Source organism: Loxodonta africana, chromosome 5, assembly GCF_030014295.1.
Source record: "Loxodonta africana isolate mLoxAfr1 chromosome 5, mLoxAfr1.hap2, whole genome shotgun sequence".
Lineage (NCBI taxonomy): Eukaryota > Metazoa > Chordata > Mammalia > Proboscidea > Elephantidae > Loxodonta > Loxodonta africana.
In genome coordinates, this window is record NC_087346.1 from 66553379 (window position 1) to 66625467 (window position 72089).

Consider the following 72089-nt stretch of genomic DNA (forward strand, 5'->3'; position numbering starts at 1 on the left):
GGCTAACAGGTCTGGGGACTATGACCACCAAGGTCCTTCTAGTCTCAGTCGGATCATTAAATCTGGTCTTTTTACGAGAATCTGGGGTCTGCATCCCACTGCTCTCCTGCTCCCTCAGGGGTTCTCTGTTGTGTTCCCTGTCAGGGCAGTCATCGGTTGTACCCGGGCACCATCTAGTTCTTCTGGTCTCAGGCCGATGTAGTCTCTGGTTTATGTGGCCCTTTCTATCTCTTGTTCTCATAATTACCTGGTGTCTTTGGTGTTCTTCATTCTCCTTTGATCCAGGTGGGATGAGATACATTGATGCATCTTAGATGGACACTTGCTAGCCTTTAAGACCCCAGAAGCCACTCTCCAAAGTGGGATGTAGAATGTTTTCTTAATAGATTTTATTATGCCAATTGACTTAGCTGTTCCCTAAAACCATGGCCCCAGACCTCCACCCCTGCTATGCTGGCCTTCAAAGCATGCAGTTTATTCAGGAAACTTATTTGTTTTTGGTTTAGTCCAGTTGTGCTGACCTCTCCTGTATTGTGTGTTGTCTTTCCCTTCCCCTAAAGTAGTTCTTATCTACTATCTAATTAGTGAATACCCCTCTCCCACCCTCACTTCCTCCCTCCCTCCTCTCGTAACCATTAAAGAATATATTCTTCTCTGTTTAAACTATTTCTCGAGTTCTTATAACAGTGGTCTTATACGATATTTGTCCTTTTGCAACTAATTTCACTCAGCATAATGCCTTCCAGATTCCTCCATGTTGTGAAATGTTTCACAGATTCATCATTGTTCTTTATCTATGCATAGTATTCCACTGTGTGAATATACCACAATTTATTTATCCATTTGTCCATTGATGGGCCCTTTGTTTGCTTCTATCTTTTTGCTATTGTAAACAGTGCTGCAATGAACATGGGTGTGCATATATCTGTTTGTGTAAAGGCTCTTATTTCTCTAGGATATATTCCAAGGAGTGGGATTGCTGGATTGTATGGTAGTTCTATTTCTAGCTTTTTAAGGAAGCATCAAATCGATTTCCAAAGTGGTTGTACCATTTTACATTCCTGCGGGCAGTGTATAAGTGTTCCAGTCTCTCCACAACCTCTCCAACATTTATCATTTTGTGTTTTTTGGATTAATGCCAGCCTTGTTAGAGTGAGATGGAATCTCATTATAGTTTTGATTTGCATTTCTGTAATAGCTAATGATCAGGAGCATTTCCTCATGTGTCTGTTAGCTACCTGAATGTCTTCTTTAGTAAAGTGTCTGTTCATATCTTTCACCCATTTTTTAATTGGGCTATTTGTCTTTTTGTAGTAGAGTTTTTGCAGTATCATGTAGATTTTAGAGATCAGGTGCTGATTGGAAATGTCATAGCTAAAAACTTTTTCCTGATCTTTGGTAATCTTTTTACTCTTTTGTTGAAGTCTTTGGATGAGCATAGGTGTTTGATTTTTAGGAGCTCCAAGTTATCTAGTTTCTCTTCTGCATTGTTAGTAATATTTTGTATACTGTTTATGCCACTTATTAGGGCTCCTAACTTTGTCCCTATTTTTTCTTCCATGATCTTTATTGTTTTAGATTTTATATTTAGGCCTTTGATCCATTTTGAGTTTGTTTTTGTGCATGGTGTGAGGCATGGGACTTGTTTCATTTTTTTGCAGATGGATATCCAGCTATGCCAGTACCATTTGTTTAAAAAGACTGTCTTTTCTCCACTTAACTGTTTTGGGGCCTTTTTCAAATATCAACTGCTCATATGTGGATGGATTTATGTCTGGATTCTCAATTCTGTTCCATTGGTCGATGTATCTGCTGTACTAGTACCAGGCTGTTTTGACTACTGTGTTGGTATAATAGGTTCTAAAGTCAGGAAGAGTGAGGCCTCCCACTTTGTTCTTCTTTTTCAGTAATACATTACTTATCCGGGGCCTCTTTCCCTTTCATATGAAGTTGGTGATTTGTTTCTCCATCTCATTAAAAAATGGTGTTGGAATTTGGTTAGGAATTGTATTGTATCTATAGATTGCTTTGGGTAGAATAGACATTTTTACAATGTTAAGTCTTCCTACCCATGAGCAAGGTATGTTCTTCCACTTACGTAGGTCTCTTTTGGTTTCTTGCAGAAGTGTTTTGTAGTTTTCTTTGTATAAGTCTTTTACATCTCTGGTAAGATTTATTCCTAAGTATTTTATCTTCTTGCTGGGTACTATAAATGGTATTGATTTGGTGATTTCCTCTTCAATGTTCTTCTTGTTGGTGTAGAGGAATCCAACTGATTTTTGTATGTTTATCTTGTATCCTGGTACTCTGCTGAGCTCTTCTATTAGTTTCAGTTTTCTTGAGGATTCTTTAGGGTTTTCTGTGTATAAGATCATGTCATCTGCAAATAGAGATACTTTTACTTCTTCTTTACCAATCTGGATGCCCTTTATTTCTTTATCTAGCCGAATTGCTCTGGCTAGGACCTCTAGCACAATGTTGAATAAGAGCAGTGATAAAGGGGATCCTTGTCTGGTTCCCAATCTCAAGGGGAATGCCTGCAGACTCTCTCCATTTAGGATGATGTTGGCTATTGGCTTTGTATAAATGCCCTTTATTTTGTTGAGTAATTTTCCTTCTATTCCTATTTTGCTGAGAGTTTTTATCATGAATGGGTGTTGAACTTTGTTAAATGCCTTTTCTGCATCAATTGATAAAATCATGTGATTCTTGCCTTTTGTTTTATTTCTATGATGGATTACATTAATTGTTTTTCTAATGTTGAACCATCCCTGCATACCTGGTGTGAATCCCACTTGATTATGGTGAATTATTTTTTTGACATGTTGAATTCTATTGGTTAGAATTTTGTTGAGGATTTTTGCATCTAAGTTCGTGAGGGATATAGGTCTGCAATTTTCTTTTTTTTTTTTTTTGTGGTATCTTTACTGGTTTTGGTATCAGGGATATGCTGGCTTCATAGAATGAGTTTGGGACTTTCCCATCCATCTTTTCTATGCTCTGAAATACCTTTAGTAGTAGTGGTGTTAGCTCTTCTCTGAAAGTTTGGTAGAACTCTGCAGTGAAGCTATCCAGGCCAGGGCTGTTTTGGTCTGTTTTTCTTTCCTGTCTTTTTAATGACCTCTTGCTTTCTTCATGTATGATCTCCTTGATGTCATTCCACAACTCTTCTGGTCTTTGATCACCAAGGTATCAAGTATGTTCTTGAGATGGTCTCTAAAATCAGGTGGGATATTCTCAAGGTTGTACTTTGGCTTTCGTGGACTCATTCTAATTTTCTTCAGTTTCAACTTGAACTTGCATATGAGCAATTGGTGGTCTGTTCTTTTTCTTTTCCACAGTTGTCCCCCGGCCTTGTTCTGACTGACTATATTGAGCTTTTCCACTGTCTCTTTCCGCAGATGTAGTTGACTTGATTTCTGTGTTGTCTGGTGAAGTCAGTGTGTATAGTCATTGTTTAGGTTGGTAAAAAACGTATTTGCAATGAAGAAATCTTTGGTCTTGTAAAATTCTATCATGTGTTCTCTGACATTGTTTCTATCACCAAGGCCGTATTTTCTAGCTACGGATCCTTGTTTGTTTCCAAATTTCACATTCCAATCACCAGTATTTAACAATGAATGCTTACTGCATATTCGATCAGTTTCAGACTGAAGAAGTTGGTAAAATTCTTCAATTTCTTCATCTTTGGCCTTAGTAGTTGCTGCATAAATTTGAATAATAGTCATATTAACTGATCTTCCTTGTAGGTGTATGAATATTATCCTATCACTGGCTTCAGAATTGATCTTGAAATGTTTTTTTTGATGATGGATGCAATACCATTCGTCTTCAAGTTGTCATTCCCAGCATAGTAGACCATATGATTATCAGATTCAAAATGGCCAGTACCAATGCATTTCAGCTCACTAATTCCTAGGATATCGACGTTTATGCATTCCATTTCATTTTTGATGATTTCCAATTTTCTTAGATTCGTATTTCATACATTTCACTTTCCATTTTGTTAATGGATGTTTGCAGCTGTTTCTTCTCATTTTGAGCCATGCCACAGCAGCAAATGAAGGTTTTGAAAGCTTGACTGCATCCACAGCATTAAGGTTGACTCTACTTTGAGGAGGCAGCTCTCGCCCATTCTGCAGATCAGGTTGGAGGCTGCTGCTGGCTCACAGGGCTGCAGGGGCTGGCAAGTCCAAAATCTGCAGATCAGGCAGCAGGCTTAAGACTTCTGCTGGTTTACATCTCAAGAACCAGAGGTCAGGCAATTGGAAGAGTGCAGGGTCTAGAGAGAGAACAAGCTTTGCCAAAATATCCACTTATATACTGGAGGCAGGACATACCCCCAAGAAATCTCCGCTTTCAACAGATTGGCAGCTAACTTCAGATAGCAAAATGGAAGGCAATTACATAGTGTCTGCCAAATCACTGAGAATCATAGCCTAGCCAAGTTGACACATAACATTAACCATCACCATTAACCATCATACCTGGTGTGAATCCCACTTGATTATGGTGAATTATTTTTTTGACATGTTGAATTCTATTGGTTAGAATTTTGTTGAGGATTTTTGCATCTAAGTTCATGAGGGATATAGGTCTGCAATTTTCTTTTTCTTTTTTTTTGTGGTATCTTTACTGGTTTTGGTATCAGGGATATGCTGGCTTCATAGAATGAGTTTGGGAGTATCCCACCCATCCTTTTCTATGCTCTCAATGAGTACTTGTTGACTAGATGAATATGCTTGCATTTGTTTGTGAAATTGTATACATGCATTTATGATATCACTGAATTTCATTTCTATTAATGATGTCTCCAATCAACGTGTACAGCTGTTTTGAAAAGACTGCTACCAATATCCTTTCTACATTGCACATAGGAAGAAGGTTTTCGGTTTAGGGATTGCAGCTATTTAAAGAGACTGCAACTTCATCTCTTCGATTCACAGTTGGCCTAAAGCCTTTGCTCAAAATACCCAGTCACATTCCTTATAGTTGAACACCAGGTGTTCCATTAGCTGCTGCTGTTTCACAGCAGTTCACACCATGTCACATTTTTAAAAAGCTGTGTTACACCACATTCTTGAAGGTCTTCTGCTGCTCCCATTTGGGGTTTTGTCTGCTTCAGCTCACAATGTTGTAGTTGTCCTGACTGCCAGTTTTTCATGTGCCCAGCTACACAACAATAAGGCCAGGACAATGAATCAAAGCTCCTGTTCTGAGTGTGTACAAAGATCTTCTAATTAGGGACACTACTTTAATAATCTAACTTCAGTAGTGTTTTTTTCTTAATCTCTTTGAATGTAGGAACTTCAGTCAGATATGCAAATCCTGGCTCATCTAGTTATTAGCTGTGTGATCCCAGACAGATGACTTAACCCCTCTCTATAATGAAATAGTAATCCTATCTACCTGATGGTATAGTAGTGCTAACTGCAGTCATTAGCACAGGTCCAGGCGTGTACTGGATGATCAGTAAATGTTAGTGAGATGAATAAGAAACGCTGTGAGATTAGACCTAATGTCTGCAAATTTAGGCTGGTACAGAGTATGCTTTCAATAGATAGTAGTTAAAGTAATGAAACTGATGTTCATGATGATATTGGTGGTATGATGAAAATGATAGCAACTCTGACTTTATTACTGGGAAGTAATATTTGTTAAATGACTCAAAAAGCCAGAAAGGACTTTAGCAGTAGATCTAGCTGTCACTGATTTAAATTACATGTAAATATTTTGTTTACATTTTATTGCCTTTAAGATCTTTGGCCAAATATTTTCCATTTCTCCCAGTACTTTCCTACTTGCTTCAGCTATGGAAGGGTTCTCTCTTTAAACACGTTATGCTTTTCCTTACTTTTAAGTCTATTCTCCTTAAATCACCAACTGTCCCAATTTTATTCATTGCTCAAGAATCATCTTAGGGCTCCCTTTTCCATTTAGTTGTAGAACCATAATTATTATGCAATCTTGTCCCTGAACTTTATAGATGAAGAAATTGATATCTAGAGAGCTGCCACCTGCCCAAAGCCTAATGGGTATTTAGTCATAATCAGAACTACAACTTGAATACCCATTTTTATTACATCATGCTGCTTTCCAAAACAAATTCAGTATTTGAGGCCCATGTTTTCAGCATGTATGTCCATGTTGAGGTCTTCCTTCTCCGAACTAGAGACTGCATTGTTTATATCCTAAATTTAAAACCCATACCCCAGTGCCCTTGAGATGACTCCAACTAAAAAAAAAAAAAAAAATCCTAAATTTAGGAATTTATTTATTGATCTTTTTCTTCAAGTGGGCCAGTCTTGACGCTGCAATAACATCATGAGCTCCTTTTTGACAAGGACAGTGTCTCAGACTTCTTTTCTAAATCTCTAGCACAGTGTTTTGGTGGTTGAATTGATTTTAACTAAATCATAAAAATGTCACACAGCTCCAATAACTTTCCTATTTTGTTTTTAGTTTTCTTGATTTGGCTATCTCTTGTAGAAGAATAAATCTCTGAATATCTGCTGACCAAGCAGCTGAATTTTCCCTGGGAAATTCCCAGGGAGAATTGCTGATGTTCTGAAAAAAAAAAAAAAATGAATAGCTTCTCAAGTGTAGACTGGCAGGTAGTCTTAGTCGCCTTCAAGTTTATTATTAGTACCATAGTGCTGCCTCAACACTGCCAAGTAGCATTTGATAAACTTCATCTTCTCTTCTGTATACATTTTCAAAACATTATCGAACTACAGAATGAATTCTCCTAGGCCACTGGACAATGTTCATAGCTTGCAGGAATAGTGGGCACAAATATGTATACTTCTTAGGTATAACGAAACACCTCGTGGAATTGGTTTACTGAGTTTGACAGCTTAAGACCATAGTATTTTGGGACAACTCAGTCAGTTGGCATAATATAGTTCATAAAGTTTATGTTCTACATCCTAGTTTGGTGAGTAGCATCTGGTGACTTCAAAGTTTGCGAGTGACCATCTAAGATACAACTCTTGGTCTCTATGCCTCTGGAGTAAGAGAGAAAGAAGGAAACCACAGGCTGAGAGATGAAATTCGTCTGCCTTACTAATAACCCATACGAATCACAGCTTCATCTACCCTGAGACCAGAGGAACTAGATGGTGCCTGGCTACTACTACTCACTGTTCTGATCAGGGACACAGTCGATGAACCCTGATAGAATGGGAGAAAAACGTAAAACAAAACTCAAATTCTTAAACACTCTAGACTTACGGGACTGGCTGAGACTAGAGGAACCCCCAAGACTATCACCCTTATATATGCTTTAAACTTTGAACTGAAACTACCCATGGAGGTCACCTTTCAACTAAATAATAGATTGGCTCATAAAAAGAACAATATTACCCGTGAGTACGTGCTCCTTTAAAAAAATCATCTATATGAAACCAAATGGTCAACATTTACTCTAAAGCAAAGATAAGGAGGTAATGAAGGGCAGGAAGAGTAGATTAATGGAAATGGAACAATGAGAAATAACGAGAATTTTGACACATTGTAAAAAATGGAACCAATGTCACTGAATAATTTGTATAGAAACTGTAAAATAGGTACCTAATTTGCTTTGTAAACATTCACCAAAAACACAATAAAATATTATAAAAAACAAACACAAAAAAGTTATAACAGGAAGTTTAAACTTAGATGTGGGTTATATCTCTCTAATGAAAAGAGATTCAGTTGAATGTTCAGTATTTATTGAGTGACTACTGTGTACAACTAGAAGTCCCTGGGTGATGCAAATGGTTAAGTGCTCAGCTACTAACTGAAAGGTTGATGGTTCAAATACACCCAGAGGCACTGTGGAAGAAAGGCCTGGCAATCTGCTTCCAAAAGGTCACAGGCATGAAAACCCTATGGAACGTTCTACTCTGAAACACATGCAGTCACTGTCTTAGGCTGGGTTCTCCAGAGAAACAAAACCAGCAAAGCCTGTGTGTGTGTATGCATGTATATATACATACAAACAAATATAAACATAAATAAATAAATTTTATACATACATATAAAATGAAGCCCTGGTGGCACAGTGGTTAAGAGCTTGGCTTCTAACCAAAGGTTGGCAGTTTGAATCCACCAGCCATGATGAGAGTCATCATGAATCGAATTAACTGGACAGAAACTTGTTGGTCTATATACAACTAGGATTTTCTTCAGAAGCTACGATGGCTAGAATGCAGCTCGCTTACGATGGACACATCATTTGAAAAAACTATCACTAGAAAGGGGCATCATATTTGGTAGAAACAAACAAACAAACAAAAAACCCAAACCTGTTGCCATTGAGTCGATTCTGACTCATAGTGACCGTATAGGACAGAGCAGAACTGTACCATAGGGTTTCCAAGTAGCTGCCAGTGAATTCTAACTGCTGATCTTTCGGTTAGCAGCTGAGTTCTTAACCACTGCACCACCCAAAAAAAAACCTCATTGCCATGGAGTTGATTCCGACTCATAGCGACACTATAGGACAGAGGAGAACTGCCCCATAGAGTTTTTAAGAAGCGCCTGGCAGATTCAAACTGCTGATCTTTTTGGTTAGCAGCCATAGTTTTTAACCACTGCTCCACCAGGGTTTCCACTGCTCCACCAGGGCTCTGTATTCGGTAAAGAGTCAGCGAAAACAAGGGAAATCATCAATGAGATGGACCGACACAACAGCCACAACAGTGGACTCAAACATATCAATGATCATGAAGATGGCACAGGACACGGTAACGTTTCATTTCGTTATCCGTACGGTCACCATTGGTCAGAGCTGACTCAACAGCAACTAATAGTAATAACTATAAGCCACGACGAGATGTCCCAGGCACTGTCACATACGCTGTCTCCTCTGATTCTCACAAAAGGTCTGTGAAGTGAAGGTTATTCTCCCCATTATGTCAGTGTCTAAATTGGGAAAGGGACTGGCCATGTGAGCTGCCCAAGTCACCCAGCCAGGAAACTGCAAAGCTAAGATTTGCACCCATCTTTTGATGAGTGCAGCATCATTTTTACTATCCACACATTTTCCTAATAAACTATAAAATGTATTTCCATATATTATTTTAAGCCTTTTTAATATCTTGTACATCCGTAAGACTTAAAATGAGTTTTATTATAATTATTGTTATATCTTGATGAATTTTAGATAATTTTCAAAATAGATCTCTATTTTTCTATATCTCTCTTAAACATAACATCCCAATAAAGGTTAAACGACATATTTAGAATATTCTAAGAGTTTTTTTTGTTAGTAACTTGAAAATCAAGCAGACATAAGCTGTGAAAACAAGTTTACGTTGGTGAGTGTTTTGTTTAAAAATGTAAGACCAAACACACCAAATCCTATGTTACACGCTGATTATTACTCTTTTGATGGTTGGGTACTATCACTGTGTATTACATCACTTATGCTATTGTTCCAGACCCAGAATTCACTGTTTAAAAAAAGTTAAATTTTAATTTAGCAATTTGGTGTTTTTATTTTGCTCCTTGGCCTGCCTCAGTTATTGTTTGACTTTTGAGGGCTAGAATGACAAATCAGAGTTGGAAGTGAGAATGACCCTTTTAATGGAGATGTGAGTTGCTGCAGATTGGTAAGAAGCTGAATTTCCCCACCATCCTCAAATATAATCCACGGTATCGCCATGCTTTGTCATGCTTCTGGGACATTGCGGTAAAGCAAGGATAAGGAAAATTGGAATTGTTACAGATGTTCATGGATTGAAGTGTGGATAAATCTAAGGATGTCTGGCAAGAATAACTGTTTCTTTATCTCACAAACCAGCTTCTACTGGAATCTAAGAAAAAGCAATTTTCTATTAGCATCATTGCTCAGAAGACAAATACACTAATTAGATTTTTTAAAAACTTTTGCTACCTGAGGAAACATAAGCTTCTTTGATATTATTTTTTAAATAGATCGCTTTTCCCCCATTATTATTTGCAAACTAAACCCACTTCCAAAAAAGGCTACCAGAATACTGAAGAGCTGTGTTGTGTGTAACCACTATTTTCATTGAGGCAGATATTCTGCATTTAGAATCGAAGTATGTTTGACCACAAAAGGACAGAATTTGGCTGTTTATGGATGTTCCCAGTCAAAAAAAATCAATGCTTTTATAAGGTTAATGAGAATTGTTTCCAAGTACTTTTTTTTTTTTGGCTATTGGATTCTAACAGTACTGCTCTGATCACTACGAAAAACTTCTAGGAGACCAATTTTATCTACTTTCTTTTGATGGGAACACAATTGTTTTCTCAATGGGAAAATGGCTCCTAAGCAGGAAAAATTTAAAGAACCTACAGAGGTAGATCCCTTTTCTTTCTGGGACATTGAAACTTTAGTAGGAACCATTAATATTTTAAATTGACCCTACTGAAGATCATTGTGGTCATGGCAAGCTGGGTATCCCATCCAATCAGAATGATAAAATATATTAATTAAAAAGCTACATTTGAGAAATGTGTTTAAGAAATTTAAGTAGGTTTCTTTACCACAGGGCTTCTCAAAGCCTTTAATCTACTAATGTGGCTTTGCAAAAGGGAGACATTGTATTGCCAAAAGGGAGAAATTTTGCATTGCCAAAATTTTTTAAACTATGGAATAATTTTGCAAAAGACACTTGAGAAAATGTTATGTTGCAATAGCATCATGAATGAAGCGTAACTGACTCTCTGAGGGAAGACATTATTATACAGTAAAATCTTCCAAAGCAGGGACCTGTGTAAGGTGGAAACCTTTCAGAGAAGGAAAACCTGTGTAAGGTAGAAACCTTTCAGAGAAGGAAAACCCAAATGTTTTCCACTAAAATGATTACTTCAGCCTAATATGTATTCTTTGAAAGCTGAAACCTTCAAGATGTGAACGAAATCAGAAACTTGTTGGTATTGCAACCTGAGTGTCAGGAAGTGCAGATGCGAAAGCTGGAAACAGTTCCAAGAAGTACAAGAGTCGGAGATGAAGGCTCAGTGTTCTACTTCCTTTTGTGTTGTTACTGTGTGAGGTGCTACCGTGCATCACTACTGCTCTCTGTACCTTATTTTTACACAAATAAGGCACATGTTATACCTTTTTTTTGCCAACTGTGCAATAAAAAATAAAAAAAGTTATTTGTGAAAAGATACAGTAAGTCTATTCTTTACATTTTTGCCTGTAAGTTTTTTCCAGCCGAGAACAACATCCCTAAGTTTGGAAGAAGGTAAGAGATACAAATGAATTCATTTATTTTCATTAAAATCTAGCAAGCACACTTTTTCCGTTGTCTTGAGAGGCTTTTTCATTCTTCTGCTTATCTTGAATTTTTGATTTTCACTTTAGCTATTTGTAGTTTTGACATGTTATTACAATTTTCAAAATCCACTCCTTCATTTCCTTGAAATTCTTTCCTTCAAAATTTCTTGTTTTGCCCCACAAAATAGAGCAGCATTTCCTCACTTAACATAACCCCAATATTGCATTCAGAGTATACAAAAGCAAAAATGTTCTTCTCACACATCATTACGTTTTTTTCTTCAACATTTTACTGAAGTGTGCATAAATTCCTTAATTTTTATAAGAACTTATTTCCTTTTTTGTTCCTTTCTTTAAAAAAAAAAAAAAAAAGCTTATTCCTTCACAGAGTAATAGAAAAGGGGTAAGACTCTACCCTGTTAAAGTGAAAAACTTGCAAGGCCTGGAAAATAAGGCAATTCCACTGAGTTCCAGCTCTCATGGATTTCATTCTGTATCTGTGAAAGGATAGTGAATATAGTACTGAAAGTGTCAACATTGGCCTTCTGTATGTCCCTCGACATAGTGGTTAAGAGCTACGGCTGCTAACCAAAAGGTTGGCTGTTCAGTTCCACCAGGTGGGGGTTCTATTCTGTCCTTTAGGGGAGCTATGAGTCAGAATCGACTTCGCAGCAACAGGTTTGGATTTTTTTTGGCTTATATACCTCTCATACTAAATTACTGACCAAATTTTATTGATTTATCTTTCATAATTTTGTGTTTATCTAATCTTTGCGTCCTCTTGCCACCATCCTAGTTCATGCTAATAATCTAATTTTTGAAAGCGTAGTTAGATGATGCTCCTTTTTAGTGACCAAAAACAAACCAAACCTGTTGCTGTCGAGTGGATTCTGACTCATAGCTACCCCATTGAGTTTAAAAGTTTCACCCGGTGGATTTGAACTGCACTTAAGCACTATGCCACCAGGGTTTCCTCTTTAATGCCACTACTGTTAGAAAGAACTATCTGACTTCTTTCTCTTGCAAAGCTCTTCACATTGAGGACCTCTTAACTGTCATCTGACAGTTTAACACCATCCTAGAATCTGGATAGGGCAACCAACTGTTCCAGTTTGCCTAGGACTGAATGGTGTCCTAGGACATGGAATTTTCAGTGCTAAAACCCAGGAAGCCTGGGGCAAATGGGACAAGTTGGTCACACTACTCTTGGACCAATTTTGACAAGTGACCTTTGGGGAATAATCATTTTATTACTAGTTTCATTAATGCACTTGAGACTTGGATTCAGAAACTGAATTCTTACTTGGTATGGTGAAACTAACTTCTTTATGTGGACTTTTGTTTTGGTTCTTTGGAAAAACAGCTTGAGAGATTTTTCCCTAACCCGGAGGAGTTGGTTACCTTTCCCCTAGTTTTCTACCCCAGAGGGTCTGTTACTTTTACCAGGTTGTTTGACATTTCTGAGGTAAATTGTTAACAACGTGGTTTGATACTTTCTGTCTGGTCTTGGTCTGCAACCTGCCCTGTGATTCGTATGCACCTTCCAGGGACTGGCCAATATATTATGCAAATGAAGTGAGTTGTATCCTATTATGCAAATGAAGTGTTTATGGCCTACCAAGAGGGGATTGGTCAGTTTGCCCACTGGGAGGGGCTGTGCCTTGAAACTGACAAGGCGTTAGGGACTCTATGAGTCGGAATTGACTCCACGGCAAAGCATTTTTTTGGTTCGTGTACTTAAACAGCCAGCCCCACAGAGGATTTTTAGAGACAGAAAGAAGCAGGAAGAGAAATAGCAGAAAGAAGCAGAAGGAACAAAGAGAAAGAAGTAGAGACAGAGAGGAGGCAAGGAACCTCCTAAAAGGGCTGTAAAACTGAAGACAATGACAGGCCCAGAAGGGGCCTAGTGGCAGAGCCAGCAGTGACAGACTGCAGAACCAAGAGAAGCCTATCCTGAGGGGATCTAGAGGAGCCTGACTGGTGGGGCTGGGAGGAGCCTGTCCTCAGGGGGCCAAAGGAGCCTGTTCTCAGGGACCAAGAGGAGCTTGTTCTCAGGGGCCAAGAGGAGCTTGTTCTCAGGGGTTCGAGATGAGGCCTGTCCTGAGAGAAAGAGAAAGAGAGAGTGACCTGCACAGCAGAGAGAGCTATCCTGCACTGAAGAAGGGAGACTTTGCCTGGTTGCTTCCTGGTCCTGATCCTGAGTTGTAGCCTGTTGATCCCAATACCCAGTTGTACCCTATTTCTTAATGAACCACTTAACTGTAGGTACAGTCTCTGAGTTTTGTGTGGTCACTGCAACAGATTATTGAACCCAGAAGAGAAGTAGAGCATTGTGGGAGGGATGGCTAGGGTCAGAATTGGTGAAAAAAGTTTGGAAAGTGGAGGTACGTCTGACTTCCACCTGATGGGAATCAGCTTTGGGATGGACCTGGTCATTATCCACCATGAAGTTAGACAGGTTCGGACGCTACTACTACTCCTCCCGCCACTTAACACTTGGTACCCCACTTCCGAAACCCTGGTGCATAGTGGTTAAGTGCTACGGCTGCTAACCAAAAGATTGGCAGTTTGAATCCACCAGGCATTCCTTGGAAACTCTATGGGGCAGTTCTTCTCTGTCCTGCAGGGTTGCTATGAGTCAGAATTGACAGCAACAGGTTTATTTGGAAACCCTGGTGGCATAGTGGTTAAGTGCTATGGCTGCTAACCAAGAAGTCGGCAGTTCGAATCTGCCAGATGCTCCTTGGAAACTCTATCGGGCAGTTCTACTCTGTCCTATAGGGTCGCTATGAGTCGGAATCGACTTGATGGCAGTGGGTTTACCCCAATTCCACTGACTATTCCTCTTTGTTTCCTTGCCATTTACTGTTTGGAAGGCCAATTCTTCAGCATCTCCATTTCCTTCAGAGACTGCAGTCCTGACATTGAATTATAGTCTCTATAGATAAACCTGTCAGTTTGTCATGGCTTGCATGTTGCTGTGATGCTGGAAGCTATGCCCTGTCATTTCAAACACTGGGAGGATCACCCATGTGGACAGGTTGCAGTGGAGCTTCCAGCCTAAGACACGCTAGGAAAAAGGACCTAGCCATCTACTTTTAAAAAACTGGCCAGTGAAAACCTCATGAACCACAGCAGAACATTGACTAGTATAGTGCTGGAAGATGCAACCCTAAGGTTGGAAGGCACTCAAAATACGACTGGGGAAGAGTTGCCTCCTCAAACCTTAGTGACATGGATGCAGTAAAGCTTTGGGGACCTTCATTTGCTGATGTGGCACTACTCAAAATGAGAAGAAACAGCTGCAAACATCCACTAATAATTGGAACCTGGAATGTACGATGTATGAGTCTAGGAAATTTGGAAATTGTCAGAAATGAAATGGAATGCTTGAAGATTGATATCTTAGGCATTAGCGAGCTGAAATGCACTGGTATTGGCCATTTTGAATCTGACAATCACATGGTCTGCTATGCCGCAAATTACAACCTGAAGATGAATGACTTTGCATTCATCATCAAAAAGAACATTTCAAGATCTCTCCTGAAGTATAATGCTGTCAGTGATAGGGTAATATCCATATGCCTACAAGGAAGACCAGTTAATATGACTATTATTCAAATTTACACACCAACCACTACGGCCAAAGATGAAGAAATTGAAGATTTTTACCAACTTCTGCAGTCTGAAATTGATCGAACATGCAATCAAGATTCACTGATAATTACTGGTGATTGGAATGTGGAAGTTGGAAACATAGAAGAAGGATCCATAATCGGAAAATACGGCCTTGGTGACAGACAAAATGCTGGAGAGCACATGATAGAATTTTGCAAGGCCAACAACGTTTTCATTAAAAATGGTCGCTATGAGCCAGAACTGACTCAATGGCACCTAATAGTAACAACAATGGGCAGAAAATTGAATGACACAAGAAACATCAAAAGCAGATCAAAGGAATACACAGAGTCACCGTACCAAAAAGAATTAGTCAACGTTCAATAATTTCAGGGGGTAAAATATGATCAAAACCCATGGTATCGAAAGAAGAAGTTCAACTTGCCCATGGTATTGAAGGCACTGGGGGAAAACAAGGCTCCAGGAGTTGATGGAATACCAATTGAGATGTTTCAACAAAGGGATGCAATGTTGGAAGCAATCACTCATCCATGACAAGAAATTTGGAAAACAACTACCCGGCCAACCAATTGGAAAAGATCCATATTTGTTCTCATTCCAAAGATAGGTGATCCAACAGAATGTGGAAATTATTCAACAGTATCATTAATATCACGCACAAGTAAAATTTTGCTGAAGATAATTCAACAAGAGGCTGCCAGCAATTCAAGCCAGATTCAGACAAACATGTGGAAGGAGAAATATCATTGCTGATGTCAGATAGATCTTGGCTGAAAGGAGAAAATATCAGAAAGAGGTTTACCTGCATTTTATTGACTATATAAAGGTGTTCCACTGTGTGGATCATAGCAAATTAAAGATAACATTGTGAAGAATGGGAATTTCAGGACAGTTAATTGTGCTCATAAGGATCATAGACCAAGAGGGAGTCACCAGAATAGAACAAGGGGATACTGCATGGTTTAAAATCAGGAAAAGTGTGTGTCAGGGTTGTATCCTTTCACCATACTTATTCAATGTGTATGCTGAGCAACTAGTTCAAGAAGCTGGACTATATGAAGAAGAACATGGCATCAGGGTTGGAGGAAGACTCATTAACAACCTGAGATATGCAGACGGCACAACCTTGCTTGCTGAAAGTGAAGAAGAAACACTTACTGGTAAAGATCACAGACTACAGTCTTCAGTATGGATTACAACTTAACGTAAAGGAAATGAAAATCCTCACAAATGAATCAATAAGCAATATCAGGATAAATGGAGAGAAGATTCACATTATCAAGGATTTCATTTTACTTGAACGTACAATCAACACCTGTGGCAGCAGCAGTCAAAAAAATCAAAAGACATATTTCATTGGGCAAATCTGCTACAAAAGACCTCTTTAAAGTGTTAAAAAGCAAAGATGTCACTTTGAGGATTAAGGTGGGCCTGACCCAAGCCATGGTATTTTCAACTGAATCATATGCATGCTAACCTGGACAATGAATAAGGAAGACCAAAGAAGAATTGATTTTTTGAATTACGATGTTGGCAAAAAATGTTGAATATATAATGGACTGTCAGAAGAATGAACAAATCTGTCTTGGAAAAAGTACAGCCAGAATACTACTTAGAAGTGAGGCTGGCGAATAAACATCTCACATACTTTGGACATGTTTTTAGGAGGGTCTAGTCCCTGGAGAAGGACACAATGCCTGGTAACACAGAGGGTCAGAGAGAAAGAAGGCCCTCAGTAGATGGATTGACACAGTGGCTGCAACAATGGGCTCAAACATAGCAAAGATTTTGGGAATAGCACAGGACCAGGCAGTGTTTTATTCTATTGTTCAAAGGGTCACTATGAGTTGGAACTGACTTGGTGACACTTAACAACAACAAACAACAACAACATAGGTAAAGCAGCGAGGGCAGTGGTGGTTCACTGACAGAACGCTTGCCCCCGGTGTGGGAGACCCACTTCGATTCCCTGCCAATGCACCTCATGGGCAGCCACGAACCATCTGTCATTGGGGGCTAGTGTGCTGCAGTGATACTGGACAGGCTGTAGTAGAGCTTCCAGACTAAGATGGACTAGGAAGAAAGACCTGATGATCTACTTCCAAAAACCAGCCAATGAAAATCCTGTGGATCACAATGGTCTGATCATGGGAACAGGTCAGGCCTTGGCCAGCATTTTGTTCCGTAGTGCCTGGGGTTGCAATGGCAGCTAACAACAACATAGCTGAACCCAGGAGTTTGTTATTACAGCACTTCTCTGGTGATAACTGTTTTTGAATGTCTGAATTTACATCTCTTGTTTGTTATGTAAACCTCCATCAATTGTCTGCCTCATTTCAGAGAGTTTGTTGGGTCTTTTAAGATTCTGGCAACCCTGAGTCTGGTCTTCTGTACTGCTGGATCTGCTTAGCTCTGTCAGATCAAGGTTCGTTGTATGGAACCAGATTTGCAGGTTTACGAAGTCTAATTTATTGGCTCACTCAGCAGTTTTCTTCTTGGTAATTGATTAAAAACTTTTTTTTTTTTTTAGTTAACAGAGATTTGTTTAACATACAGTAAAATGCACTGATATTACGAGTTACACTTTGAGGATAACTCAGACCTCTATTAAGAGGTGGAACATTTTTATCACTCCAGAAGGTCTTCTCTTGCCCCAAGCCAGCCTCAACCATTCATCCCCACACTAGGCAACTATAGTTCTGAATTACATCACCACATATATTAATTTTGTCTGCTCTAGAAATTCATATAAACAGATTCATATATATATGGACTTATGTATATATGGATTCATATATATATATACAGATTCATATTTTATTTATTTATTTTTTTACTCATACACACATACATATATATACACACACATACATATATTCTTTTTTTATCTGTTTTTTTACTCAGCATAATGTTTTTGAGATTCATCTATACTGTTGCATGTTTCAGCAGTTCATTCTTTTTTATTATTGAATAGTATTCCATTGGAGGAATATACTACAATTTGTAATTTGTTTATCCATTCTCTTTTAGATAGACAAGTTGCTTCCAGTTTTTGCCTAGGATAAATAAAACCATTATAAACTTTTTATGTACACTTTTTTGTGGGGATGTGTTTCTATTCTCTTGGGTGAATACCTATGAGTAGAATTGTTGAGTCATAAAACCCTAGTGATGTAGTGGTTAAGTGCTACAGCTCCTAACCAATGGGTCGGCAGTTCAATCCACCAGGCGCTCCTTGGAAACTCTATGGAGCAGTTCTACTCTGTCCTATAGGTAGCTATGAGTCTGAATCGACTTGACGGCACTGGGTTTTTTTCTTTTTTTTTAGTATTGTAGTTGTATGTTTATCATTTATAAAAACTGCAAAACCATTCCCCAAAGTACTGTTTTCATTTTTCACTTCCACCACTAATGCAGGAGAGTTCTGGTTGCTGAATATCCTTGCCATTAGTTGGTGTTCTCAGTCCTTTGTTTTAGCCATTTTGGTGGGTATTAAGTGATATTTCATTGTGGTTATAATTTGCATTCTTCTGACGACTAATGATGTTGAATACTTTTTCATATGCTTATTGATCAGTTATACATCTCTCTATTAAGTCTTTCACCTATTTTAAAAATGCTGTTTTTTATTATTATCGAGTTACAGGAGATTGGTATATACTCTAGACTGAAGTCTTTTCTCAGATATGTGTATCAAGAGTACTTTCTTCTAGTCTCTGGCTTGCCAATTCATTTTCTTAATGGTGTCTTTGGATAAGTGGAAGTTTTTAATTTTGATGAAGCTTTTTTTTTTTTTTTTCCTGTTATGGTGAGTACTGTTTGTATCTTAATAAAACTGCCTTCTCTAAGGTCAGAAAGATGTTATTTCTCCTAATTTATTTTATATATTTCTTCTAATTTTATTCTAACAGCTTTATAGATTTTACCTTTTATGTTTAGTTGTACAATTCATCTTGAATTAATTTTTGTGTTTACAATGTGCGGTAAGAGTTAAAGTTCTTTTTTCATCACTGGTATCTAGGTATTGGGAATTGACTTTTGATATCCACACTTAGAATAAAATAACTTAAAGACCAGAATGCCAACTACATTGTGTTATAAAGTTGTTTGGCAAATCATGCATATTCCTGCATGAGACATAGTTGTCTCTGTATGTAGTCCCACTGTCAAGACTAAGATTAATCAACTAATTCTTATAGAATTTGAAACGAGAACAACGAGACATCCAAAAAACTTGTCCAATGAACTAGACTTAGAGGAAACTCACCCAGGTCTTTCTTTTACTTGATTTCTTCCTGAAAACAAACAAACAAAAAATAGCAACAACAGCAATAACAAAGCCTTACATGGTCCCATGCAGTTTTACGATGTGTTTCAGTGTCGTAATGGCTGCTTAGTTTACACGTGTTGTGTTGCATCTTTTCTGTGTGAAAGAAGTTCCTTCATTTGGAAGAAGCTACTTATTCTCACAAGCATGGTAGTTCCAAACCTAATATAGAATGGTATATTAATCAGGAATACTTGATTGCAATAGGCAGAAACCCCCCTCAAAGATGTTTAAGCAAAAAATGAATTGGATTAGATTATGTAACCTGAGAAATGCAAGGGTTGGGACTGGCTTTAGGCAAGGTGAGAATCAGAAATTCAAAAAACGGTGTCAATATTCTGTCCCTTTTTTTCTTGACTCATTATTTTTGTTTGGATTTATTTCATCCTTGGGTGGGTTCTCTCAGTATGGTGGCAAAGATAGTCTCCAAAAGCGTTAAAATTGTTCTATCTTACAGTTAGCAATGTTGTAAACAGAACATCTCTTTCTCCCAGTGCCCATATTGCAGTCCCTCCCCACCACCCCCTACAAAGATTCTGATTGACTCTACTTGGTTATGTGTTGTTAGATGCTGTCAAGTCAATTCTAATTCCATGTAGTAGATAAGAACCACCTATAGGGTTTTCTTGGTTGTAGTCTTTCTGCAAGCAGATCACCAGGTGTTTCTCCCACAGAGCTGTGGGGTGGGTTTGAATCACCAACCTTAGTTAGAAACCAAGCCCTTAACTGTTGGGCCACTAGGGAGGGCTCTTTGCTTGGTTAGGTAGCTATTTCTTTTTTGCTATTTATTTATTTACTTTTAAATAATATTTTGTTGTGTTTTTGGTGAAGGTTTGAAGAGCAGTTTAGGTTCCCACTTAACAATTTCTACACAAATTTTTCAGTGACATTGGGTACATTCTTCACAATGTGTGAATATTCTCATTATTTCAGGTCTGGTTGTTTAGTCTAGTTTCCCCACCCCCTCATGTTTATTTAGCTAACCCTTAAACAGAGGGATGGGCTATCCTTAACGATAGGCAGTTCCACCAGTGGGACCAGGATAGTTCTGTAAAGGAAAATATTCTGTTACAGAAAAGGAGAAAGTAGAATGCCAACTGTGAATAGTTAAAATCATGATGACATTAGTTACAAAGAGAGATGGGCGCCAACCTTGCTTACAGATTTTGGAGTGGGTTTTACTATTTAGGGCTTTAATTCTCATTTCAGTAATATTTAGATGATTAAAATAGTATTTTAGGTCTATTCTACATGCTGTAGGAAAATTAATTTCTTAAAATTTGGTCATGTAACACACGCCATTTATTTATTTATTTAAATTACCTAAACTGTTGTAATTCACTATTGGATAAAACCAAACTCCTTATTTAAGACCCTCGGTAAGATGACCCTAATCATCTTCTCTATAGCCATTTTCAGTCCAACTGAATATGTCTGAGAGATCAAAAGAAAAATATGTATTTTTTAAATTAGAAATAAAAGAAAAAGAACAGTTACTGACTAGGATTACTGTGTTTGCCAAGCACTGTGCTCATGCACAGGTAGTTGCACTCACTGTACAAACTCCCACAAGAGTATCTGCTTCCTTTCATTTGGCATTTACCATACTGTATTTAGGAGCCCTGGTGGCACAGTGGTTAAGAACTTGGCTGCTAACCAAAAGGTCAGCAGTTCGAATCCACCGCTCCTTCGAAACCCCGTGGGACAGTTCTACTGTGTCCAATAGGGTCACTATCACCTGGAAGGCAATGGGCTTATGCTGTATTTATGTTATTATGACCTTATGAATATGAATATATACTATTTCATATCAGTCTGTACCTTAGCCTTTTTATTTCTCATTGTCTTCCTTGACAGTTCCCTCTTCCAGGAGCATAGTGTATAGTCTTTCACATGGTAACCCCATTGCCAATTCTGACTCATACTGACCCTGTGGATGGAGTAGAGCTGACCCATAGGATTTCCAAAGAGTGGCTGGTGGATTCGAACTACCAAACTTTTGGTTACCAGCCAAGCTCTTAATCACTGTGCTACCAGGGCTCCTTATAGTTGGTAGGTGACCAGTAAATATTTATGGTTAATTGTAATTACTGAGGTTATACAACTCTTTTTTACTAGCTATCAACAAAGCTTTTTAATTTCTGAAATATTATGACATGTTAAACTTTGAGATAGCCAATATTAAAGCAGGTAACTTCTCTTATGATATTACATACCTGAACTTTGTGTTGGGGTGTAAAACACCTTAACTGCCTCAAACTTTTTTCGAAGTGTTTTCCAATAAAACTTATTTAGTCTAGAAGCCTGGCCAGAGTTCTATGAATATTATCAATGATAAGTCTTTGAAAGAAGAGTTTTAAATGAATAAATAAAAGTAACTTCTTACTTTCAAAAGTATGGGGCTGTATTTAGTATCCCCTTGCACCGTTTTTTTTTTTTTTGCACTGGTTTATAGATTTAATGAGATGCGTGTACTCTGTTCCCAGCTCTGAAGTTGTTCAGGAATATTTCTTGTTCTCCAAGCAAGAAGCTTTCCTTTCCTTTGTAAATGCAACCTTTGGGACATTACATTATCCATTTCATGGTTTTAACTCTTCTAAGAGTTATAGTCAGGGTGGACTTGGTTTTATAAATATTTTTTGCCAAATGACTCAATAGAAAAATTAAAATTATTTGATACTTTTAATTCACTTTCAAAAAATGTGTAATTTTGATAATTCACAATCATTAAGGACAACAGAATATAGTGACAAAAATATGCATTGAAAATTTTCATTGTGTAAAAAATATTTTTAAAAAAGTCAGAAAAATTTGATAAACTCATTTTTTGTTTAAATAGGGAAAGTAGTCACCGCTTTTATTCCAAGAAGCTATTATTTGTGGATATTAAAACTGCATGGGTACTTTAAAGAAATCCTCTAACAACCAAAAAACAGGGCAAATTCATTAAATAAAATTGAGATATTACCCTCAAATAGTAATAATGGAACTTGCATCAGTTTTCCAGAGAATTATCCGCAATTAAAAAATTAAAAAGAACCCCAATTTGTTAACTAAAATTATCAATATTTTCTTTTTACGTCCAAATTGCAATCTGAGAATTAGTTTGTGGAGCTTTGATTTAGCGGGTATTCAGGAATTTTATGTAAAACAAGGAAACAGAGAAGAGGAATAGAGCTGTGCAAATGACCTCCGGGGTGCAGGAAGGACTCAAACGCTCACTTCTCCTTTGAGGTTATTACAGTCTTTTGCTTGTCTTGACATTTAGACATAGCCTATGTCTCTCCGTGCGGTTTGTAAATAGCTGAGATAGTTGAAAAACAGGTTGAACGCATTTCCAGGGGTGTTTTGGTTTGCCTGTATTTATTCCTCAGTACCGCTGTGCGAACGGCCAGAACGACACAGAGGGGATTATTTTCCCGGGTTGTGCAAACTGGATCCTTGATATCGTAGTTGCCTTGCGGACATTGGCTGCCCACGAGCTCTATTCCTTCACATTTTGCCTGCTCCTCGTTTCACCAGAAAACACAGTATCTGTAGCCACACGGAGACTTTTTCCTCTTTCCATTTTCCCCTTCTTCCCCTCCCTAGACCTCGCTGGGCTTTGACGTCATGTGTGCTCCTTTTAGTTGCCATAGCAACCCCATTCCCCAAGCCCTCTGTCGGTCTCCTCTGGTAGGTTTCACAATGGTACAGGCAGCATCACGCTGCACAATGGTTTCCAGGCAGTGAAAGAGGGTGATTCAGCAAGGCACTCTTCTTCTTTAAAGCCTCCCTTTCTCTTTTTGTTTTTATGGGGGTGGATGGTGCTTGTTATATGCTTACCTTTTTCTTTTCTTTTTACGTTTTTACAGTTTTCCTTTTTCTTCCTCACCCCTCAATTTCTAGGGGCTTTGAGTGACTTTAAGATTGAATTTTCTTGTAAATTACCTATCCATCATTAATTTTAAGCAATCTCCCCACCTCCAAAGACTCTCTTCCTAATTGCAGTTTGGAATGTGGTTAATGAAAGTCAAGTAGGGAGGATTTTGGGGGCAAACACTGCCGGATCAGGATCGTAGTTCTCAGGCACGGAATGGTAGGTGGCTCTTTGCTCATTCCGGGTTCTAAACTGTTTCTGGAGGGTGGGGTGATGGCTATTGATGGCTCCTGGTGGAGCAGGAGAGCGAGTGGTGGGAGGGGGGAGATGGGGTGGAAAGCAGGTTAATGAAGTGAACTACCGCCGAGGCAAGAAGCCACCAGCCTTTGCCACAGTGCGGAGCATCTTTCTCCAGGCTTGGGCGTGTTGCAACCTCTCTGTTTGGAGTGAGGGGTGGCAGAGGGTGGGAGGGAGCATTCTTATTGTGACCAGCGGTTTTAGACCAATGCAGAGCTACAGAAGGAGAGACAGAGAGAGAGCGAATGCATCTGTGCTTGTTAGAAGTGCTGACCTCAGTCCCGTTTCTGAGAAATGATATGGGTTCCATAGGAAATTAAAATTAATGCCCTTAAGTATGCATTTATTTTATTTCCTGAGATGTGTAACTTAAATAAATAAACTTAAATAAAAAAAATTATGGGACATATTTACACATTTTAGTAGGGAATGATATTTATATATTTTTAGCTGCAAAACTAACGGCATTACTCTTGCAAAGAGACTCTAGGCTAAATTTGGGCTGGGGAGAGAACACAGAAGAGGGATCAGATTAGAGTTAAGAAGAAAAATTGTCACCGCAGTCACATAGGTAAAGGGTCCCTTTAAGAAAGTGATCCGCTAGTCACAGCAGGCACCATTTTTTTTTTTTTTTAATTTAATGGCAAGGTTCCCAGGTATTCTATGCCGGGATACTGTGTCCCTTAGAAATGTCAGAGCTCCTTTTGCAAAGTAAAAAAAAAAAAAAAAAAGATATACTGTTAAAAATGAGCAGGGCAATATATCAGAATCTGTGCACACAGCAAAATAAGTGTGACTTAACTGGGGAATCTTCAAGTAAATCAGATATTTAAAACATGTATGTACATATATATTTCTTTCTTTCTTTCTTTTCATTCCTACAGTTAAATCAAGGGTCAGTCACTGCTTTCACCCCCTTAAAGGAAAAAACTTCCCAGGGCACTGAAATTTAGCCACAGGAAAGAATGGCTTATCCCACGCAATCTTCTCTGAAGCAGTCACAAGGTTGTTTACATGGACCGTCTTTGCTGCAGAGCCTCGCAGTGTCTTACAGCAGACCTGCCCGCATCTGCGTGCTGACTGTAACTTTCATGAACGCACTGGGAAGAGGCAGGCTAAGTCATATGGGGCAGGAAAATGAGTGTAAATACAGATAGAAGGAAAATGGGTATAAATGTATCAGACATTGCTAGTTCAAGGTCCAATTTCTGCCTCCATCCCTAATCTGCTGGTTGCTGGATCCAGGAAAGTCTCCTAGAATGCTGATAACACATTTAAAATGGTTGCAGGAATGACTATTCTTCTGAGAGAAGCTTCTGCAAATTTTCTGCCTTAGGTGGGTGAGCTTATATGTCAATATCGTGATGCTCACAAAGGAGCTCACAAGCTTCCAATTCACTTTGGAACCATTGGATTTTAGGGGCTGTACAGTTCAGGGCTATAGCAGCTTTGCTGCTTCTGTTATGTATTCCCCTCTCTACCTTGATCTTACTCCTAAAATTGACATCAAGTATGGGATTAGTTTATTGTATCACATGGAGCAAGCTGGTTTTTCTTTTCCCTACCATAGGGCTAGAAAATCAGTTGACAAAGGTAGTATCACCTTAGATATTAAAGAATCTGTATGCTTCCTCATTTGCATATCACTCCCTTCTGTTGTAGCAAAGTACCTTTAATGTGACGGGCTCCTGAGCTTACAAAAATCTCCGCAGTTTCTGTAAAAAGATTCCTGGTGATGAGGCAGTAAGAAATTACATGTAGAGTGGAAAAATCAGCTGCCTCCAGCTTCCTGCTTGCTCGCCCCACAACGGCATCTGCTGTTGGGAGGAGTGTGTTTGCCATGCTGGAAAGGGATGTTTATGAATAGATCCCAGAGGGACCGAGTGTGTTTTCGCTGTCATTGTCTGGTACGTCTGTAGCTATTAGTGTTTAATGATTTCGTAGTACATGGCCGATGTTTTTCAAGGTTAGAATGAACTGAGAGTTGATCAAGGATACTATAATATGTATATATGTTTTATATTGACAGAAAAATTCATAGAATTTCCCTTGTCAGTATATCCTATAAGAACATTATAAGCAAAAGCAATCTGCTTAACCTAAATAAATTGAAAAAGACTACCATGTTTAAAGGCATATATATATATATTTCTTTTTTTTAAGTTTTACTTTGGCTTCATGTAAATGAATGTTTCTTTGAATATTAAGCTTAGTTACAAAGCCTTTTTCTACTGATGATAAAAGATAAAGACAAATAGGTTTTTTGTTTGTTGTTTAAACGTGCTTGCAGATGCTTCCCTTCCTGCTTTAGTCCTGGCTTTAGGTTCTGTTTGTATCTAAAGGACTTTTAGCAGAATTGGTGTATTCAAATCGAATGATTGCTTGGGTGCTTATCGGAATAATGGACTCAAACCAAGAGATACTTCCTTCAATTAGAAGAAGAAGTAAACAAATTGACATTTAAAATTCTCCCTCAGTTTCCCCTACTATTTTCTTTTGTCTTCTCTTTTAAGCTTTTGGTTGGACGTTGCAGCCCTTGGCAAAAGACAGGCACAAAAGTGTCCAGCAATGACAGGAATGGAGTAAGATGCTGTGCTTGCTGCAGGCTTACTGAAGGCCTCCCCTCTCTTTCCACCACACATGCATCTATTACACCTGGTACCAAGGACTCGTGGAAAAAGTTGAGCCTGTAGACGATTGGGAGAGAAAGTGTTATTTGTAAAGGAGAACATAATCCTTTTTGTTCCTTTAGCATATTAGATGTATTTATTGTATTACATAAGTCTGAGATGAGACACTATAGTGCTGATTCAGATAAAAGATCATGCTGCATATTGCTTGTTTGATAGAGAAAATGCAATTTAGAATTGGAGCCCATGTTTTCAGAAATTCACCTATCTGTACATATTTTCATAGCAAAGTTGTAAGGTTTTGGACTCAGATTTTTCAGTTCAAGTAAATTTAATCTTTCAAACAAATCAAGGCAAAGAAGGGGAAAATGAAAAATCTGTATGTTTGGGGTACTTTTTTTTTTCTGTATTTAGTGGTGGGAAGCTTCCGTTCTTATTGTGAATATTGGTAGGGACTCTGCTAAGTGGAAACCCCAGGTGATATTAACGATCCCTAAATAGAAGCATTTTAGGTTTGAAAAGTAGGCTTGAAAATTATACTTATTTTTGGTAAAGAATTTTGTAGTTTAATTGATGTTTTGGATTCGTAACAAGTCACTACGATACTTCTCCCTGTTCTTATCCCTGGTGACTGTGAGATGTAAAAATCATGCGATTATAGAGATAGTGTTCCTGGGAATGGGAATTAAAGGTTTGAATGGAAAAAGAGTGACTTCCGGCTTCTCGGAAGCATCTCTAACCACAGCTGCTCTAAAGCCCGGTGTGCTGTGTCCGATTAAGACAGAATTCCTCTACGGAGCACTTAGGCATTTGCAGAGTGGGCTACTTCGTAATAAACGATATTTTTGCCACATTTTTGTGGCGAGAAGCAGAAAACAACAGCAATGTCTTAAAAGTATTAGAAGGTCATCTTAGTGACTTGTCTTTATAGAAGTAAAACTGCTTCCTGGTTTGTAGATGTTAACCTGCCTGGGTGTTCTCTGTACCTCCTGAAAATGGGAGCCTTGGTAGCATAGTGGATCAGAGCTATGGCTGCTAACCAAAAGGTCAGCAGTTCAAATCAACCAACTGCTCCTTGGAAACCCTATGGGGCAGTTCTACTCTGTCCTATAGGGTCCCTATGAGTCGGAATCCACTTGATGGCAATGGGTTTTTTTTTTTTTTTTTAAAGTAATAGCCCCCTTCTTTTACATTGAAAATAGGATATCAAAGTATTGATAGTGAGGTCAGGCTCTTACGTCTGTTTATGTGGTAATGTTTAATCAGTGTCTGTACTTTCTCCACCACAGCACTTAGCACACATCACAGTAATTGCCTATTCAGTTATCTGTCTTTTGCTGGAGTCACTTGGTGATACAAATAGTTAATGGGGTTCGAGCCCACCCAGAGATGCCTCAAAAGAAAGGCCTGGCATTCTACTTCTGAAAATTCAGCCATTGAAAACCCTGTGAAGCACAGTCCTGCTCTGACACATGGGTCTCAGACTTAACTGGATGGCAACTGGACTAGTATCCTCCACTAAGCTGGAATCTCTGTTGGGGACTGACTGTGTCTGTCTGGCGCACAGTGAACCAAAACCAAACCAGTTGCCACGGAGTCGGTTGTGACTCATGGTGACCCCATGTGTTTCAGAGTAGAACTACCTTCCGTAGGGTTTTTGTGGCTATGACTTTTTAGAAGCAGATCTTCTAGTTTTTCTTCTGTGGTGGGTTCAAACCGCCAATCTTTCTGTTAGAAGCTGGTACCCATTTGCACTACCAGGGACTCCATCCGTCACATATTAGGGACACAGTAAGTATTAGTTGAATGAATGTCTCCTCTGTACATTGTTCTTTGTTAAGTGCTGCGGGAAAGCGGTTGGGAAAGTGTAACCCAAAGGTGCTACAATGGGGAACTTACAGTCATTTGGAGAGATAAGATATAACACAAAAACTGAAATAACAATAAAGATGGCATATGATTAAGGAATCATATTAGTGGTTTGGCAGTAAGTGCAATAGAAAGTCAGAGAAGAAAATTCACCTCCATGGAAATGATAGAGGCGACATTGGGATGACTGGGGCTGGAGGGTGGTGGCGGAGGTATGCCTAGCAGCAGTTTTAAGTACCTGCCCGGGAACTAGACTCATATTTGCAGTAGACTGGAGGTTTAACATGGGTATGGTGACTGTACTTTCCAAGCCAGAAATTAGAATTTATGGTTTTACAATAGAACTGGAACGTTGGAAACTGGCATAGCCCCGGAGAATCAGGCCAATGTGATGCGGGGAAGTAACAGGTGATAAAGGTTGAAAAGCAGGTTTGGAACTAGGTTCTACTAAGGAAGACAATAAATACAGGTCCCTTTCTAGCTTCAGTTCAACTTCAGTATTGTTTTACTTTATTTCACAGACTTCAGAGGTTTTCAAACTTCTGTTCTTCCTTTTATCGGTAGCTATGTAACCCATTGTTCTAATGAAATTTTATATGAAAAGGAAAATATGTAAACATATGTACATAAACATATGTGATAGTGGTGCTGCCCCGGTTGAAGTAGGGTGGGGTGCTTTATATCATAAAACCAAATATATCAAGCAAAATAACAATTACTAATGGGTTTATGCTCAGATTTTAAAATAGCTGCTTTGGCGTTAGCAGGAAAGTTCTTGTGCATGTGATGAATTTCGAGCAGAATTAACTACTTTGAGGATGTTTTACCCCGTCCCTCCTTTGTCATCAGTTTTCTTTGATTTATGTCTTTTTGTTTTCTAAATGCTGGTGAAAATCTCATTTAAAACTTAAAACCAAACTCACTTGTCTTTTGACTTTGGTTTTAGGCTAGTGTGAGAAACATCAACAGCAGGACCATCTCCAGTCTTCGTTATGGCAACTCATGCAAGAAACTGTTGAATTAGAACCATTTCCTGTAGATGAAAAACCATACAAGCAGTGGTGAGTTGCAAATTTAAAAATGTTCCTTAGTGAGAAATATATGATCTATGTATCTGATTTTAATATTGCATTGGGTTTAGGGTATGGACCTGAAGAAATAGTATTTCAAAAAAGTCAGCTAAGAACGTGAAAATCAGTAGGACAGGATGTTTAATTGATGGTGCACTGTGGGGTCTTGAGATGCGCAGATGGGTTGTATGATGCCATAGGTGATCCCAGCCTGTGTAAGACGTAAGATGACTAAGTAATAATTTCATGTGACTAAGTAACAGTATTTTTAAGTGGCTTTTATTATGTGTAACATAATTCTGTGTTCTATTGATTTAGTCCTCTAGTAGGAAAATCGGCTCAGGGTAAAATTATGATGCTTAATTCCTTTCAGAATAGTGTACGTGTGTTATGTGTATTAGTTAACAGTTAAATCTTCAGAAATAAGGGAAAAGAAATCACATCACAGTTTTATAAAGGTCAACTTATAGACATTTTAGTCTACCAATTCTTTTGCTTAATCAAAACAATATTAAAAATAGATCCAGTTGCTTTCCTTTGTTGGGAAAATTTTGAAAACGTCTTATTATTTTATGAAAACATCAGTACACACAGACAAAATATCTTTTTTAATCAAATTCTTGATGCTTCATAGAGATCGAAGTCAATAATCAATAGACTCCAGCAGAGACGAATGTGTTATAATCTGTTAAATAACATCTTTGAGAAATAAGGTATGACAGGAGTGCTTGTAAGACTCCAAATGAAGCTGTTTTGAACTGGTGATCAATATATCTCTCATTTCATTTCATTTCATTTCATATAGTGGTTTATATAACTCTGCGTAGGTGGGTTGCCCTGTGAGCAGGGCATCGAATTGTTAGGTCCAGTCAGAACCCCTGGTGAGAACCTGCATTTCTAACAAGTTCCCAGGTGATACTGAAGCTGCTGGTTAGGGACCAGTTCTGAGAGCTGCTAGGAGAGGGGTGGTTCTCAAAATTTATTAGACGTGAGAATCACCTGGGGATCTTGTTAAACTGTAGATTCTGATTCAGTCTCCATGGGGTGGAAATGCAAATTCTCAGCAGCGGTTCAAACTGAAATGAACTGGTTCGAAGCCCTGCCTGTGAATTAGTGCCTAGCCTTTAATTGCTGAAGACTACTGAAATTAATTCTACGGTTATTTCGTATCATGGTTATTACAGTCTGCCTACAATTACATTGAGAAAGCAGATATCAATCACCACTATGCTGTGCTTAATTAAAATGTATTCAATGAGTGTTTATTATGAAGGGTAAATCATATGTAATTGCCAATAACCAGCCCTTTTGACCTAAAATAAGGTCAGTTTTATATGGTTGAACTTAATACTTTGAGTTACGTGTCACATTATGTGATGTAGAAAAAAAATACAATACCTTGACCCTAACATAAATATTTATCCATTAAGTAAATATTTATTGAGAATCTGTGATGTAGTTATCATGCGAAGCTTGTGGGGTAGATGACACAGTCCCTGCCTTAAAGGAGCTTTCAGTCTAAAGAGTGCAGTACTTACAATAAAATGTGTAATTAAAGGAGTAGATATATTCTAAAGAGGTATGGTATCTATAAAGTGCTAGGAACTGTGTAGACTAAAGGAAGCACAGCAGGGGAGAATTTAACACCGGTGGAGATGGGTATTTATTAAGGAAGGCTTCCTAAATGAAGTAGTATTTTAGCTGAATGTTAAGGACAGTGAGAAGTTAGCTAGAAGAAAGGAGGAATCAGTGCAGAGTAAAAACATTTGTCTACTTCAGAAAGCATGATTGTTTGGGGGCAACAGATACTATGAATGGAGCATAAATGCGAGTGGCAGAGAAGAAACTGAACAGAAGACATATCATAAGGGCATTTTAGACAAAGCTAATGTGTTTGGATTTTATTCCACAGTGGAGAGCTATTGAAAGATTTTAAATAGAATGACATGATCAGGTTTACTTCAAATTATGAAATATGTCATACACCTAGAAGATATACATACACATGTAGAATTTAAAGAATAATTATAAAGTAAAACTCCTACCACCACCACCCACATCAGGGAGTATACTCCCAGGAAGCCCTCGTGTGTCCTTTTCAGATCCGATCCTTTTCCTTTCCCATTAGAAGTAACCGCTAACCACTATCCTGCTTTTTGTTACACTCATCCCCTTGCTTTTCTTCATAGGTTTTCCATGTATGTGTGCATCTCTAAACAGTAAAGCTCAGTTGTGCTTATGCTTGAACTCCATGTACTTATAATCTATCTATCTATATATTCTTGGAGTCCCTGGGTGGCACAAACAATTACTAGCCAAAAGTTTGGTGGTTTGGATCTACCCAGAGGCAACTCTGAAGACAGGCCTGACAATCTACTTCTGAAAGGTCACCGCCTTGCAAACCCCGTGGACCACAATTCTTCTCTGACACACATGAGCTTGCCATGAGCCAGAATCGACTCATTGGTAACTAACAAAAACAATGCATATTTTTTAAATTTCATTTTACTTATTTTGTTGTTGTTGTTGAGAATATACATAGCAAACATACACCAATTCAACATTTTCTACATGTACAATTCAGTGACATTGATTACATTATTCGAGTTGTACAACCATTCTCACCCTCCTTTTCTGAGTTGTTCCTCCCCCATTAACATAAACTTACTGTTTCCTAAGGTTCCTATCTAATCTTTCTAGTTGCTGTTGTCAGTTTGATCTCATCTAAATAAATCTTGAAAGAGAACAATGCTCAAGGCAGACATTCTTTACTAGTTAAACTAAACTATTCTTTGGTTTTAAGAAGACTTCGGGGGATATTTTTGGTTTAAGGCATAAAGATTACTTCATGGCAGTAGTTTCAGGGGTTCATCCAGCTTCCGTGGCTCCAGGAAGTCTGGAGTCCATGAGAGTTTGAAATTCTTTTCTGCATTTTCTCCCTTTTGAATAATATATATTCTTAATAACCTCATTATTTAGATGAAAATTATGTGTGAGGTTTTTCCATGTTGATGCATGAGTAATACATGTAGTTTATTCATTACAGTGGTTGTATAAAACTCTATGAATATACCAACATTTACTTATCCAGTCCACTGTTGATGAACGTGTGGATTGTTTCTATGTTACTTTATATGTTAATATAAACATTATTGCTCATAGATTCTAGTGCACATGTGCAGGAGCTTTTCTAGGATAAATATTGAGGAAAGGAATTGCTGAGGTTTTATGTATGTGGCGCAATGTTTAAGAGATTGGCTGCTAACCAAAAAGTTGGCAGTTTGAATCCTCCAGGCGCTCCTTGGAAACCCTGTGGGGTAGTTCTGCTCTGTCCTATCAGGTCACTATGAGTCAGATGGCAGCGAGTTTGGTTTTGGTTTTGGTTTACCTCCAGTTTTACTAAATAATGTCAAAATATTTTCCTAATTGGTTTCATCAGTTTATAGTTCCACCAGCAGCATACGAGAAGCTCCACGTCTCCAACAACACTTGCTTTACAAGTTCTTAAATTTTACCAATCAGGTACTCATAGAAGTGTTAATTTGCATTTTTCTGTTTGCTAATGAAGAAGAAAATTTTTTCTTTTTACTAGTCATTTGATTTTCCTCTTTTGGAAAGTGTCTGCTCAAGTCTTTACGAAATTTGGTTTTCAAAATAATAAGTAGCATTTATTGAATTCTTGGAGAACATAACTGGTGTGAACAGTTAAGTGCATGATTACTAGCCAAAAGGTTGGTGGTTTGAACCTACCCAGAGACACCTCGGAAGACGGGCCTGGAGATCTGCTTCTGAAAGGTCATAGCCTTGAAAACCCTATGGAGCAGCTCTACTCTGCACGTATGGACTAGCCATGAGTCGGAATTGACTAGAAGGCAACTAACAACAACAGTTGAGTTCTTACTATGTAATAGGCACTGTGCTACGTGCTTTATACGCATTTAATCCTCATATCATCCCTATGATTTACTGATAAGGAAACTGAGGTTTGGAGAGGTTAAATAACTTGCTGACAATCACATAGACAAGAAGCAGTGGACTTGGTATTCAAGCCCAGGTCTTTCTGACTCCCAAGTTCTTCTGTTTCTTAAATAGTGTTTGGAAGAGGATTAGATTGCAGCCAGAGAGAAAACTAAAATGCTATTGCAGAAATGCAGTTAAGAAATAATAAGTGCATAAACCAAGGAATTGCCACTAGGGCATATGTACAAGCAACTGGACTTGGCAATGAATGTGGTGGGTGATGAAGAGGGAGAATTTGGAAAGTCTCAAGTTTTAATACCTGTAGACTAGGTAGATTCAAAATTAGACATACAATGTATATACCATATTTTTATGCAAATAGCACATGCCTTCTATGTCTGTTGAACAACCGCCCCCTCCCCTTGTCAGGTATTTTCACCAGCGCCACTATGCTAAATTTTTTTTCATATTGCTGTAAAAAAAATTAGCATAGTGTGCTTACAGAAATACCTTACAGGGGAGGGAGAGGTTGGCAAACAAATGCAGAAGTTGTGTGTTATTTGTGTAAAAATAATGGTATTTATATTCCAGATATTGTGATGAGTGCTAAGAATAAATATTATGATTCAATGATTAAATAAGAGATTAATTTAGTTTATAGAATTATACATTTTAGGTTTTAAAGAGTTCATTTGGATCAACTCTTCACTGTTTTAAAATGTGGAAACTGGTGTTAAAATACGTGTTACTAAGTGCCAGATTAAGAATAGATACCACGCCTACAAAAAAAGTAAAGAAATAAACAACTTCCCTAATTTTTAAATTATTAAGTGAAAATAGAATAAAAATTTTTTATTTCGTAAACATTTCTCAGATCAGCCCCCTTTGATCTAAAATGTTGTCACTATCGTGATTTAGACTCTCGTCATTATCTTTAGCAGGCTTATTTAAAGTAGCCTCACGTGTTATCTTCTTGCCCCTTGTGAAGGTTAAGTTTATGTGTCAACTTGGCTAGGCCATGATTCTCAGTGGTTTGGCAGATATGATGTAATCACCATCCACGAAGTGATCTGCTGTGAGCAGCCAATCAGTTCAAAGGGGGATTTCCTGGGGAGTGTGGCCTGCATCCAATATATGTGGAGGTTCTGACAAACCTCACCCTCTCAGTCCTGCATCTGACTTGTTATCTTCTGAACTCTGGTTCTTGGGATGTGAGCCAGCAGCCTGCCACCTGACCTGCTGATTTTGGGTTTGTCAGCCCCTGCAACCACTTCAGTAAAGAGAAGCCTCCAGCCCGATCCCTGACCCATGGATTTGGGACTTGCCAGCTTCCACAACTGCATGAGCCATTTCCTAGAGGGGAAAAAAAAAATCCTCAGCATATACATGTATATATATATATGTACGTGTATATATATATATGTATATGCTTCACTAGTGTTGCTCCTCTAGAGAACGTTGCCTAAGACACTCGTGGTTCTACCAATGAAACCACCAAATATTTTTATCTGATTTGCAGTTGTTATTACATTACTGCTGTGTTAAAGGTTCTTTGATATGCTCCATCACCTATACAATAAATTTCCTTCTCCTTAAATTATGCCATCTGCCCATTTGCCCCAAATTTAGACACTGATGACCTCTTGAATTGCTTCAGTTTTTTCACACACACTCAGGAGATTCTTACGTTTGTATTTATATTTACTTTATATTGTCTAGTCTACTTGTAATTCAATCCACCCATCCTTTACTTAAGGAGCACTGGTGGCGCAATAGTTAAGCACTCTGCTGCTAACCTAAAGGTTGGCTGTTTGAACCCACCCAGCTGCGCTGTGGGAGAAAGACCTGGAGGTATGCTCCGTTAAAGATTTCAGCCTAGGAAACCCTATAGAGGCGTTCTGTTCTGTCACATGAGGTTGTTATGAGTTGAAATTAATTTGACATCACCTAACAACAAGAATAATCCTTTACTTACTTCTCAGTTATTCCTTAAGTCTTTTGCTACTCATACAAAGGTCTGGGGAATTCAACGCATGTGCATCATCTGGGAGCTTGATAGAAATGCATCTATCTCACTCCAATCTACCGAATAAGAATCTTTTTAACAAGATTTCCCAGTGATTTTTATGCATGTTATAGTGTGAGAAATACTATTTAGACTCACTTGAGACCTCATCAGGTGTTACCTCCTCCTCGAATAGTTTCCTGACCCCTTCGGTTAGGTATTCATTCTTGGTCCTCTCACATTTACCTGTGTGTATCTACCTCACTGCATCTCCACAATGTGTTATCTGTTTATATGTCTACCTCCCTACCTTAACCTGTAAATTGAGCCAGATCTATTTACCTTTGAATTTCTCATGCCTAGAGCAGAGCCTGACACTTGGTAGGCACTGAGTGTGTGTTAAATTATTGTCTGATGAAAGAAAGAAGAAGACAGATATACAGAGAGAAAGCAAAGAAGATTGGAGAAAGAAAGACTTGAAGAAGAAAAAACATAGCCAAAGGGACTTGCATGAGAAATAAGCAGACTATCAAAAGGCACCAAAAATTGTATTTCTGGGTACAAACTGAGAAGCAGCCTGGCTGAGATTCTATAATCTTATCCAAATATATTGGATGATAAAGGTGATTATTGTTTGCCAAATCTCTCAGAATCAAAGATCACCTTAATTTCTCATATAATGCTATAGTTTTTTCTTATTTAGTAATTTTTTGCCTGTTCTTAAAAATTTTCCTTAGCCAAGTGTCCTACTGTCCTCTTTACTAGTCTGTTTGGAATATTGTGTGTCATTTTTTGTGCCCTGTATTTGGAGGGACATTCACAAAATGAAGTGGATTTGCTGGTGGTCCACAGGATGGTGGAGATATAGAAAACATATCTTGTGATGGACAATCAAGAGAAATTATAGTGTTTTGACTGGAGAAATGGGAAGAAAAATGAAGGCAAAAGGAGACAGTTCCTTGAAAATATTTTAAGGGGTTTCATTTGAAAGAGGGTGTAGGTTTATTTTGAAGTTGTGCAGGGGACGGAAGTAAGAGATCAACGAGCAGAGAGTTAAGTACCATACATAGAAGAACTTTCTAATTGTTAGAATTGCCTGTATTTCTGTGCTTTCTGAACTGTAGTAAACTTTCCATTACTATAATTATTTAGGAAAAGGATAAACCAAACCAAAAAACAACAACAACAACAAAAAAAACTCATTGCCATTGAGTCGATTCTGACTTATAGTGACCCTATATTGACCCTATAGGATACAGCAGAACTATCTCATAGGGTTTCTAAGGAGCAGCTGGTAGATTTGAACTGCAAACTGCCAACATTTTGTTTAGCAGCCAAGCTCTTAACTACTGTGCCACCAGGGCTTCAGGAAGAGGATGGTTGACCAAATATTAAGAATTTTTTAGAAATGATACCAGTTTTTGTGGGGGATGGAACTAAGTAAACCTGTAAGGCCTGAAGTCCTTATGACTTATGAGTCTATAGTTGTTCAAAGAAGTGTAGAAAGAAAGAGGATTATAAAAAAAGAATTACAACAATAAGGTAACATTTATTGAGTGACTAGTTTGTCCCAGCCACTGTTCAAAGTGCCCTGCACATACTAATTCATTTAATCCTCACAGCAATCCTACTGGGCATTTCTATTTTACAAATGATGAAACTGGGGCACACAGTGCTTAGCAGTGTACTCAAGGTCATGCAGCTAGTGGTGGTAGAGCTGGGGTTTGAACCAAGGGAGCCCAACTCTAGAGCACATGCTTTTTGTTTCACCATATTGTATCTTTCTCAGGTTTAAAGGTAAGAGTTGGGCTTGAATGGAGTCTTAAAACACCGATTTAGTTTGAATCCCAGGCAAGGGTAAGAATAGGGTTTCCAACGAAAGGTAATGAAATCAAAGCAAAAAGAGATCAAAATAAGCATAATGAATTTGTGGAACCAAATACCTTACAAATGAGATGAATAAGAGAATACTCAAAAATTTGTTATCACAGGGTGCTGTTCTGTCTTGCTTCTCAATGGCTACAACAGTTAGCAAGATGAGAAATTAAGTACTTAAGACTGTCTAACTCCAGTAAGTCCAAGATAAGCAGTCCTAACGTTGTTTAAGACTTTAAATACTTTTTTCTTCATTAATTAGTGGAACCTCAGGCTGTATATCCTAGGAAGATGGATTTAAGGCTCTGGCTGTTTGAGTGTTCCCAAGTAATTGAATGGCAGATCAGGAAAATATATTTAATATTTTCTTTCAGAAGTAGGGTTCTCCTAGATCTTATTTGAAGAGTGAGTTAACATAAATTTTAGCATCTCTTAAGTTTCTTGATAAAGAATTCTATGTACTCTGTTAACCAGTATCAGAGGAACTACTAATAAAACCAAAGTAAGAAACCTTAATGACAACTTGGTTAACGTAAGAAGCCTTTTCAGATTAGGGTTTGTTGGAAAATTTAGTCTACAGTTTAACAGTGTTCATTACAAGTAATAATTTCCTATTTATGGTATAATTGTTGCTGTCGAGTCAACTCCAACTCATGGCAACCCCACATGTGTTTAAATGGCTGATTTTTCAGTAGATCACCAAGCCTTTCTTCTGAGGTACCTCTGAGTGGACTCAAACCTACAATATTTCATTTAGCAGCATTAGCTCTTTAGCAGCACCCAGGAACTCTGATTTATAATATGAACTAGAAACCAGTTGCCATCTAGTCAATTCCAACTCATGACAACCCCATGTGTGTCAGAGTAGAACTATACTCCAGAGGTTTTTCAGTGGCTGATTTTTTGAAAGTAGATTGCCAGGCCTTTCTTTTGAACCACCTCCCATTTTTCTGTTAACTGTTTGTACCACCCACACCAAATATTTCAAAGTTTTTTTTCTATTTTTACTTTTGGAGAGGCAAGGTTGTTTGTAGGTACTTTAAATCCTTAAGAACAACTCTCAAGCTTCTTCAAATTTGATAGTGGACAATTTTGACAGTATTGCCTTTAGAAAATAATTTATGAGTCTTAAGGGTCAACATAATTCTACTTTGGAACTTAGTTTCCTAAGTTTTAACAGTACTGCTCTCTTCACTCCTACTTCCCCATCTCTCTTAGTCATCTAGTGCTGCTATAACAGAAATACCACAAGTGGATAGCTTTAACAAAGAGAAGTTTATTTCCTCACAGTAAAGTAAGGTAAAAGTCCAAATTCAGGGCATCAGCTTCAGGGGAATGCTTTCTCTCTCTGTCGGCCCTAGAGGAAGGTCCTTGTCCTCAATCTTCCCCTGGTTGAGGAGCTTCTCAGGCGCAGGGACCCTGGGTCCAAAGGATGCGCTCTGCTCCTGGTGCTGCTTACTTGGTGGTATGAGGTCCCCAACTCTCTGCCTGCTTCCCTTTCATTTTATCTCTTGAGAGGTAAAAGGTGGTGCAAGCCACACCCCAGGGAAACTCCCTTTACATTGGCTCAGGGAGGTGATCTGAGTAAGGGTGGTGTTACAGTCCCACCCTAATCCTCTCAATATAAAATTACAATCACAAAATGGAGGATAACCACACAATACTGGGAGTCATGGCCTAACCAAGTTGCTACACACATTTTTGGGTGAACATAATTCAATCCATGGCATCATCCCCTAAAAAAAGACTGAGTAAAATATACTAAGGAAAAACTGTGTGAAACAGTGTGTAGGAAATAATTAATCTAAGCTATTCTTCTAATCCTTTGTGCATTTTGGCCAAATACATAATGCCACGTGTTTGTTTACTATCCTGTTGCCAAGTGGGGTTCAGGTAACAATGTGGAGAGTCACAGGCAAACGAATCTCATCCAGTGAACTTCTTTTCTAGTCTTGGTCTATGTATAGATGTCTGACTCTGTGTTATAATTTAAGGAGCCAATACACCCTCTGCTTTTGAACTTTATGTGTTCCTGAACCTGATATAATGTGTGAAATTCCCACTTACTCCTCTGGTTGAAAATTATGACTGTTCCTATTAAAATAGAAATATATGAGGCAAATCGATTGGCTTGCTAACCTGATAAACTAACCTGAGTTTAGGTGTGAATTGATGATAATGGTTTTTGAATCACAAATAATATCCACACTTTGATAAATGTCTGTGAAGCATTGAAATAACAGAACAATGAAGCAATGACATTTATAGGGAAGCTTTTTATATGACGAGGGAATAAAGACTGGTCTGAAACAGAGTGCTTTGTAGGAATTTAACAAATTATTTTTGAAGTTTTAATTGTGTTATCTCTGGAAAAGGAATAGACCTTCTCATCCCAGTTCTGTAATGGGTTAATATTCCCTTGGGCAAGTCTTAACCTGGGTGAGTTTCATCTTTATATGAGTGAGTTGTAATAGATGATGTCTGAATTTCTTTTTAACTGTGAAAATTATGTGAATTAAACTGCACAGATTGAATTAAAGCATGAGATGATACCTAAGAGGTCAGGCCCAAGTGGGGTAGCTTGGTGAAGGTGGCCTTGGATAATGAAGGACTTCACGAAGATAAAAAGCAATTTAATGAGCATCTGAAAGGGAAGATAGGCCCAGTGGTGGTTGAGAAAGGTCTTGAAGACAGACTTGCCAATGCACCATTTTAATTTAATTCTCTTTCTTCTAGTTGTCTTTAGCTTAATTCCTCCCATTCTCACTTAGTCTAAATCAAGAGAAAATATTTTAGTTATAGGAAGTCATTTCCAATTATTGATAATTTATTATCCATAAGGAAGATAGTCTATGCACAGCCAATCAAACCTACTGCATCAATTTCTCAAATTTATATCTTCAACTTCAAATTATCCTCTGCTGTTGAAGGACTAATGTGAATAAATATTAGTTCATTAATTTAATTATGAGAGGAATCTTTACATTTGAATTTAAAAATCATGGTTTCTTTTTCTTTTAATTGTGCTTTAGATGAAGGTTTACAGAGCGAATTAGTTTCTCATAAATAATTCATACACATGTTGTTTTGTGACATTGGTTGCCAACGCTGCTACTTGTCAACACTCTCCCCTTCTGGACCTTGGGGTCCCCATTTCCATTTGTCCAGCTTTCCTGTCCCCTTTAGCCTTCTTGTCCTTGTGCCCAGGCTAGTGTACCCATTTAGTCTTGTATACATAGTTGAGCTATGTGTATTATTGTTTGTTTTATAGGTCTATCTAATCTTTGGCTGTAAGGTGAACTTCAGGACTGACTTCAGTATTGAGTTAAAAGGGTGTCCAGGGACCATACTCTCCGGGTTTCTCCAGTCTCTGTCAGCCCAGTAAGTCTGGTCTTTTTTTGTGAGTTAAACTTTTGTTCTACATTTTTCTCCTGCCCTGTCCAGGACCCTCTATTGTGATCCCTGTTACAGCAGTCAGTGGTGGTACCTGGGCACCATCTAGTTGTGCTGGACTCAGTCTGGTGCGGCTGTGGTAGTTGTGTCCATTAGTCCTTTGGAATAATCTTCCCCTTGTATCTTTGGTTTTCTTCATCTCCCTTGCTCCCAACAGGGTGAGACCAGTGGAGTATCTTAGATGGCTGTTCACAAGCTTTTAAGACCCCAGATGCTACTCACCAAAGTAGGATATAGAACATTTTCTTTATAAACTGTGTTATGCCAATTGAGTTAGATCCCCAGCTCTCAGCCCAGTAGTTCCATCCCTCAGGGAGTTTAGATGTGTCGATGAAGCTTGTATGACTTTAAAAATCATGGTTTCTAAGCTGTACTGTGAATTACCAACATACCAGGTGAGACTATTGGCATTTTGGTCACTTTGGATATGACACCGGTACAATGCATTTATGTGAAATTCAACGGACATTCGTCATGCTGTTTCTATGACCAGATTACTGTGGCAGAAACATTGAAGAATGAATAAGGTGCAATACTGTCCTTCTAAAATATTTACTGGATGATACTCTATGGTAGGTGTCATGCTAGTTGTTGCAAAAGCAGAGCTAAATTAGACTTGATCTCTTCCCTTAAAGAGTTCACTACCTAATTAGCACTTTGAGGATGGGCAAGGATGGGGAGAACTTATAGATAAATGCATCTCATACATAGAATAGTTTCCTAAGAGTGGTTGTGTTCAGGGGACAGTGCAATTACAAACTACTCAACTACTATTCAGCCCTTCTCAAATGAAGCTCCACAGAGAGACATGAGCAATTCTCAAACTTTTTGGTCTCAGGGTCCCTTTATTCTTGAAAATTAGTGAGTAAACCAACAAGCTATTGCTTATGTGGGTTATATCCATTGATATATAACAAATTATAAGTAAAAATATAAATTTAAAAATATTTATGTACTTCATTTGCTGAAATGTCTATTCAGTTTCTTTGTCCATTTTTTGATAGCATTATTTATCTTGTTAAGTTGTCTGAATTCTTTACATATTCTGGTTTGATATTAAACCCTTTGTATGGTTCCCCAAATTTTTTCCCAGTCTGTAGGTTGTCTCTTCACTTTGTTGATAAAGTCATTTGACAAAATGAGATACTATTTCACGTCCAATGGGATGGATAAGATTGAAAAAACAAATAATAACAAATGCTGGCATGGATGTGGAGAAATCAGAACCCTTTCCCATTGCTGGTGGGAATGCAAAAATGGTACAGCTACTGTGGAAAACCATTTGGTGGTTCCTCAGAAAGTTAAGCATAGACCTATTATATGACCCAGTAATTCCACTCTCAGGTACATACTCAAAAGACTTGAAAGCAGCGATGCAAACCAACACATATATGCCAGTGTTCATTGCAGCACTATTTACAATAGCCAAAAGGTATAAGAAACTCAAATACCCATCAACAAATGAATGGGTAAACAAAATGTGGTATAGACATACAATGGAGTATTACTCTACCATAAAGAGAAATGAAGTCCCGATACGTGCCATGACATGAATGAACCTTGAAAAGATTATGCTGAGTAAAATTAGTCAATCACAAAAGGACAAATATTGTATGACCTCACTAGTAAGAAGTACCTAGAATAGGTGGATAGATAGAGATCAGAGGCAGGAGGGGACAGTGGGGGGAACTATTGTGTAGGAAGCATTGAGTTTTTGTTTACGGGGACGGAAAACTTGGCAAAGGACTTTGGTGATGGTTGCATACCATGATTGATGTAATTCATCTCACTGAATTGTATACATGAAAAATGTTGAACTGGAAATGTCGTGTTATCTATATTTTTACAACCATAAAAAAAAATTAACAGTAGTAAACCTATTACATGTTGACATATTTTTATGAAAAATAACTACCTTTTATGAAACAAGAAAAATTTAGTGACAAAAATGTCATCATTTTGCATTTTGCAAATTTGTTTAATGTCTAGTTTAATATAAGCCAGTTGAATTTTCTTATCTACTTGTGCCTTTGATTTGTTGTTATGTCATACATCATGTGACCTCTGAGAGACAGTACTGTACACTTGTGAGAGAATGAGAGTGAAAATGTAAAATAATGTCTTAATATGATTTGGAGCTAGTTTTGACCTAAGTATAGTACAAAGTCTCAGGGGATTTTGTACTATGCTTTGAAAATCACTCCTAAAAAAAGCATCTGTAGCATGTAGTATGTTAATGACTCTCTTATGCATCTAGAGAGGTATTAACTATGTACTACTGTGGGAAAACTGAGAAAATAGTGTGTTTTGTCATTCAGATGAGGAACTCTAGATGAGAAAAGTTGCAAGACTATAAGCTCAATGAAGGTAGGTATTTGTTTCTTTTTTCACCCATCATCTTTCATAGGACCTGCCACAGAGTTGATTCTCAATGAATCTCAAAGATGGAACATTCTAATATGATATATGTACTTTTAGAAGTTATTGTAAGTCCTAGGTAGCGTGTGGTGAGTGCTACAAAGAAAGGTTAAACATATGTTGTGAGAGCTGGGGGGTGCAGTCATTTCTAGCCAAGGTATCAGAAAAGATTCATGGAGAAGATGGCATCAGACGGATCTATGAGGATAATTTTGGCAGTCAGGGTTGGAGTTGGAAATGTGTATTTTTGAAAGAGGGAATAGAGTGCAGTAGATGGGTTTGGGGTTCAGAAGTGTAGGCTGATGTGACCTATCCAAAGAGACATGGCTGGGAAAACAGGTTGGGGCCAGACTGAGGGAGGTCTTGAATGATCTCTGAAGGAATTTGAATTTGTTTCTAGAAACAATGAAGAGCCACTGCTGTTTTCTGAGCAGGTTTCAAAAAATGACTCTGGCAGCAATATTGAATGTGGTTTGGAGAAGAGAGAATGGGGACAGGGTGAGCAGGTGGGGAAGGGAGGGGATGGAGGAGAGGGGATGAGGATACTGCTTGAAGAAGCAGCAGTAACAATCGGTGAAGACGCTTCTGTTAGAGAAGGCCTCCACATTTCAGGTAATTTGAAGTGAGGTGCTGTAAAAGGATAGGGTTTCAGTCAGCAAGGGAAGAAAAATACTGAGTTCTTTACGATTTCATGCTAAGCCCAGCCACAGTCTTGCTAAGAAATTATATACAGGTCCTTGGTCTTTGGTTTCTCCATATGTAAAATGTAGAAATGGATTGCTTGCCTATTTGTGTCACAGAAGTCTGTGTAAGGATTAATGAGCTCTTTGGAGGAAAGGCGCTTTATTAATCTAAGCCATCAATAATAAAAACGAGAATGTTTGCCAGGTGCTTTTGCTCCTCTGTCGAAGCTGCTGTGTAAATATGAAATACCGCCTGGAACTATTGTCATTGTTAATAATAGTGAAGTCATTACCACAAAATGCCTACACAGCAAACTTGTTCTTAGTCAATTCCGAAGTGGGAAGATGAAGCCAGACATGGAAGTCGATTCCATTTTGTTTATTATGAATCTTCCTTATTGTAAACTATTTTCCTGGTTAGTAAAAGAGTCATTTTAAGAGTATTTGAATTTCATTGTATCTCATTATTTCCATCACCGTATTCTGGTCTGGTTTTCCATCACTATGAGGGATATCACTATCCTGACTTTTCCCCATGCAGATGGATGTAGGACATTTGACGTCTCCAGTACTTGGATCTGTGTTCTTGTCGCTGCAGCTACTCCCATTAATTTAACCCATAGTTGAATGATATGGTAGTCAAGTGTATAAACTAGGAGTTAGACTGCCTGAGTTTAAATCCAACTTCTGTTACTTCATATGAGATCCTAGTTAAGTCATATAACCACTTAAGGTTCAGTTTCTTTGTATGTAAAAAGGTAGCAATAATGGTGCTGATCTCGTTAAGCATTTGTAGGGGTAATGAATGTAAAGCAGACAGTGTTAAGTGCTTAATAACTACCAGCTATTGTGGTTGTTTTCATCAACTTTTATTGTCATTATCAATATGCTTTCCTTCATTTTATTCAGGGTTCTTTTCTATACCTTGTTAATTCATTATTTGTCTACCAATAGTTAATCTGTGACCATACCATTGATCATCAGCTTTTGCTTTACCTGAAGTAACATTCTGAAGAATCCACAAAACCTTAAATTTTAGTCATCACTTTATATGTTCCTACTGGGTTTTCTTTTGATCAGAAAATCAAGTCCTTAATTTTGCTATAAATATGAGATACCCAATAACTTTGTCCTAACCATCTCAGCATATAATTTCCACAGCACACTGTTATCCTCCCACGTAATCTTCCTACAAAGAAAATTTGCTTGACATTTTTCTTCTTGATTCTGTACTTCACTCATTATGTTCTTAATATTTATAACAAGATATTTCTGTCCTTACTATCATTCAGGTCTCTCTTGACTTCTAAAAGTACGTCACATATTAGCTCAGATCCACCAAGATCTGTGTTGAGGCTGAGGAAGTAATTGGGGCTAAAACGAAGCCTTTGCTCTGCTCACCAAACCAAGGGTCATTTTTCTAATTGCACAAACATGTCAAGACTCTATTGGGCTCGTGTGGTCCTGCTCAGCATCTGATCTGTCTCCTAGAGTATGTAGTTGCTATCTATTAGCATGGTATAAGTGATGCTTATAAATCCTTGTGGGTTTTCACCAAATATATTATTGGCAGACTCTCCTCTTTGTCACAGTTGCATAGACTGAGTAGTCATCCGTCATCTTTCCCTATATTATCTCTAATTTCTTTGAATCGGAAACCAAATCAAGGCAACGAATCATCTTGCTTATGGAAAATTGAGCCATATTTATTAATAGAGAATTATATTCCTTTCAAATTGTAGAGGACAGACTGAAAATGAATACTGAAAGTAGCTGCTGTTAGAGGTGGGGGAAACGATCAAGTAGTAAGGCAAACCAATACATGACATTGAATCAGTTTCTTCTTTTACAATTCCATTTTTGAATCTCTCTCTTAGTCATTTTGGGTTAAAAACTGTTTGAATGAACATCAAAAACCAAATCCATTGCGGTCAAATTGATTCTGATTCATAGTGACCCTGTAGGACAGAGTAGAACTGCCCCACAGTTTCCAAGGAGTAGTTGATGGATTCGAACTGCCAACCTTTTGGTTATCAGCTAAGATCTTAACCACTGTGCCACCAGGGCTCCAAAGATGAATGTACCAGAGGGAAATTTCCTTTTTGAAAATTATGATGCTGTATCTGGTATTAAGTCACAGAGATTTAACTTAATATCTCTGCTTTAAAAGTATAAGAGTACGCTTATCTTAGAACTATATATGAGGTGTGTGATTTTGGCCGTTTCCTAATGCTTTGTTCCCTTGTTTTCTTCATTTGTAAAGTGGGAACAATAAAAGCACCCATTTCATAACGTAGTTGTAAGAATTAATTGAGTGAAAATATGTAAAGCTCTCAGAGCAATGCCTGGCCCCAAATACCTATTATACCATATATATACCCATAGCCATGGAGTCGATTCCAACTCATAGTGACCCTATAGGACAGAGTAGGGTTGCCCCATAGGGTTTCTAAGGATGTAATCTTTACGGCAGCAGATTGCCATATCTTTCTCCCTCAGAGCAGCTGCTGGGTTCAAACTCCCAACTTTTTGGATAACAGCCGAGCGATTACCCACCGTGCCACCGGGGCTCCTTAATACCTGTTAGCAAGTATTATCATTACCTACTTGATATAGCATAGTGGTTAAGAGCTGAGCACTGGAGTCAGAATTGGCTTGAGCTCTAGCCCTCTGGCTTGCTCACTGAGTAATTTTGGACTCTTACGTAACCTCCCTGAGCGTCTGATTCATCTAAAATTGGTATAATAATGGTATCTAATTCACAAAGTTTATTTGAGGAGTAAATGGAAAGCACTTATAATAATTGCTCATTGAACATTAGCTATTATTTCTATGATTCTTATAACACCCTATGGAAACCCTGGTGGCATACTGGTTAAGAGCTACTGTTGCTAACCAAAAGGTTGGCAGTTTGAATTCACCAGGCACTCCTTGGAAACTCTGTGGGGCAGTTCTCCTCTGTCCTGTAGGGTCGCTATGAGTTGGAATTGAGTTCAGGGGAATGAGTGTGGTTATAACACCTGTATTATATAATAATTATAATACCAAATACTTAGAGAAAACTTACTCATTTATTCTTCACAATAGCTTTGTGAGGTAGGTATGATTGTCTCTATTCTGCAGATGAGTAAATTAAGACACAGAGAAGTTAAGTAACAGGTCCGAGGTCCCAAGTTAGTAAGAGGTGGAGAAGAATATATGCTCTTCTCACACTCTGCTGCCTCTGTACTTGTGAAAACAAAGAAAAAAAGTTGAGTATAACATCTGGAGAATGAAAATGGGCCAGTAAGCCCATGACTTAGGCTCTCACTGGGTCTTGTCTTCTTTCAAACTCTAAATCTGTTTATATGTTTAGGCAAACCTGGTTAAAATGAAGGTAGCTGGTAGCGTTAAGGGAGAAAATAAAGTGAAGCACTGTTTTAAGAGGGAAACGTGAAGCTTCAGTGTTGAGTGTGGAAGTGAAGCCACCAGTCCTTCTTGCCCATGACAAGATCTTATTGTCTTACAGATGAGATGAGAGGATGGTTGTATGCTCATTATATGAATACTCCAGGTCTTATTTACCTTCACCTTCTCCTTCCCTTTCCTGCTGCTTTCATTAGTCACTGCATGATTCTGGCTGAGGCCCCAGGCAATTGCACTCATTTGCTGATACTATGGCTGTCCCTGGTGTTATGGTAGTTGACTTCCTGTCATACTGTAGTCCTGCTGGTACACTCGGTGTAATAGAATAGTGCCTGACTGCAGAGTGTGGTTCTTAAGAGCATTGGCTTTCAAGTCATATAGATCAGGTTCACATTCCTGATTTACTCAACAGTGAGTAAATTAGTCAATGCTCTTAAGACTTAGTTTTCTTACCTATAAAATGGACATGTAATACCTACCTCACAGTTTTTTAGAGGATTGAATATAAAACATTTTAGTACAGTGTCTCTGGCTACGGCAGGGAATTAATTTTCATTATCATTTCTGTAACTCAAAAAAACATTGAAAATGACTGGCTTACTTTGGAAAATTGTCAAAACAGCTTCATTATAGAAAGAAGAAAATAAACTCAGTTGTTGTCATGGCAAGTACCCTCTGGTGCTTTTCAACATAATAAATTAATTTCATTTTCATCCTCAATTAGTATGTGTACTCCTGGCTGACCCCTATCAGGACTGGGAAGGGCAAGCTGTAGAAAAGATATAGAACTGGGAAGTAAAAGAAAAAAAAAATGGGTTTACAGTAGTACTCTACTCTTTTTTCATGTCAGTGAGTAATTGTATGTGAATGTGCTTTGCAGAGTCTCAAGTTCTCTGAAAATATAAGATAGAATTCTTATAATAGTCATAGAAATTCTGACAAGAAGAGCAGTATGGAATTAATTTAGTCAAGGAAAGCAGGGAGAGGAAGGGGGCTGGCATTATCTGTTAAGGAAAGTAGTAGGGATTGGATTAGAGGACAATTGGAATTTAAGCAAGTGGACAATTGGAATTTAAGCAAGTGGACAGTTGGAAAAAGGGAAAATAGATATGGGAAAAGCACGTATGATAAAAATACAATGACCAGTATGACAGTATTGGAATATTTGAGAACTATTTGGGCAAATCAGTGAGGCCTTAGGCAAATCCATGGGGCCTTGAGTGCCAGGTGAAGGATTCTGAATGGTTTTCAGTCTGCCTCAGTTCATCCCCAGAATCAGGACCTAGATCCCATATACTGAGTCACATGGTAACCCAGGGGACTGGAGAGTGACCTTTTATATCAATGTATGGAATGACATAGCACATTAATTGGGCCCTTTACTCCAGCTCTTCATCCAGGCACAGATACAATGCCTATTTGCAATAGTCTATTCCCCTGGGGTGCAAGCTTATTCTGGATTATCCAGTCATGATGGGTGCCAACATCTACCATCTTAAAAACCCAGAACGCTCACCACTTTCCATTTCTCCATTCTCAACCTGGAGGGAGGCGTTTTATTCTTTATGACACTCGAACACCAAAGGGCTTATTAAACAGCTTCTTCTGGATATCTATTCATTGAAGTGCAGATAGATAAACTTGACAAGTTTCCAGTGTGCCTATCTGCAGTGACTTGGACTTGATAGGCCTTTCTTTGGTGATCAAGGAGACTTTGTGACCTCTAACACTAGCTCAGAAAAAAATTCATATATTTAATCTATGGCAAGACATGTAGGATATAGCAATGGATGCAATCCCCCAGCTGCCATCGAGCCGAATCCGACTCATAGCGACCCTATAGAACAGAGCAGAACTGCCCCATAGTGTTTCCAAGGAGCGCCTGGCGGATTTGAACTGCTGACTTCTTGGTTAGCAGCAGTAGCACTTAACCACTACGCCACCAGGGTTTCCAATGGATACAATAAATGGTCAAAATCATCTGACTTAATGGAGCTTATGTTCTGATTGAAGGAGACAGACGATAAACCAGAGGAATAAATTACATGTGCTGTGTATTGTTGTTGATGTTGTTAGTTGCCATTTAGTTGTGTATTAAAAAAAAACAAAAACAAAAAAACCAAACCCACTGCTTTCGAGTCGATTCTGACTCACTGAGACCCTATAGGACAGAGTAGAACTGCCCCATAAGGTGTCCAAGGCCGTAAATCTTTACTGAAGTAGACTGCCACATCTTTCTCCCGCGGAGTGGCTGGTGGGTTCTAACTGCCCACATTCTATTGGCAGCCGAATGCTTAACCACTGTGACACCAAGCCTCCTCAGCTGTGTATTAGATGGTGGAAATGGCCAAGGAGAACATTAAAGCAGGAAAATGGAATAGGAATGTGGTGGATTACAGTTTTAGATAAGGTGGCCAGGGGCCTCTCTAGAGTGTCGTTGAGCAAAGACTCTATTTGATATGTCTGCATAGGAGTGTGTTGCCCCTCTCTTTACTATTCCTTGTTTGTCCCTTTCAAAGCTGGATGCTTAGTAAAAGTGGAAGCACTTTCAGGGTAAGGTTATCATCTATCCAGGGGTCTGTGGGTAGCCCTAGTGGCTTGCTAGAACCCCCAAACAAGTTCTCAAGAATCACTTATAGAAGAAAGTAGGGTTGCCAAGATTAAGCTAAAACATTTAGTTTTGCTTACTACCCCATCAAACAGCAAAGACCAGCTTCTAGCACTAGTAATAATGTTGTTCTTAGCTGCTGTCAAGTTGGCTCCAACTCATAGCGGCCCTATGTACAATACAAGGAAATGTTGCCTGGTCCTGCGCCATCTTCGTGATCATTGGCATGTTTCAGGTAGTCCATCAGACAATATTCTGTTGTGATCCATAGGGCTTTCACTGGCTAATTTTCAGAAGCAGGTTGCCAGGACTTTTTTCTTTGTGTCTTAGCCTGGAAGTGCTGCTGAAAGTGTCCATCACGGTGACCCTGCTGATATTTGTAATATCAGTAGCATAGTTTCCAGCATCTAAGTGACATGCAAGCCACCACAGTACGAGAAACTGATAAGACAGGTAGTGGAATAATGGTTTAGCTTTCCCAAAATACACATATTACTAATTTAAAAGAGAACAATTCAATGTTTAAAAAATTACCTCTCCTTCATGAAATTGATTATGTTCTTGTTTAAAATTATCTGACATTAATTTATAGAAGTAATTTAACATCCTAGCTGTTTTCTAAAGGTTATGGTGTGGTATTTCTTGTTCATCCATTTATTATTGGATCTTATACTGATTTCAACACAAATAATGCTTTTCTTTTTATGTTAGAAAATATGTTCATTCTAGTTTGACTCTTTTTTTGACTAATTTCTGATTCAGGAAGCATCTCTGATATTATAAGAGTAATAAAATCCAAAAATCAAATCCACTGCCATCCAGTTGATTCTGACTCACAGCGACACCCTAGGAGAGGGTATAACTGCCCCATAGGGTTTCCAAGGCTGTAAATCTTTACAGAAGCAGACTGCCACATCTTTCTCCCGAGGAGCTGAGCTTTTGGTTAGCAGCCAAGCACTTAACCACTGTGCCACCTGGGCTCCTACTCTAAGGTCGGAAAGATATTATTTCTTCCAATTTATTTTATTTTGGTTATTTCTTCTAATTTTATTCTAATAGCTTTATAGATTTTACCTTTTATGTTTAGTTGTACAATTCATCTTTAACCTGTGTTTACAATGTGAAGAGTTAAAATTCATAATGTAGTATATTATTTATCGAAAGAGAGAGAGAGAAAGTGGTATGGAGGGAGTAAGAGATGATGAGAGAGAAAGAGAGCAAAAAAGATAAGAAGTCTTCTTGACTTACATTTTTAGCCTGTCAGTTATAGCTGTGGTAAACTTACTGGCTGCCCTTTATTACCTCATAGTCTAAAGGCAGGATCATTATGGACAAATTTTAAAAATTTAAAAATCATTTTTAACAGCGTGTTTGTATGTCAGTCTATGTTCATATAAATGGCATTTCTTTTAGCTTCTAAGAATTTTATGGTCTTTTAGTTTGAGTAGAGTTTAATGCCTAGTACAGTGTCATATGTACAGCAAATTACTAAAATTTGTTGCCCAAATAAAATCATATATCAGGGATTATACCAGCCATCTTATGAATTGCATTTCATTTCATTAAAACTATGGAGATGACATTGGAGGTTCAGGGTTGGTGTGTAGATACGAATGTTGACTGTCAAGGCCCTCAGAGAATCTAGCAGGCAAATGCTGATATGAAATTACACTTTTTCTCTTCCTCTTCCTTTGTACTTCTTTCTGTTGGCATTGACCATATGCCTGTTCACATATATCTTGCCTATTATTTCAGGGATTGTGCTCAGAAAAGGTCTTGCCCTCGTGGGTTTACAGTCTGGTAAGGGCAACAGGAGAGCAGTGGTGGCTGAGTAGTAGAGTTCGCCTTCCATGCAGGAGACCTGGATTTTGGCAAAGCACCTCTTGTGCAGCCACCCCCCGCCTCTGTCAGTGGATTTTGTGTGATGCTGAACAGGTTCCAGCAGAGCTTCTAGTCTAAGATGGACTAGGAAGGAAGGCCTGGCAATCTACATCCAAAAATCAGCCAATAATCCTATGGAACACAGTAGGATGGCCCAGGATAGGGCAACATGGGGCTGACTTGACAGCAGCTAACAACAGCAGCAGCAAGGAAAAAAAAAAAAATTCTTTTACAGCACGTATCACAGATTATAATTATATAATGTATTTGTATGTTTACTTTAAATATTTGAATAAAATCTGAGAAATATTATCGTTGAATGACTACAGTATTTTTTGTGAGCGTACAGCAAGTGTGCTGAATATAGTTTTGGAGTCAAAGTCTCCTTGAGAAAAGATGGTTAAAATGAGACCTGAGCCTGAATAAGAATTAGCCAGATGAAGAAGGGAGCGTTTTGATTGAGTGGGAGTGGGAGAAAGTTCCAGGCTAAGCAAACAGTGTATGTGAGGGTCCAGAGATTTGAGGAGCTACAATTTGTACAATAGGAAGAGGGAGACAAATATGTTTTCAGAAGTATGCAATGATTAAGTACTCAGCTGCTATCCGAAAAACCTCCAGCCGCTCCAGGGGAGAAAGATGTGGCAGTCTGCTTCTGTAAAGATTACAGCCTTGGAAATCTTACGGGGCAGTTGTACTCTGTTTTATAGGGTCACTATGAGCCAGAATTGACTCCACAGCAGTGTCCATCAATGACACATGATAATAACAACAACAACAATGGATTGAATTATGTACCCAAAAACATGTGTTGTAAATCCTAGCCTTTATTCCTGTGGACTAGGTCCCTGGGTGGTGCAAACCGTTATGCACTCAACTACTAGCCAAAAAGTTGGCAGTTTAAATCCACCCAAAGCTGCCTCGGAAGACCGGCCTGGCAATCTGCTTCCAAAAGGTCACAGCCTTGAAAACCCTGTGGACCAGTTCTACTCTGCATGCGTGGGGTCACCACGAGCTAGAATTGACTCAATGGCAACTAACAACAACATACTCATGGGTATAATTCCATTGGAAATAGGTTTTTCTTTATAATATTAATGAGTCCATGTAGGTATAGGGTGAGTCTTAAACCAATTTCTTTTGCAATATGAAAGAGCAGATTAGGTACAGAAGCAGGAAAGCACAAATGGGGGAAGGATAGGTGCTACATGGAGATTTCCAATAAACGCAAAGAAGAACACTAGATAAGCTGAGACAAGGATTTTCCCCCAGAGTGGACAGAGGGACTTCCCATAGAGCTAGCTTCCTGAATTCAGACTTCCAGCCTCCTAAACTGTGAGAAATAAATTTCTGTACGTTAAAGCCACCCACTTAAGATACATCTGTTATAGCAGCACTAGAAAACTATGACAGAAGATGACGAGAGTGATACAGTCAGACCTGATTCCTGGTTTCTGGCTTGGATGGCTGGGTGGGTGGTGATTGCACTTGTAGAGAAAAGGAACACTGGAGGAGGAACAGGCTTGGAAGGAAGAAGATAAATTCACCTTTGGACGTGTTGAATTTGAGATATCCAGTAGGCAGTTGCATGTATCTGTTGTTTAGTGTAAGAAATAAGCTTGCGCTGGAAATTGTTTATGCATCATCAGCAAGTAGGAAGACACTGTAGCTGGGGGGAAGTCTAGGAACAATGCTTGATAAACACCAACAAAGAAGGAGTGACTAGAATAGTCACAGGAAAATAATAAAAATGATAAAAGTTAAAATATAAATAACATTTACTATGTGTTAGACACTGTTTTACACGCTTTTACATATTTTAAATAAACTTAACCCTCATGAGAGGTTGTTGCTACGGTTATTTTACTTTGTTGTTGTTATTAGTCACCCTTGAATTGACTCCGACTCATGGCGACCCCACTACAACAGAATGAAGTGCCCTGTACCATCTTCACAATCTTTGGTATGCTTGAGTCCATTGTTGTAATCAATGTAGGGGGCTCATCTTCAAATACTCTATTGGACAATAGTCTGTTGTGATCCATAGGGTTTTCTTTGGCTGATTTTCAGGGGTAGACCACTTGGCCTTACTTCTCAGCCTGTCTTAGCCTGGAAGCTCTGCTAAAATCTGTCCACCATGGTGGTCCTTCTGGGATTTGAAATACCAGTGGCATAGCTTCCAGCATCATAGCAAAACATGCAAGCTACCACAGTATGACAAACTGACAGACGGGTGGTGGATCCCTGATTTTATAGATGAAAAATATGTGAGCTCCAGAGAAGCTAAGTCACTTGCGGACTGTCAAACAACCAGTAAAGGGCAGAGCTGAATTAAATCTGGGTATTCTGACTGCAGAGTCTGTGGACTGTTCCTCTACATGCCACTGAAAACCAAGGGTGGGAATATGGTATACAGAAACTCTGGGAAAAGAGGGAAATAATGACGTATGTCATTGCTTAGAGGCCAAAGAAGTTCAGGGTTGAAAATTGTCCATTAGGTTTAATGACGTTTTGCCATTGATGAGAATATTTTTGCTGCCGTGGTCAGATAAGGCATTGCAGAAGGTTGAGGACCTAATGGTAGGTGAAGAAATGAGATCCAGTGTAGAGGATGCTGTCAAGGAGTTTGGTTGGGAAGGTGAGGAGAGAGGGGTTGGGGAATTCTAGTTAACAGACTTGGGATAGGAAAAATGTCATGGAAACAACTTGATATGGAGTAGACTGGGGGTGGGACCTTCATGAGAAGAGTAGGTCAGAGAATTTTTTTTTTTCTAGAAGAAAGCAGGTATGAATTTAAAAGTCATAAAACATAAAATATAAATTATAGAGTTTGTTGCTGTGTTAAGTCATACAATGGTTACTTGACTATCTTTATCCATCCCTCGACAGCATTAAACCTGAATGCAAAATCTATGGGAGAAACATAATATTTTGTGACTTCTCTTTTGGGACCCTTGGGAAAAATAAGTTATACATTTTTACCAGACATAAATCAAGTGCTTTCACTCAGGACAAATAACAATGATCTTCTATTGTATTTCAACACATTTGCTGATTTTTTTCCATTTACTACTCAAAAATTACAGATGGCAAGCATTGCCTTGGGGCAGTTTCCTTAAAAATTAATTTTCCTTGTAATGTCAAATCAGATTTAATTTTGACTTTAGGCTTTTGTCTGGAAGGTCAGTTGGACCACCATCTCTGCTGTGACTTCCAAATTATAAAGGAGCTCTTCTGAAAGATTTAATGGAAAGTTACTAGATGAACTGACCTATTTCTTCACGGGAAGGTAGGGCATGGGAAAATGTCACAAGTGTCACACTGGTCCTCTGCTGTGTCAAGTCACAAGCGGTACCTTCTTATAAAGGTGGACTGGAATGCAGCTATTTAAAATTGTGTAGTTTGGTGGGTGGCTCTCTTTCCTTTTTTCATTACAAGATTCTGAGACTACTGAGAATATACCTTTTAGCCCAATTTTAATGGCGTGCTGATTCTACAAGTTTTTTCATTCCCTATCTTAAATCCAGGAGCCCTGGTGGCATAGTGGTTAAGTGCTTGGCTGCTAACTGAAAGGTTGATGGTTCAAGCTGATCGGCTGCTCTGCAGGAGGAAGATGTGGCAATCTGCTTCTGCCAAGATTACAGCCTTGGAAACCCTATGGGGCAGTTCTGTGCTGTTGTACAGGGTCACTATGAGTCAAATTCAATAGAAAAAAAAATTTTTTTTTAATCTTAAATCTATAGTATGAGTTTGATGAAACTCTCCTAGGATAATTTTTTTTTTAATTGTATTTTAGATGAGGATTTACAGAGCTCATTAGTTTCTCATGAAACAATTAATAGACATATTGTTTTGTGACATTGGTTGCCACCCCACAACTTGTCACCACTCTCCCCTTCTTGACCTTGGATTATTAGTATAATTTTTAAAACATTATTAAAATAATAAAAAAATATTTCTGACTATGCAATTTAAATGTAAAATTTTATTATTTTAGTACCTTGGTTTTGTTGTACCTGTAGTTTGGTGTTTTTGAAACAATAGCAGTAAATTTACATATTATTTGAAAAAAAGAAACCACTGTGTGTCATAAGTAAGGTTATCAGTTAGTTCCTTAAGTGTTCAATTTAGGCATTAATAAAGGAAAAGGGAAGAGGGGGCAAGATTAATTACAGAAAGGCACAGTTAATGAGTAAGTGAATTTTAGTTACAAACCCGGCGAAAGCCTGGGTGAACCCAGTTGGAATCTCTCTTTGGTGCAGCATTTTTTCTTTTCAATGGGCCTTGAAGATAATTATATTTGCTGACTCATTTGTCACGTTGTACATTTCCTCACATTAACTATAAAACATATCTAAAGAGTTTCATTTCATGATTGATTTGTTGATCTTAATAAAAGTGCTTTAGCCTTCCCCTGTTAAAAGAACCTCGTGACTCTTTGCTTGAGGAAATTCACAGTACATATCTTTTGCTGGGTGAAAAATAGGGCAAAGAAGCTGATCGAGAACATTTTCTTTTCAGCTCAGTGACTGTGAGCGTGAAGGAACACCTGTTCTCTCACAGTGCTTTCCTCACACCCTAAGCTTAACGTTCTTTTCTGAGGGGAGACAAACCTTATGAGTTGAAAGGGAGAAAGCGGTGTCCAGTTAAACAGAGATGTGTTTTTCTCTAGTCTGGGGATGTTCTGATGAGACTAGGCTCTTGAGTTTACATGCTGATGAAAGGATACTGAGGGGATTATGCAATTGTACTTGAGCATAGCAATATTTAATATTCAAGAAATTTGCTGTATTAAAAAAAAAAAAATTGACTCTGCCCAGTGCTCTGTGTCTTTCCTTTATGTCACTAAGTTAGAGAATGGAGAATTTCTTCCCTGCTGAGAATGTTGTGTACTTTGTGTGAAATTATCCATCCTCACTGGAAATGACAAGGAGGCCTGATGGCACACTGGTTAAGAGCCTGGACGCTAACTGAAAGGTAGGCGATTTGAAACTACCAGCCACTCTGCGGGAGGGAGATGTGGCAGTCTGCTTCTGTAAAGATTTACAGCCTTGGAAACCCTAGGAGGAGTTTTACTCTGTCCCATAGGGTTGCTGTAAGTTGAAATTTAACTCATAGGCAAAGGGTTTTGGATTTGGAAATGATCCTTTTTTTCTGGTTCAGGTTTTCAAGAAGGTTAGAGTCCCGGGGTGGTGTAAATAGTTAAGGTACTTGGATGCTAACAGAAAGGTCGGTGGTTCAAGTTCACCCAGAGGCACCTCAGAAGAAACCCGTGGTGATCTTCTTCCAGAAAGCTGGCCACTGAAAACCCAGGGGAGCACGGTTCTGCTCTACCATACACTGGGTCGCCGTGAGTCGGGGTTGACTCAACGGCAGCTGGTACTAGTCAGGGAATATCTTTGATTTTAAGAACGTTTCTTGTGGTTTAGGTTAAGCTTGATAGAGGTAAGTGATTGTTCTTCTTTGAGTCTTCATACCTCCCATACTAGCTTCTCCATAAAGATGGGCAGTTATCTTTGGCGTTTAAAGCACCTGCAATCTGTCTCCAAGTTTATGGATTGATTATAGTCACTCACGACATTGATAAACTGCTTGTCAATATTTATGGTTTCTCACTGGTAATTTTTCTCAAACCATTATTCATTCAGCAAATATTTATTTTCTGTTAGACTCCACACATTGTGCTATAATTCTGGGATGAATAAGATACAGTCTCAACACACAGTCTGTGGATACCCAGAAAGAACACCAATGGGTATATTTAACATTTTAGTAAGCTTAAGATTTGGCAACAAATTCAAAATAAGAACCCATCGTTATGACTGTGTCAAATTAACTTATAGAAATGAAAGCAAACTCCTGTGTTTCCAGTGGTTTATTGTAGTTTGTACCAGAGCTTCCCGTAGATGGGGGAGAACAGAAAGGAAAAACTGAGGACAAAAATGGAATTTATCTTGGGTTGCTGCTCGCATCCAGTTTTGATCCACTTGTGGGTAACTTGGCAAACTCTACTCGAATGAGGAATTTGTAAAGCAAGCAGTTTCCTAAACTATTCATGCATTTGGACTTGAACACACACACATGTAAATGACAATTAGCACCATATTATTACTGTATTGCTTCAAGTAGAAAGCCACTGATTATCCTGAACAGACACAACACAGTACACTTTTAGGTGAACTCTCATACCGGTAGACACTCATTTTAAAGGATAAGGATGCACATACATACACACATGTACACAGCCACATACGAATACATTTCTGCGTGTCGTCTCTGGTGGCTTACCATAAGTGAACTTTCTGGAATTAGTGAGGCAAAATTCCACTAAAAGAAAAGTCTAGAGAACATATACTTCTGCTGGTCTTTATCCAAGTAAGTTTCGATTATTTTCTTCACTACATTGCTTATGATGTTTATACCTTGGGTATAGCCGTATTTGAAAATAATAAAAGATATTCTTAAAGTATGATGGGTTTTACCAAAAAAGAAACAAACCAGTTACCACTGAGTTGATTCTTACTCAGGGTGACTCAGTTGTGTGCGGGGTAGTACTGTGCGACATAAGGTCTTTAAGGCTGGGACCTTTCAGAAACAGATCATCAGGCTTTCTTCTGAGAAGCCTCTGAGTGGCTTTGTACCATGAACCTTTTGATTAACAGTCGAGTACTTAACTGTTAGCATCACCCAGGAAGACCACTTCCTTAAAGGTTTCCTTTATTTACTTTTTTTTTTTCCATGTTGGGAAGGTAGAAATGAGTTTACTTGTGAAGACTAGAGGAGCCCTGGGGCTACAGCAGTTAAAGCACTAGGCTGCCAACTGCAAGGTTGGTGGTTTGAACCCACCAGCAGCTCCCCAGGAGAAAGATGTGGCAGTCTGCTTCTGGAAAGGTTACCAAACCCAACCCAACCCAACCTTTTGTTGTCAAGTTGATTCCAACTCATAGCGACCCTACAGGACAGAATGGAACTTGCCCAAAGGGCTTCCAAGGCTCTAATCTTCAGTGGAGTGGTTAAGAGCTCGGCTGCTAACCAAAAAGACTGGCAGTTTGAACCCGTGAGCTGTTTCTTGGAAACCCTATGGGGCATTTCTACTCTATCCTATAGGGTTGCTATGAGTCGGAATTGACTTGAGGGCAACAGGCTCACGTATAAAGACTAGTGAATGAGGTTATTCAGGAAACCTGTGACTTAGGATCTCTGCCTAGGGGCACAGCAGATAGCACAGTGTGCAGAACATGATGATAAGGACAGAGAGAGAAGTCCCACTGATATAAGCCTCAAAATGGAATCTCTTATTCCTGCTGGCCAGGACCTAGTTCAGGACCTGGCACTTGCATCTAGTAACAGGCCACAGATAGTGAATGGCATCTTCCTCTTTATAATAGAATGATCGATGCCTATTTAAATAAAATTATAATATAACAAAGTGATTTAGAGTCTCTCCAGGGTGATATAAATGTGGCTTCTTTTTAAATCTCTAATAATCATAATAATACGAAAATGGGTAGAACTAAGAGATCAGTGAATTAAAAACTTACATGCATATAACCAGCTTATTGAGAGATGTTTATATCTATTCATACTTGTGAAGCATGTTTTATTACCTTATAATAAATTTTAAATAAGCATAGAGATTTTAGAAGAAATAGTATTTTTAAAATGTGTAGTAATATGCTACTTGATTAAATAAGTATTCTGAAGGATATTGAGATCATGTTGTCCTTTGAAGAACTCTATTCGATGCAAGAGTGAAACATTTAAATGCTTAAACAATTGGGAAAGAAAGCAGTGCTATAAGAATTCTGGGGAAAAGGGCAGGCAGTACAAGATAAGGGGCAACGGTGCTTCCGTGGTAGAATTCTTGTCTTCCATCCAGGAGACCTGGGTATGATTCCAAGTCAATGCACCTCACGTGCAACCACCACCCACCTCTCTCAGTGGTGGCTTGTGTGTTGCTATGATTCTGAATAGGTTTCAGCAGTACTTCCATATGTTAAACTGGGCTAGGAAGAAAGGTCTGGCAATCTACTTCTTAAAATGAGACAATGAAAACCCTACGGATCAGAATAGTTATATACATAACTGATCATGGGATGGTGCAGGACTGGACAGCATTTAGTTCAGTTGTCCATGGGTTCAGCATGAGTAGGGGGCAGACTCGATGGCAGCTAGCAACAATGACAGTAACAACAGCATAAGATGGAATTCTCTGAGGTTTTACTGGTTAATGTAGCATGTTGGCAGTAACTGAAGGAAAACAAATCATATTTTTTTAAACCTTGGGGTGAAATAGTTTTTATAAAAAAAAAAAACAAGGTATTTCATATGTGTAAAATTTAATGAAGAACTTGACTTTAAGCTAGATAGATTACACACTATATAAAATTAAAAAAAAAAAACAACAAATTTTTAAGACCTTGCACATTATATGTGCTCCCGCTACCCAGTTATGGAAATGTTCTTAAAGTTGATTTAAGAATGCTGAAAGGTAATGTAACAAGCAAGGGAGTGTTGAATACTTACACCGTGTAGTTTTAAATTCAAGTTAAGTATGTTTATTTCCAGTACAACTAGATACAATTTTTAGCATTAAGAGTTACTCCATTTTTCATTAGCGATTTTATCTCACCTCTGAGTGTGGTAGACTTTTAGTCCTGTTACTTGTTATTCTTAGTTTGTTTCTTGATAGTGAAAAGAGATGTAGATTAGTGTTTGGTAGATTTTCAGCTATTTCATCTAAAACATCTAGTATAACCTGACAACAGAGGTACACCGCTTTAAAGGGAATTTGGGCTACACCAGTTTTGTCCTCATTTTTCAACATTTAAGAGGAGTTGTGAGGGGAAGGAAACAGCTATGGCAAGGCATCTCTCCACTAAGTCTCTTCTATACCACCAGGGCCCTTCCTCCATCTTCGTTACACCCTACTCTTCTGCCTCAGCTGTCTCTCCATTTGAATGCATCAACACACTGATGTGAGAGTGAATTTTATAAATATATTGAACCAAGTCTCCTCCCTGCTTGCATGTATTCAGCGGGTTCTCCCATAAAGTCCAAATTCCTTAATATAGAAATCAAGTTATACATTATACTCTTGCTAGCATCATCTCTTGCCCCTGTGAATCCAAGACTCTGGTTATTCCCTGAAGAGCTGTGTCTTTTCATGTATTTCCTTCTGAATGGAATGTTCTGTGCCTGCTAATTCCAGTCAGTGACTGGGAAAGTCTTCATTTACCTTGGTCAAATTGTGCAGACTTAACCCACATTCCAACCCATTGCTGTAGAGTCGATTCCGACGCATAGTGACCCTATAGGACAGAGTAGAAATGCCCCACAGAGTTTCCAAGGAGCAGCTGGTGGATTTGCACTGCTGACCCTTTACCATTAAAGACAATACCTGAATTATGAATGAGTTCTGTTCCTAAGTCTGTCTTTAAGATGAATTTGTACATAAGTCGAAACAGTGAGGTACAGTTCATATCTAAATGTTTGTCTTAGTATATAGTATATGGTGTACCTTTCTATACATAAAAACAGTGAAGAAACACTTCCAGAGATGCTAAAACATCTTTAACATAACAATAGAGTAATAGAAATAATAATAATGTTTTGAAGTGAGTTGCAAAGTAGCACCGTTTTTTATTACAATCCATTGTATGTACCTTCTCCATAGTTGAAGAGATACCTGTAGGGCAAATGTGACCTAGAATACTCAGAAGATTCTATTTTGTAAAACCTTTGAGACCAATTGGAAACTTTATTGTAGACTCTGAACTAAAAAATCTATGTTGTACTGCTATGAGTCAAATAGACTTGACTGCAAAGGGTATCTCCCTCCCCCTCCCATCCCTGGTAACCATTCAAAGAACGTTGGTTTCTGTGTGTACATCTGTTCTTGAGTCTTTACAATAGTGGGACCATACAATATTTGTCCTTTTGTGATTGACTTATTTCACTCAGCATAATGCCCTCCAGATTCATTCATGGTAATAAGATGTTTTGAGGACTCCTCATTATTCTTTAGAGTTGCATGGCATTCCATTGTATGTATGTACTACAAATTGTTTACCTATTCATCTGTTGATGGGCACTTAGGCTGTTTCCATCTTTTTGCTATTGTGAATAATGCTGCAATGAAAATAGGTGTGCATATGTCTATTCGTGTCACTGCTCTTGTATCTCTTGGACATATACCTAGGAGTGGGATTGCTGGATCATAAAATATTTCTATTTCTACCTTTTTGAGGAAGCACGATACAGTTTGCCAAAGTCATCAGTGTGCAAGAGTTCCAATCTCCCCACAACCTTGCAGGCATTTGTTGTTTTCTGCTTTTTTTTTTCTTTTGGTCAGTGCCATTTTTGCACTGGTAAAATGGTATCTCATTCTCATTTTGATTTGCATCTATTCTAGGCATTAGTGGGATTAAATGGACTGGTAATGACCATTTTGAATCTGATAATCGTATAGTATACTATGCTGGGAATGACAAATTTAAGATGAATGGTGTTGCATTCATTGTCAAAAAGAACATTTCAAGATCTATCGCGAGGTACAATACTTTCGGTGATAGGATGATATTCATTGGCCTACAAGGAAGACCAGTTAATACAAATATTCAAATTTATGCACAAACCACTAATGTCAAAGATGAAGAAATAAAGATTTTTACCAAATTATGCAATCTGAAATTGATCACACATGCAGTCAAAATGCATTGATAATTTACTGGTGATTGAAATGGGAAAGTAGGAAATAAAGAAGAATGTTGTTGTTAGGTGCCGTTGAGTCGGCTCTTACTCATAGCGACCCTATGCACAACAGAACGAAACACTGCCTGGTCCTGAGCCATCCTTACAATCGTTGTTATGCTTGAGCTCATTGTTGCAGCCACTGTGTCAATCCACCTCGTTGAGGGTCTTCCTCTTTTCCGCTGACCCTGTACTCTGCCAAGCATGATATCCTTCTCCAGGTGCTGATCCCTCCTGACAACATGTCCAAAGTATGTAAGACGTAGTCTCGCCATCCTTGCTTCTAAGGAGCATCCTGGTTGTACTTCTTCCAAGACAGATTTATTCATTCTTCTGGCAGTCCATGGTATAGTCAATGTTCTTCACCAACGCCACTACTCAAAGGCACCAATTCTTCTTCGGTGTTCCTTATTCATTGTCCAGCTTTCACATGCATATGAAACAATTGAAAATACCATGGCTTGGGTCGGGCACACCTTAGTCTTTAAGGTGACATCTTTGCTCTTCAACACTTTAAAGAGGTTTGCAGCAGATTTACCCAACGCAATGTGTCTTTTGTGTTCTTGACTGCTGCTTCCATGGCTGTTGATTGTGGATCCAAGTAAAATGAAATCCTTGACAACTTCAATGTTTTCTCCGTTTATCATGATGTTGCTCATTGGTCCAGTTGTGAGCATTCTTGTTTTCTTTATGTTGAGGTGCAATCCATACTGAAGGCTGTGGTTTTTGATCTTCATTAGTAAGTGCTTCAAGTCCTCTTCACTTTCAGCAAGCCAGGTTGTGTCATCTGCATAATGCAGGTTGTTAATGATCCTTCCTCCAATCCTGATGCCCTGTTCTTCTTCATATAGTCCTCAGATTATTTGCTCAGCATACAGATTGAATAGGTATGGTGAAAGAATACAAGCCTGGTGCACACCTTTCTTGACTTTAAACCAATCAGTATCCCCTTGTTCTGTCCGAACAACTGCCTCTTGATCTATGTAAAGGTTCCTTGGGAGCACGATTAAGTGTCCTGGAATTCCCATTCTTTGCAACGTTATCCATAATTTGTTATGATCCACACAGTCGAATGCCTTTGCATAGTCAGTGAAACACAGGTAAACGTCCTTCTGGTATTCTCTGCTTTCAGCCAGGATCCAGCTGACATCAGCAATGATATCCCTGATTCCACGTCCTCTTCTGAAACCAGCCTGAATTTCTGACAGTTGCCTGTCAATATACTACTGCAGCTGTTTTTAAATGATCTTCAACAAAATTTTGCTTGTGTGTGATAGTAATGATATTGTCCTATAATTTCCACATTCGGTTGGATCGCCTTTCTTGGGAATAGGCATAAATATGGATCTCTTCCAGTCAGTTGGCCAGGAAGCTGTTTTCCATATTTCTTGGCATAGACGAGTGAACACTTCCAGCACTGCATCCGTTTGTTGAAATACCTCAATTGATATTCCATCAATTCCTGGACCTTTGTTTTTTGCCAATGCCTTCAGAGCAGCTTGGACTTCTGCCTTCAGTACCATTGGTTCCTGATCATACGCTACTTCTTGAAATGTTTGAACATCGACTATTTCTTTTTGGTATACTGACTCTGTGTATTCCTTCCATCTTCTTTTGATGCTTCCTGTGTCATTTAATATTTTCCCCATAGAATCCTTCACTATTGCAATCCGAGGCTTGAATTTTTTCTTCAATTCTTTCAGCTCGAGAAACGCCGAGTGTGTTCTTCCCTTTTGGTTTTTCTATTTCCAGCTCTTTGTACATGTCATTATAATACTTTACTTTGTCTTTTCCAGCTGCCCTTTGAAATCTTCTGTTCAGTTCTTTTACTTCATCAGTTCTTCCTTTTGCTTTAGCTGCTCGACATTTGAGAGCAAGTTTCAGAGTTTCCTTTGACATCCATCTTGGTCTTTTCTTTCTTTCCTGACTTTTCTTTCTTGCTTTCTTCGTGTATGATGTCCTTGATGTCATTCCACAAATCATCAGTAGGACCCGGCAGTCTACTTCTGAAAAGTATTAGCCAGTGAAAAGCTTATGAATAGCAGTGGAATATTGTCTGATATAGTGCTGGAAGATGAACCCCCCAGGTTGGAAGGCACTCAAAAGATGACTGGGGACAAGCTGCCTCCTCAAAGTAGAGTCGACCTTAAGGGCATGGATGGAGTAAAGCTTTCCGGACCTTCATTTGCTGATGTGGCATGACTTAAAATGAGGGGAAACAGCTACAAACATCCATTAATAATCGGAACCTGGAATGTAAGAGGTATGAATCTAGAAAAATTAGAAATCGTCAAAAATGAAATGGAATGCATTAACATCAATATCCTAGGCATTAGTGAACTGAAATGGACTGGTATTGGCCTTTTTGAATCAGACAATCATATAAGTCTACTATGCCAGGAATGACAACTTGAAGAGGAATGGTGTTGCATTCATTGTCAAAAAGAACATTCAACATCTATCCTGAAGTACAATGCTGTCAGTGATAGGATAATATCCATACACCTACATGGAACACCAGTTAATACGACTATTATTCAAATTTACCCACCAACCACTGGGGCCAAAGATGAAGAAATAGAAGATTTTTATCAGCTGCTGCAGTCTGAAATTGATCAAACATGCAATCAAGATGCATTGATAATTACTGGGATTTTAGTGCGAAAGTTGGAAACAAAGAAGGATCAGTAGTTGGAAAATACGGCCTTGGTGATAGAAACAATGCCAGAGATCGAATGATAGAATTTTGCAAGACCAACAACTTCTTCATTGCAAATACCTTCTTTCACCAACATAAACGGTGACTATACACATGGACCTCACCAGATGGAACACACAGAAATCAAATTGACTACATCTGTGGACAGAGAGGATGGAAAAGCTCAATATCATCAGTCAGAACAAGGCCAGGGGCCAACTGTGGAACAGACCATCAATTGCTCATATGGAAGTTCAAGCTGAAAGAAGAATAGTAGTTAGAAAATACAGACTTGGTGATAGAAATGATGCTGGAGGTCACATGATAGACTTTTGCAAGGCCAACAACCTATTCATTGGAAATATCTTTTTTCGACAACATAAATGGTGACTATTTTTTATACATGTGGACCCTGACTGATGAAACATACAGGAATCAAGTAGACTACTTTTCTGGAAAGAGACAATAAAGAAGCTCAATATCATCAGTCATAATAAGGCCAAGGGCTGGCTGTGGAATAGACCATCAATTGCTTATATGCAAGTTCAAGGGGAAGCTGAAGAAAAGTAGAACAAGTCCACGAGAGCCAAAGTACAACCTTGAGTATATTCCACCTGAATTTAGAGACCATCTCAGGAATAGATTTGATACATTGAACACTAATGACTAAAGACCAGATGAGTGTGGGATGACATCAAGGACATCATATGTGAAGAAAACAAGAGATCATTAAAAAGACAAGAAAGAAAGAAAAGACCAAAATGGTTGTCAGAAGAAGCTCTGAAACTTGCTCTTGAATATATAATAGCTAAAGTGAATGGAAGAAATGATGAAGTAAAAGAGCTGAACGGAAGATTTCAAAGGGCGGCTCAAGAAGACAAAGCAGAGTTTTATAATGAAATGTGGAAGGACCTGAAGTAGAAAGCCAAAAGGGAAGAACACACTTGGTGTTTCTGAAGCCGAAAGGACTGAAGAAAAAATTCAAGCCTTGAGTTGCAATACTGAAGGATCCTATGTGCAAAATATTGAATGATACAGGAAGCATCAAAAGAAGATGGAAGGAATACACAGAGTCAGTGTACCATAAAGAATTGGTCTCAGCAGGTAGCATATGATCAACAACTGATGGTATTGAAAGAAGAAGTCCAAGCTACACTGAAGGCACTGGCAAAAAGCAAGGCTCCAGGACTTGATGGAATACAATTGAGATGTTTCAACAAATAGATGCAAAGCTGGAAGCACTCATTCATCTACACCAAGAAATTTGGAAGTCAGCTACTTGGCCAACCGACTGGAAGAGATCCATATTTGTGCCCATTCTATAGAAAGGAGATCCAACAGAATGGGAAAATTATCAAAAGTGTCATTAATATCATGCACAAGTAAAATTTTGCTGAAGATAATTCAAAAATGGTTGCATCAGTACATTGACATGGAACTGCCAGAAATTCAAGCTGAATTTAGAAGAGGATGTGGAACGAGGGTTACCATTGCTGATGTCAGATGGATCTTGGCTGAAATCAAAGACTATCAGAAAGGTGTTTACCTGTGTTTTATTGACTATGCAAATGCATTCAACTGTGTGAATCACAAGAAATTATGGATAACACTGAAGAATGGGAATTCCAGAATGCTTAATTGTGCTCATGTGGAACCTATAATAGAACAACAGGCAGTCGTTTGAATAGAACAAGGGGATAATGCGAGGTTTAAATCAGGAAAGGAGTGTGTCAGGGTTGTATCCTTTCACCATACTTAATCAATCTGTATACTGAGCAAATAATCCAAGAAGTTTAAGAAGAACTCGGCATCAGGATTGAAGAAAGACTTAATAACAACCTGTGATATGCATATGACACAACCTTGCTTGCGGAAAGTTAAGAGAACTTGAAGCACTTTTTGACGAAGATCAAAGACTACAGCCTTCAGTATGAATTACACCTCAACATAAAGAAAATAAAAATCCTCACAACTGGACCAATAAGCAATATTATGTTAAATGGAGAAAACGTTGAAATTGTCAAGGATTTCATGTTACTTGGATTCACAATCAATGCCCACAGAAGCAGCAATCAAGAAATCAAATAATGCAACACACATACTGGGGAAATCATCACAAATGGACCAAAGCCAAAGCATGGAAGTTTCCTAGACACATCCAGACACTTTGAGGATGGAGTCGCTGGGGCTGGGGCCTGGCGCTATAGTCTCAGGGGACGTCTAGGTGAACTGGAATAATACAGTTTATAAAGAAAATGTTCTACATCCCACTTTGGTGAGTAGCATCTGGAGTCTTAAAAGCCTTTGAGCAGCCATCTAAGATACATATATTGGTCCCAACCCTCCTGGAGCAAAGGAGAATGAAGAAGACCAAAGACAAAAGGAAATTACTAGCCCAAAGAACTAAACGACCATATGAACTAGAGACCTCACCAGCCAGACACCAGAAGAACTAGATGGTGCCCAGTTACCACCAACAACCACCCTGACAGGGATCACAAAAGAGAGTCCTGGACAGAGCAGGAGAAAAATGTAGAACAGAATTTAAGTTCACATAAAAAGACCAGACATAATGGTCTGACAGAGACTAGAGAAACCCCCAAAACTATGGCCCCTGGATATTCTGCTAACTCAGAACTGAAACCATTCCCAAAGCCCACTTTTCAGACAAAGATTAGACAGGCTTATGAAACAAAAAATTAATACACGTGAGGAACGTGTTTCATAGTTCAATCAAACATACGAGACCAAATGGGCAGTCTTTCCGTGCCTCAGAGTTCTGGTGCATAGAATGGTCTTGGGGATGATGCCAATATCCAACTGATGCCAACAATGATGTCCCTTATTTCACCTCCTCTTCTGAATCTGCTTGAATTTCTAGCAGTTCCCTGTCGATGTACTGCTGTAACCACTTTTGAATGATCTTCAGCAAAAGTTTACTTGGGTGGGACATTAATGATGCTGTTTGATAATTTCCACATTCCGTTGGATCGTCTTTCTGCACTTGACCCCACTCCTGGAGTGGACAGTGGAGTGCTGTTATAGAAGGCAATGAAACCCATTGCCCTGCAGCTTATGGATCAGTGAGGCTTGGGTTCATGGGATCCAGGGTGTCACACTTCAGTCTGGAACAACCCAACATTTTCTCTCTCTTGGTGAACCTGGTGTTGGCAGCAGCCCCTGGATTGAGGAGGACTCCAGGCTGCCTCAGGGATCTGTAGAGTGTGCTGAGATTTACTGGCGATCTCTGACAAGGCAAGGGCCATCTGAATGGGATATGTGTGCTCTACGTATCAACCTTGACCCAGTCAGGCAGCCGTCTGCCATCCAGGAGGTTGTGAGGATGCTTCTCATGGCCTCTAGGACACCGCAAGGACACAGGTCAAGGCTGAAGATACTGAGGGCAGGAAACTGTCAGGTGACCATGGAAATCCCTGGCACCCAAACAGCCCCATCTGTCAGGAAAAAAAAAAAGGAACAAGAAGGCAGGAAGGAATAGGAACCAGACGAATGGACACAGGGAACCCAGGGTGGAAACAGGAACATGTATTTTTGTATGTGTGTGTGTGGGGATGGCAACCAATGTTACAAAACAATATGTGTATGAATTTTTCAATGAGAAATTAATTTAGCTGTTAACTTTCACCTGATGCACAAAAAAGAAAAAGAAAAAGAAAGTCGTATGATGTATTGCTTTCGGCAAATCTGCTGCAAAAGACCTCTTAAAGTGTTAAAAAAGTAAAGATATCACTTTAAGGACCCAAGCCATAGTATTTTCAGTCACCTCATATGCATGTGAAAGCTGGACCATGAAAAAGGGAGACTGAAGAATTGATGCCTTTGAATTATGGTGTTGGTGAAGGGTATTGAATATACCATGGACTGCCAGAAGAACAAACAAGTCCCTCTTGGAAGAAGTACAGCCAGAATGCTCCTTAGAAGCAAGGGCAGTGATACTTTGTTTCACATAATTTAGGCATGTTATCAGGAGGGACCCGTCCCTGGAGAAGGACATCGTGTTTGGTAAAGCAGAGGGCCAGGGAAAGAGAAGAAGACCCTCAATGAGATGGATTGACACAGTGGCTGCAGTGATGGGCTCAATCATAGAAATTATTGTAAGGATGGCACAGGACTGCACAGTGTTTTGTTCATAGCGCATGGGATCACTATGAGTTGGAAATGACTTGACAGCACCTAACAACAACAACGACAGGTAATGATTGCGAGCGTCTTTTCATGTGTCTGTTGGCTGCCTGAATGTCCTCTTTGGTGAAGTGTCTGTTCATGTCCTTTGTCCATTTTTTGATTCAATTGTTTGTCTTTTGTTCTTGAATTGTTGAAATTTTCTATATATTTTAGAGACATGTTGTCAGATATGTTGTTGCCAAAGATTTTTTCCCAGTCTGTACGTTGTCTTTTTAGTCTTTTGGCAAGTCTTTTGATGAATATAAATATTTAATTTTTAGGAGCTCCCAGTTACCTAATTTATCTTTTGTTGTTCGTGCATTTTTAGTTGTGTTTGATAGACTATTTATGCCAAAAATTAGGTCCCCTAGTTTTGTCCCTGTATTACCTTCTAGGAGCTTTATAGCTTTAGCTTTAACATTTAGGTCTTTGATCCATTTTACATTCTTTTTTGCACATGGCATGAGGTATGGATCTTGTTTCATTTTTCTGCCAATAGATAACCAGTTTTGCCAACACCATTTGTTAAACAGACTGTTTCTTTCCCACTGAATGAACTTTGACCCTTTGTCGAAGATTGGCTACCCATAGATGGATGATTTATTTCTAGGCCTCAATTCTATTCCATTGGTCTATGTGTCTGTCATTGAAACAGTACCAGGATGTTTTGATTGCCATGGCTGTATAGTAAGGTTTGAGATCGGGAAGTGTGAGGCCTCCAACTTTGTTTTCAATATTGCTTTAGCTATTTCGGGCCTCTTTCCTTTCCATGTAAAGTTGGAGATTAGTTTTTCCATTTCATTAAAGAATGTTGTTGGATTTGGATGAGGATTGCAAATAGTTAAATCTTTTTGAAATCTTCTGAATTCCTGGATCTAAGCATATGCCTTTTTTTCTAATAAATACTCATGAACACTTAGTATTGTGTCTTGATTAAATTTCAGAAGCTTCTAATGCCATGCTCACCTATAACACTGTTTAGGGAATATTATTTGTTGACAATGTTAACTCAATAAAATTTGAGAGGCAGTGTAGTACTGTGGTTAAGCAATCTGGCTTTACAGTCCGACTGTCTAGGTTTAAATATTGGCTCCACTAATTACTAGCTGAAAAAAAAATTGGACAAGTTACTGAGGTTTTCTGTGTCTCAATTTCTTTCTATTTTAAATGGAAATAATAGGGTAACCTTCCTCATGAGATTGTTTTATGAATTAAATGAGTTATTTCATGTAACAGTGCCTGAGCACCCACTAAGAGTTAGCTATTATCATTATTATTCCTAAATTACTATAGTCTCTTCTCTTTCTCCTTTTTCTGTGAGAGCCTGCTTGTTCAATTACTGGTTTAGGGTTCTTTGTCCTTTTTAGGACAATTTTCTTGTTCAATCACAACTACAAATGAAAGCTCAGGAGTACACATGAAAGTTGAATTAAAATTACAAGTGAGGGAAAACTGGAAATCAGAAGCAAAATTGAACACTATTTCCTTTGTGCAAAAGTCGTTGTCCAAAACTGTGCAATTTAGAAGTCAAGATGCACAAAGAGTACAATGGATAAAATATGAGAGCTTGTTCAAGCTATAAACTAAAAAAAAAAATAAAATCTTAGAAATGGACAAACAACTTTTTTTAAAGATCATAGCTATACAGAAAATGACATATGCCTTAGACAGTGCATAGATTGCTAAACAGTTGAAAGGAATTCATAGATAAGAATTCCTGTAAAGGAGACTAAGAAGTGAGGGAAAAAGTCATTCACTAATAGTGCTCATTATCTTAGAATTTATGCAATAGATTTTATGAATAGTGTGACTTTCTTATGTTTATACCCAAACCCAGTGCCGTCGAGCCGATTCCGACTCATAGCGACCCTATAGGACAGAGTAGAACTGCCCCATAGAGTTTCCGAGGAGCGCCTGGAGGATTTGAACTGCTGACCTCTTGGTTAGCAACCATAGCACTTAACCACTATGCCACCAGGGTTTCCTCTTATGTTTATAGAGATAGAATATATTCTTCTAAATGTAATAAATAAACAAATTATTATATGAGGAAAAGGAATACCGAATAATTCTTGAAATTCTTCTCAGAGAGTGAATTTTGTGGTTATATTTTGGAGTAATTTTACTGCATTTGTTAATAGTTCAAGGGTTTTATATTTCAAATGTAACTCCTTAAGCCTTGCTTTCTAAAAGTTTTCTTTCTACCAACTAAATCATTAGTATAAGGAAGAAGCCCCAAATCCTAACAGTAGATAAAAGAGAAGTGGCTCCCATAAGCTAAAGACATTTATGTCATTATCTTAAAATAACTGTGGAATGCCAACTGGCTTCTCTCAGAGTAATTAGATTTTTCCTTTGTGATTATACTAGGTACTTTTTGTAAAGAAATATATAGTTTTCAATCTCTCAGAATCATAGATTTTTGTGCATTTTGAGTTAAACACCTAAATTACTAAATCATTTTGAGTGAAGGAAAGAGGAGACTGAATCACACTTAATATTTTCCAGCTCTAATCATACCTCTAGGTCCCTGAGTGGTGCAATGGTTTACAATTGGCTGCTAACCTAAGGGTTGGTGATTCGAATCCACCCAGTGGTGCCATGGGAGAAGTCCTGGTGATCTGCTTCAGTGAAGATCACAGCCAAGAAAACCCCAAGTAGCAGCTCTATTCTCAAACATGTGTGGTCGTCATGAGTTGGAATTGAATCCAAGGCAATGGTTTACTCATAGCTCTGCCTACCTGTTACCTTCTTTACTGGACACCTCCTTCCAGTAGCTAGCAGAGGTTGAGTCCATTTACTAAATATGATGAAGATGCTATAGTGCAAGGAGATCTTAAAAAACAGACTTTGTAGTTAGGTGCCGTTGAGTCGGTTCTGAGTCATAGTGACCCTATGTACAACAGAACAAAATATTGCCCATCCTGTGCCATCCTCACAATTGTTGCTATGTTTGATCCCATTGTTGCAGCCACTGTGTCAGTCCATCTTGTTAAGGGCCTTCCTCTTTTTCGCTGACCCTCTGCCTTACCGATCGTGACGTACTTCTCCAGGGACTGATCCCTCCTGATAACATGTTCAAAGTAACATGAGACGAAGTGTCCCCACCCTCAATTCCAAGGAGTACTCTGGGTAAACTTCTTACAAGACAGACTTGTTTGTTCTTCTGGCAGTCCATGGTGTATTCGATATTCTTCACCAATACTGTAATTCAAAGGCATCAATTCTTCTTTGGTCATCTT

At 38.5% G+C, this 72089-nt stretch overlaps 1 long non-coding RNA gene across 1 annotated transcript; it reads left to right on the forward strand.

Annotated features, from left to right (window-relative positions):
- The first annotated feature begins 22278 nt into the window (after positions 1-22278).
- LOC135231480 (uncharacterized) lies at positions 22279-40425 on the forward strand. The gene is made up of 3 exons (XR_010322189.1): positions 22279-23280; positions 28804-28918; positions 40039-40425. It is a non-coding gene; the product is annotated as an uncharacterized LOC135231480 (long non-coding RNA).
- The last annotated feature ends 31664 nt before the right edge of the window (positions 40426-72089 follow it).